Source organism: Quercus robur, chromosome 5 (assembly GCF_932294415.1).
Source record: "Quercus robur chromosome 5, dhQueRobu3.1, whole genome shotgun sequence".
NCBI classification, from domain to species: domain Eukaryota; kingdom Viridiplantae; phylum Streptophyta; class Magnoliopsida; order Fagales; family Fagaceae; genus Quercus; species Quercus robur.
The window spans coordinates 19,957,082-20,017,581 of NC_065538.1; the positions used below are offsets into that span (position 1 = coordinate 19,957,082).

General features: G+C 33.9%; 3 protein-coding genes and 1 long non-coding RNA gene across 4 annotated transcripts; 2 read left to right on the forward strand and 2 right to left on the reverse strand.

Annotated features, from left to right (window-relative positions):
- The first annotated feature begins 4,004 nt into the window (after positions 1-4,004).
- On the forward strand, positions 4,005-9,922 carry LOC126725440 (protein tesmin/TSO1-like CXC 5). The gene is made up of 9 exons (XM_050430188.1): positions 4,005-4,328; positions 4,613-4,720; positions 5,281-5,458; positions 7,416-7,769; positions 8,091-8,197; positions 8,289-8,380; positions 9,025-9,195; positions 9,280-9,363; positions 9,803-9,922. Exons 1-9 carry the CDS (start codon positions 4,129-4,131, stop codon positions 9,862-9,864), a joined length of 1,356 nt encoding a protein of 451 aa, XP_050286145.1. The 5' UTR covers positions 4,005-4,128; the 3' UTR covers positions 9,865-9,922.
- Positions 9,402-13,505, reverse strand: LOC126725439 (pentatricopeptide repeat-containing protein At4g21065-like). The gene is made up of 3 exons (XM_050430187.1): positions 10,530-13,505; positions 10,039-10,210; positions 9,402-9,956 (listed from the first exon to the last, which is right to left on the reverse strand). The coding sequence occupies exon 1, from the start codon at positions 13,211-13,213 to the stop codon at positions 11,285-11,287; it is 1,929 nt and encodes a 642-aa protein (XP_050286144.1). The 5' UTR covers positions 13,214-13,505; the 3' UTR covers positions 9,402-9,956; positions 10,039-10,210; positions 10,530-11,284.
- A 22,813-nt stretch (positions 13,506-36,318) lies between these two features.
- LOC126725441 (protein CURVATURE THYLAKOID 1C, chloroplastic) lies at positions 36,319-40,363 on the reverse strand. Its single transcript, XM_050430189.1, has 7 exons — positions 40,198-40,363; positions 39,925-40,030; positions 38,065-38,177; positions 37,570-37,656; positions 37,054-37,116; positions 36,775-36,812; positions 36,319-36,599 (listed from the first exon to the last, which is right to left on the reverse strand). Exons 2-7 carry the CDS (start codon positions 40,022-40,024, stop codon positions 36,545-36,547), a joined length of 456 nt encoding a protein of 151 aa, XP_050286146.1. The 5' UTR covers positions 40,025-40,030; positions 40,198-40,363; the 3' UTR covers positions 36,319-36,544.
- A 5,759-nt stretch (positions 40,364-46,122) lies between these two features.
- LOC126725442 (uncharacterized) lies at positions 46,123-51,611 on the forward strand. Its single transcript, XR_007655451.1, has 3 exons — positions 46,123-46,427; positions 49,505-49,592; positions 50,976-51,611. It is a non-coding gene; the product is annotated as an uncharacterized LOC126725442 (long non-coding RNA).
- The last annotated feature ends 8,889 nt before the right edge of the window (positions 51,612-60,500 follow it).

Below are 60,500 nucleotides of genomic sequence, written 5' to 3' on the forward strand. Positions count from 1 at the left end.
GTCGAGGCCACAAACTCTCAGGCCACAAACTCTCAGGCCCCACAATAGCCCCTCAAAATCCTGTTGCCCGGCCTCTTGGTTGGGGAGGAGGGTTTTGGTGATGTTGGGCCTACAGCATGGCTTGCCCAGCTTTGCCCTTCATTAATGTCAGTGTCTCTTCACTTGCCTGGGGGGCGCGCTGGATTATGAGACATTCTTTTTAGATTTGCTTACGCCGTGTCTTGGCCGTTTCAGTGCCCGAGGCGCGTTTTTAATATGTCCCCTTAACGAGGCCACACAAATCCTATGGTTTCAAACGGTGTTGGGAGTTGAGTAGAAACTGCCTCGTCCGCAGCACTTCTTGAAAATCTACGTAGATTAAATGCCGCCAACTTACTCTCCATATAAGAAACAAGGTAGGAGGTTATTCCCTTCACGTACAGACCCTTCAATCCTTTCAGACTCCTAATCCCTCAGCTGTGCTCAAAATTTTTATTGCCAGTGCAGCTAAAACCTTAAAGAGTGACATGTTTGAGGCACGAGTGGGGGTGAAGGAACCATACCCTCTCTAGAGGAACTGGATCCTTCCAAGACTCAAGATGGCGCGGTCAGGACAAGGCAGACAGAGACTCAAGACAGTTCTCCACTTTCACAAGGTGGGGGCGATGCCTCCACCTCTTTCAGTCAAAATCTGAAGCAAATGCTGGTCGCGTCAGATTTTTGGTGCGACAGCAGTGGGATTTCTCGTCGTCAGCACCATCCGCTCTATCCCGAGCGTTACTAAAATGGCACCTTCGTGTTAGGAGTCAGGGCTGATGCAGGGGTTATGTATCCCTGCTTTTTCCTCTCTTCCTTCACTGGTGCCTCTTTCTCTCTCCGTTTCTTCTTCTTTCCCATCACCAGGCTCATCTTGGTGTTTCTACTTCTTCTTCCTCTGCTTCTTCTTCTCTTCCACCTACGGGGCCATCCTGTCATACATAATCTCCACCAGAGCGGAGTTTTGAAGGATTTTTCTCTTTCTTGTATCTTTTCTTTTTGCTTATGTAGTTAGCTTTTGGTATAGACTTACTTAAGCCCCTTCATTGTATGTTGTACTGTTTCTTTGTCTTAATAAAAGATGGTTCTATTTCATTCTGAATATTTTTTCTTTCTTGCGGTAATTACTTTGTGAATGGATATATTTTATATTTTTTTTAACGATACTTAGGGCATAAAACCTTGTAACAAAAAGTTATTATTTTGAACTTATTGAGACTATCAATCATAATAATACCACCCTACAGTAGTTTAAACATACGAGACTAACCGAGATAACGGCTGAATGCTCTGTAGTGCGCATGAGGCAGTCATCCGAGAATGAGTAACCCAAAATAAACCGTCCGATAGGGTTGCCGAGTAGTAGGGGACTTTGACCGTGTTTTTGATAACACCTGGCCTTAATCGTTTTTTTTTTTTTTTTTTGGCATCTGATCCGAGGACAGAGGTATGGCCATACCGAGCTCAAACACTTATTCGCATTAGTTCCCTTAAAATTGCAGATCCGAGGATAGACTGGGACTTCCATTCGGTCTAGGACTTAACCTCTCCATTGGACAGAGTCCGGGGACCTTACATTGCCCGGGTTGTGTTCAAAACTTATAATTTTTCTTTTAGGTAGTTGGTTTCCCCATAGGCTTGAGTCCGAGAACCATACAAGGCCTTGGTTCTGTCCAAAACTTCTAGTTTTTCTTTTACGTAGTTGGTTTCCCCATAGGCTTGAGTCCGAGGACCATACAAGGCCTTGGTTCTATCCAAAACTCTTTTAATCTGTCTTTTAAGTAGTTGGTTTCCCCATAGGCCCTAGTCCGAGGACTATACAGTGCCTTGGTTCTGTCCAAAACTCTTAGTTTTTCTTTTAAGTAGTTGGTTTCCCCATAGGCTTGAGTCCGAGGACCATACAAGGCCTTGGTTCTATCCAAAACTTGTAATTTTTCTTTTACGTAGTTGGTTTCCCCATAGGCTTGAGTCAAAGGACCATACAAGGCCTTGGTTCTGTCCAAAACTCTTTTAAGTAGTTGGTTTCCCCATAAGCTTGAGTCCGAGGACCATACAATGCCCTTGTTCTGTCCAAAACTCTTTTAGTTTTTCTTTCAAGTAGTTGGTTTCCCTATAGGCTTGAATCCGAGGACTATACAAGGCCTTGGTTCTGTCCAAAACTCTTTTAAGTAGTTGGTTTCACCATAGGCTTGAGTCCGAGGACCATACAATGCCTTGGTTCTATCCAAAACTCTTTTAGTTTTTCTTTTAAGTAGTTGGTTTCCCCATAGGCTTGAGTCCGAGGACCATACAAGGCCTTGGTTCTGTCCAAAACTCTTTTAAGTAGTTGGTTTCCCCATAGGCTTGAGTCCGAGGACCATACAATGCCTTAGTTCTGTCCAAAACTTGTAGTTTTTCTTTTAGTACCAAGGATTAGCCCCTCGGCCAAGGCATTGGGCGTCAAACTGATGGTGGAAGCCCCTAGAATTGCCCTTGTCGCTAGTGCTTCGAAGCATAGCCCCTAGTAGAACTTTATACTAGGGCAACAAAATCAGGCCGCTGGATGTAATGGAGGGGCTTTCGCAGGCCCTGGGTTGACAGGAGTTCGATCCAGCGTCTATGCCAATGCACAAGCCTTCCTACAGACGGCGCCAATTGTAGGGACATAATTTGTAGCGACCCAAAAAAAGATATTGGGCTCGTACATTTAAGGACCCGAACAATATCATTTGTAGAGCGTGGGCTTGAAAGACTAGGCTTGGGTCATCAAACAACGATTAGCCATGATGTCTATGGAAATTTACATGAAGATGAACTTGACGAGTTTAACGGTCTTTAGACCTCGTCCGAGGAGCTTAATGTTATTATTCTCCTCTTCTAAGACTTCATGGCCCCGACCCTTTCTCCATTGGTTCTCCTTTCCTTTTATACTAGCATTTACCCCCCTTCTAGCGTCCACGTGTAAGCTCCACTTTCTGGGGTTGAGACTTGTCCTATCAGCCCATACTTGGAGTGGTTGGGAGTGGTTGTAAAAGCTGAATAGCATGGTGAAAGGCATGGACCTGTCAGACGTAGAGTTCTTTATTGATGTTTTGGTAGCTTTTTCACTTGGCCGGCTCCTGCATTGAGCTCGTCCTTTCCTTTAGGCGTTCTATGGGGTGTTGAGCATAAGATCGTCCTCGGCCGTATCTTTGGGCCTGTTTTGGGCTTTCATCATGCGTCCTCGGCAATAATTCTCCTCGGCTTGGGCCTTGGGCCCTAATGTAAAGTGGGCCGGGGCCACAAACTCTCAGGCCCCACAACTACTATCATTTAAGTAATTGCAAATACGGAATTACCTCTATTCGAGTCCTTTTTTTTTTAAAGGACTAGAAAGGGGAAAAATGTAAAAATATTAATCAAGTAATAAACTTATTATAAAGTTTTTTTAATTAAATTTAAATACAGAACTACATTGAATTAACTGTTATTCAAAATGATAATATTATTTGGACTTTATCCATTAAAACAACAACGTGTTTGATTTTAATTAAGAAATGTAATGTATTATTAAGAGTTGGGTGGTACAATTTTACAATTCACTTATAGCTTTCTCCCCAGTTGCAGCTACCCAAAGGATACGAACTCTCCTTGTACAATAATTTTGAGAAAATAACTTTTACACACACTCTATCCATTCAAACAACAAGTCATGATTTCGTTCTAAACTCATGATTTTAGATAAAAACAAGTGCGTATTAGTGTTATTTTATAGGATGTTTGTGTATTATTTTTATTTTTTATTTTTTATTTTGCTTGAAAGGATGTTTGTGTATTAGTGTGTAATAACATTGCTCATAATTTTGAATTAAAGCCATTGGATCAGTTCAATATGATCCTTGCCGTCCGATAAAATATATCACGCACATCTTACCGTCCAATATCCACAGCGTTGTAATTTCAAACAAGCCTATAAATACCTCCAATCTTTACTTTCACTCTGCCATATTTCAAATTTTCTTTCTCCCAAACCCAATATTTTGCTCTAAGATCTCTCAATCTCTCTCTCTCTCTGTGTACAGTCGGAGATTGCAGGAATCCGGCGAACCTGAAAGCATTGCGACGTGGCATTCGCCGGAATCTGAAATTCTGATAATGGAGCAAACTGAGAACGTAGATTTCCCGCCAAAACGTCCACGTTCAGTTGGAGTTACGCGGAAAACCGTTACAGAGGCCTCTGTGGCTTTCCCGCGAAAAAATCGAATTAGGCAGCTTGATTTCACAGAGTTTCCGGTGAAGCCGATCTCGGCAGTGCCGCATTCGCATTTGCCTCCGCGGATTCCTCTTTCCACAATGTAAGTTTTCTGCGATTCGTCCTTTGTTTTTGTTTCTATTTTCTGTTTGGCAGCTGAGAAAACCGAGCTACAATGGCAGAAAAGAAATTTTTAAATTTTTTTTTTTTTTTAAAGTTCAAAATCATTTTGCTTAAAAGAAAATGTTCGCTTTTTTGTTTGATAGATCCTGTTGCTTACAAATCATACTATTTAGAAAGAGAATTTCCAAACACAGACTTACCTTTGAGTTTAAACAATTTTCTAATTTTCTGTCTTACTAATTTCCTTTAATATATTTTATGCAGAAACTCTGAGTCCCCAAGATCACAGCCACAGCTTAACATCAATGCAAGCAATGATACTCCTAAGCGTAAAAAACATTGCACTTGCAAGCATTCAAAGTGCTTAAAGTTGTGAGTGCCTGAGATACTTGTATTGTATGCAACAGCTATGACATATCATCATACTATTTAGGATTTTTGCTACATTATTGTATGTGCCACAGAAATAGCCTGTAATTTATGGGAGGTTCCTTAAAGGAACATAGTGATTCATAATTTGCAACAGCTATGATTGGCTCGGTCTTGGTTTGCTTTTAATTTCTACATGGGAGTGTATTTGTAGTTGCTCTCTTTCTATCTCCTTGTTTAACAATGATTCATTACTCCCTAAAAAGAGTTTCTCATGGATGCATACTTGAATGGTGCAGAAAAAAACATGAGTGGACAGCGATTTCTGTGAAAAAAAGTTAATTTTAGATAGATTTTTAAAAAACAAAGCTGCCCCAATTGGTCTTTTCCACCATAAATATATATATATATATATATATATATATATATATATCTCCAGATGACTTTCTTTATTAAATGGTGGATGGTGAATTTGTGTTTTTTATATGGTCCAACCTTCAAAATGCAGTGCAGTGCTGTACTAGATCTAGTTGCTTACAAAGTTTTTATCCACAAATTGTCAGGTACTGTGAGTGCTTCGCTGGTGGAATATACTGTGATGGATGCAAGTGTGCTAATTGTTATAACGATGTTGAGAATGAGGATTTAAGGATAGCAGCTATTGAAGGTATTCTGGAGCGCAACCCAAGTGCATTCAAGCCTAAGATTGCCAGCAGTCCACTTAAAACACTGGATAACAGGGTATGTAAATGAAAATTTTTGAGTTCAAGAGAACTATTGTTTGGTTACTGGATTAATTCTTTATGTTTGAGCCATTTTTTGGTTTTGTTCGTTGAATTAGGTGGATACCTAATCGACATGAATATAGTTTCCTTCAGATCTAAGTATCTCAGTTTTGATATTATTACAGTAATAAAGTCATTACCAGAATGCTTTCATTAAATTCTTTGTGTTGGAAAAATAAAAATAAAAACAAGACTTCTTTCTTTGCATACCTATCTTAATTGAACTCACAAATGAACAAAACACACCATTCCATAACCTAAATGCAATAATAAAAATTGATGAGAGAGAAATGAGAAGATGGACTTTGGTGTGTGTCATTCTCTACAACACCACTGAAATTTATATCTCTAAAAACAAGCCTTTGCCTCTCTTTTATATACTTTGCATGGGTAGTTATGGGTGGTTATTTATAGAAAACCAAGAAAGACAACTCTTACCAATGGACTGACCCATTCCCACTGTGGGTATACTCATCTGGGTTGGTCCAGCCCAAAACTTCTAACACTTTGTTTTTTCTCTGAAGGCTGAGAAAGCTCTTGGATTTCACTTTTCTTTACATTCATAATTCACAGGAGATTTTGATGACAAAGTTACATACAGGGAAAGAGCGCTCTAATCACTTTGCTTGTTCTTAATAGGGAAGACAGAATTTATACTATAAATAAAAAGAACATGTGTTAAGAATCTGTGAATATATTTTTTTCAAGTGTAGCTAACTTTATAAGAATGAGTTTTGAGAAATTATATAAGGTCTGATGAGCTTTTCCTAGATCTAAAAATTAGTTTGTGTTTCATAAAGAAATTATGGTAGGATCTTTGTATTGTAACCATGATAGCTACTAATCTTGTAGTCTATTTTTTTGGAAGCATTTGGCGTTAAGGTTCTTGGGCCAAACATTGGGTAACGTTTGCTTATTCTTGTGTTCAAGCTATCCACAACAATCATGTGTACTTCATTTGAGCTTTGTCGTTCTATATACTTCTTGAGGAGATTGTATTTGCATGGCATCCCGGTGTTCTTGTGCCAATTAGAAAAAATATAAGCAGCTTCGGGTGGAAAAGATCATCTTCAAGCACCGTCCACTGTTGTTGTTTGATTGGAAAAGAGTAGTATGATTTCACCTTTAGGATTTATAGTTGTGCTTGTGCTAGTGTTTCAGCAAGTTTATATTGCATTTATGTCCAGTTGCTCTTTTGAACTTCTATTTTTAAGATTGGTCTCAATAGAAACCTCCTCATGTTTAAAGTTATGTGCATAAAAATTAATTACTCTTTGTCATTCTAGTAACTTAGTAAAATCAGGGAACTCTTAGCAATAAGAACAACAACAACCCAGAAAAAGAAAAAGTTGAAAAAAAGAAAAAGAGAGAGAGAGAGAGAGAGAGAGAGAGTAAAAGTGGACTGCAAAAATGAAAGATGTGCATGTCTTTACTCAAGATCTACCTCTTAGCTGCTTTCCACTGATACAATTTTGATTTTCTTAAAGCATTGAGATCAAGAAATTTTATGTAAGAAAAGTACATTTTTTCTCTTCACAGCTGCTGCAGTTAAATCATTCATGTTGAATATGCATTTTTCATTAATGATTCATTTAATGAGTCCTATTAAGTTCTTTGTTAAATTACAAGGACGTGGTTCTCTCTCTCTCATACGCATACACTGAGAGAAAAATTCACTGCTCAATGCCATATGGATGTCAGTCATCCTTCTCTTTTGAAACCTCAAAAATTACAAAAGAATTAAGGAAGTGATGTTTTCATGATACCTTCCTTTAAACATCTCTTGATATTCATTTCTTTCTTTTACCCTTTTTGGTTGACACATACGTAAATTTAATATCAGATATCTTTTCGAGTTTTATTCATCATCTGATAACTGTTAACCACACTGGACTGCTCTGGAACAAGTGCAGGATGAAGAAAACGTCAGCCCAATGGTTGGGAAACACAACAAGGGATGTAACTGCAAGAAAACATGGTGCCTTAAAAAGTATTGTGAATGCTTCCAAGCTAACGTTCTGTGCTCTGAGAACTGCAAATGTGTGGACTGCAAGAATTTTGAAGGATCTGAGGAGTACTTGGCTGTTTTACATGGCGACCATTCTAATACCAATACCTGCATCCAACAGGCCAATGCTGGTTTATCTGGTGCTTTTGACTCACTAGGCACCAGATTCTCTCCAGGATTAGGGAAAAGAAAAGGTCATGAACTCCTTGATTCAAAAGAGAAGAATTCACAAATTCAAAGGCTAACACTGCATCACAAGGTATTTTATTTTAGCATCCTGATTAAAACCACTTCTTTTCTGTTCGGTTGGTGAGAAAATGTATCTGGTTTTTCCTACTATGAGAATGCCTTCACTATAAATTATATGGGCTTATCATTTCCACATGGATAAGCTATAAAAGATCACTTAGCAAGAAATTTACATGAGAGAGCTTGGCTGCCCACGTACATGGTCTTGAGAACTTCAGTAGGCCCAAATCCACAGATAAAGTTTATTTGCTTCCAACAATCTCAATCGCTATGGTACATTGCTCCACTTATCCATCTCCGTGCTCTAAATTTTTCTGTTTTGTTCATTCAGCCAATGAATCCTCTCAGTGATTCTGATCCATTGTCTGCCTTGTCTGTTTACCCTGTTCGTCAAGTTATTGGTTCTCCTGTACTGCATTCCCCAAAGTTTAGATACAGGTTTATATATTTGCCAGTGATACTTTTGCCACTTGTTGAAAATTTTGTTCTCATTGTCCATAACAACTGATATTGCTGCTTATGGTGCAAGATCATTGTTAGCAGATGTCATTCAGCCAGAAGACACAAAAAAGCTCTGCTCATGTTTGGTTCTAGTATCAGAGTTTGCTCAAATAGGTGCAGGTATATGACTGAGCTAAGAGTAGAAGAATCATAATTGGCTTAAAAAATTTTAATTTGCTATCAGGTTATGACTTATGAAGGATCAATTACGTGACTAGGAACCATATATTTTTAAGGGTTTTATATATGTGTGTGTGTTCACTGGATTACATATTCCTCCGGTGAGTTTTGGGTCTGTGCCATTAATACACTGCTTCAAATTACACAAGTGACAAGACTGGTGTAATTTTACATATTAAAAATGTGGTAACATGGGTTCTAGCATATCCTCGATGTGCTAATTGGCATGCATAAAAAACATGGAGAAATATGCAATTATCAGTTCGCTTGATTTAGCACCAACACTACAAGTTAAGATCTTGTGGTTAGCAATTATTAGAATACTTTGCTATGAATTTTAATATCCGAAAATAGTAGCTGATATCATTTATTTATTTATTTTTTATATTTCGATTAGCTGTATTTAAGCTTTGAGCTAAGTTATCCATATATCGGGAAGAACTCAACCTCATGAAATACCTTTTAGACCATTGGTTGACTATAAATTATGTAGAACAGCAGAAGGTAGGTTCTAATCTATAATATTTTATACGGTGAATGAAATGGGAGTTTTGATTTCTGAGATCTGCATTAACCATTTGCAGACAAAAATAGTGCATCAGGCGAGCAAGAACAAGGACACAGTGACACTGCAAGTCTTCTTGTAGGCCAGGACAAGGGAAACTGCCAGGGAGCACCAGAAACTCAGAAAATGCCTGATAGCCATTTGAGTAGCAACGGAGCCGCTACAATTGGCACAGATGATTTTAGATCTGGTAATGCTGATTTACTGGAAGGCCTTTGGATCCTGGAATAGTTGTATTGATTTTTTATGAGACTGAACTATAACTGCTTTGCAGGTCTCTACATGAAGCATGAAAGGCTTGTGTTGAAAGATTTCTTGAGTTGCCTTAAGAATCTCATCACTTTTGGTCACGTGAAAGGTGTAATTCCATGCCATGTAATTCTAAACATAGAAAAATACTTCAACCAAGTAATTTTTCACATGGAAAGCTATCCAATATTGAAAATCTATCCTTTTAGAAAGCTTCAACAAAGTCTTTCATACATAATTCATTTTTGTCTTGGGTGGCAGATGATTGTAGTGATTTATTTGTATTTTCTCAAAGAACCAAACAAGAGGAGTTGCTAAAAGTATTTCTTTGTATTTTCTCAAATGGCATTAGCATCCCACTTCTCACACTTTTTCTCTCTCTGGTGCAAGACTTAGGATTGTGTTCTGCATCAAAATTGGAAAGTAGACCAAGAGTGTTCTACTGTCTCTCTAGACTAGCATCACCTCTGCTAGCCATTGCGCTTATAAAACTTTAATACTCTGCTCTTCTCCATGACCTGGCTCTTATAGGTTCTATTACATTGCAGGAACAAATTGCTTCCCATCGAAGCTAATTGACAATGCAAAAATGTCAGCAGCAGGATTTTAGAAAGCCAGAACTGAAGCATCAGCAAACAGGAAAGAGTTGCAACGGCATCCTACATTAAGCATGGTCTGGAAATTGCAGTTACTGCCAACAACCTAGAAAAGAGTTTGTGTATGCACAGTAAGTTGAGTACATGATACCAAACTTTGAATAAGTTTCTGGAAAAGCCTAGATAACCTGCTGATAGGAGTGGCACAAAGTAAATTCCCTGCCTTGGTTTCATTCTGGTTGTTCTCTTCCAAGTAAATAATACATTACAAAAGTGGGTCCCATTGCTTAGAGCTTCAATCATTCATGGACCACAAACCAAAGCCAAGTGTTCTTGTGAAATGATGTTAAATTGCTAAATCTATACACAAATAAAAGAGTTAGAGTGATTTTCTGATTCAAGAAATGAAAGCACATCTTTAAATGCTGTGCATTGCATGGAACAGGAAAAGGAAATTACTTGATGAAAAAAAAAAGGAGATTGTTGAATACTTTGCATTTTTTATAATATTTGTAGAATGCTCAGAGTCAAACAATCAAAAGCATGTTTCAATCAATGAATAACATGAAGAACTCAAGATGATAGCTTAGCCAATTGAATCATACTAAAAGATTTTTTTTTTTTTGTCTTGATCCTCTGCCTATGATAATTATTACCATTAAGTTGATCATACCCATACATTGTTATTCCAGAAACATGTGCAACAGCTCTCCCTCCTCCGCTTTAGATGGCCATTGCATCTTACCATTTCAGAGACATCATTACATTTTGAGAACAAATTTGTCCAAATCAGACCAAGATATTTTGGTGCATGAAACCCAAAACTATATTATTTGGAGTGGATAGAGAGAGTTATAAGAGAAACTGAGGCAACAACAAACTCCCACTAGTTCAAACATCTTAACAATTTTTCTTAACTTGCAAACAGCTGATGACATGCAGCCCGTGCCCCATACTGCCACAGAATCAGAAACTTCATTTGTCTCCCAAAAGTGTAATTCCTCAGATATTTTAAATAATGGTGTGGTCTTACCATTGGGTACTACTTGCCACTTCCACTGCCTCAATAATTATTAGACAACCTGCCTCTTTTACCCAATCTTTGATATTAATGCCTAAAGAAACACAATGTTGCATTTTGTCTGGTATCAGATTGTGCCTTCCTTTCTACAAAACCCAATCTACTTGATAGTATGAACTACTTAATATTCCGCCGTTCATGTTTTTCACATAGACATAAATCTTCGACTTTTACAAGATTCCTGATGTGTTTAAAAAATTCAAATAACAAGATGTACTTCCTTTGGTAAGCATGTATATATTATCCTCCACTCAGATTCATTCTACAATTCTTCATCATCTCCTTCAAGCAAATAGCCCATGTTGGTATATATACCTTGAAACCCAAAATTTTCTAATTTCTCCTCATTCCATTTACCAGTAATCACCACAAGAGCATATCCCATCTTCAAAATGATGGTAGCGATTAACGTCTCTGACAGTGATTTCCCTCTCTGTGATCTTTGAGATGAACTTTATTGCAACATGACAATCTTCACATACTCGGAGATTCTTGGTTATCAAAAGCCTAGTTCCAGGAGGAGTAGAAATGAGTCCAAATGCAATTGCTAACCTTTCACTGTGACTGCAAACCATATTAGTCTTCTCATCATCCTCCACGTCATGGAAAACTGATCCAGTATCTGGGACATAGCCAGCTTCTTTCATTCGTCCTTCCAGCCTCTTCAGTTCTGCATATATTGCATCAGAATCAGGATGAGAAGTATCTCCAGAAAGGAATGCATAAACTTTATTTTTCACTTCAATCCAGCTATAAGCAGTGCCTTTCTTTATTCCCCTATCTATCATTAATTTTCTCAGCCTTGCAACTCCTTCCCATTTTCCTGCTTGAGCATAGATGTTTGATAAAATCACATAATTGCCAGAATCATCAGGATCAAGCTCAATCAATTTCTCTAATGCAACTTCACCCAACTCTACATTTCCATGGATTTTGCATGAATTCAGCAGAGCACCCCACACTCCAGAATCTGGCATTGCTCTCATTTGCATTATAAGATTGTAAGCCTCATCTAATCTACCACAGTGGCCAAGGAGATCAACCATGCATGTATAGTGCTGAATTGTAGGAACTATGCGGTAATCTCTCACCATTGATTCAAAAAACATCCAGCCTTCATCAAGCAAACCCCCATGGCTGCAAGCTGCTAGAACACCCACAAAAGTTATGTGATCAGGGAGAGATTTTTCCTTCATCTCCTCAAATAAATCCAATGCTTCAGTAGCATGACCATGCATTGCATACCCAGTAATTATGGCATTCCAAGAGACAACTCTTTTCTCCTTAAGCCGTTCAAACAAATTCCTAGCAACCTTCACAGAACCACATTTGGCATACATATCTACCAGTGCAGTCTTTACCTTGTCATTGGACTCAAATCCATGCCTCCAACTAAACCCGTGAAGCTCCTTCCCTTGAGGAAGAGCCGCAATGTCAGCTGAAGCTGATATCACTGTCACAAGGGTTGCCTCTGTGGGTCTTAGACCCGCTAATGCCATTTCACTACATAGAGTGAGTGACTCATCAGGATGCCCATTTTGTGAATAAGCAGCAAGCATAGAGTTCCATAACACAGCATCTCTTTCTTCAATTTTATCGAACACTTTGCGAGCACTCCCCACACAACCACACTTTGCATACATGTCAATTAAAGCCGCACCCACAAAAACATCCTTCCCCCACCCAGTCCGTATTGCATGTTCATGAATGTTCCTCCCCTCTTCAATGGCAGAAAGTGCTGAGCAGGCCTTGAGCACAAACGGAAAGGTAAAATTATCGGGCGCAAGCCCATGTTCAAGCATTTGGTGATAGAGAGAAATTGCCGCCTCATACGGCCCATTCCATGCGTATCCCCGAATCAAAACATTCCAAAGAAATAAATTACTCTTAGGAATTCTATCAAACAAGAGGTGTGCATTACGTAAAGAGTCACAAACGCTGTAGAAATTAACAAGCTTAGTAGCTAGAAATAAATCAAACCCGAGACCCATGTGGTATAGGTGGGCATGAAGTTGTTTTCCGGGCTTGATCGCTTTCCGGGCAATACAGGATTGGAGGAGAGAGCCATAGTAAGAAGAGGGTGACTGATGGGTGGGCAAGGCACGAAGCTTGGATAATGGATAAAAAGTTTGTTGGGGTTTGGAGTTAGTGTTTAGTTGAGGGGTTGGTGAGGGAATTGCGTGAAATGGGCATTGGGTGAACGCGTTGGGGTTGAGAAGAGAGTGGAGGGAAGATGAGAAAGGAGAGGTTCTCTTTTGCTTTGTTATTGACTGAAGTGTCATTTGATTGTTTGAAGAAGAAGAAGAAGAAGAAGATGGAGATTAAAGAATGACAAATACAATTAAGAAAAATCATGTAGGGGAGGGTTTTGAATAAGGTGGTCTTGGAATTTAACGGCTAGTGGCGGGAAAGGCTCAAGGTGCTTGAATATTGTAGATGCGTTCAGCCCTCAAAAGTACAATGTACTGGTGACATTTATCGGTAGTCCGGGAGCATTGCTCCCTCCACCCACCATTGGCCCACCCATCATGTGAGAAAAGGGAGCAATGCTCCCGAAGTCCGCAATAACTATTCATTGACTCTTTTTTGGTTAGGAGCAACTATTCATTCACTTATGTTATTATTAGTAATCAACCAAAAGTGTTGGGCATGTAAATTGGAATGAGCACAAACCACAAAATGTTTACTACTCATAGTTGCACACATTAATATATTGTGAAATTAAATGTATCCCTAAAATTATTCAAATTGAGTATGTAATATTGTTGTTTCACAAAACCAAATATATAGGGCCATGGCTCCCATTGGTTTGAAGTAGATTCGTCCCTAGCAATGAGATAAGTATATAGGGTCAACTCCCCTTCCATTTAAAACCCTCTAATTCTCTCCATTTTAATTTCGATGGATGACATGTGTTAAATAAACAATCTAACAATAAAAAACAAAGCCACCTCAAAGGAAATTTCACTCTGATAACATTCTCCTTTATTGAATTTCTTTTCTGAGAAAAAATGATAAATATCTTTAATTTTAAAATTATGTAGCAAAATACTCCTATTTCGAAACTATCTAGCAAGATGTCTCTGTTTTGAAACTTTAGCAAAATTGAGTTCAGTGTAGAACTCGATATCATTAAAATCGAGTTATATGTGCTTTGTGCCATGGTAGAAGTTGCTAATGTGAATTTTCCAATTAAAAAATTCTATATAGAACTCAATTTTACTAAAATCGAGTTGTACACAGTTTTTTTTAATAAAAAATACAACTCAATTTCAATAATATGGAGTTTAGGAAAAATTTATTAAAAAACTAAGAGCTCATTTGGTACATGTATTTAAAAACTGAAAATTATTGTTTGAAAATATTTGTAAAAATATATATGAATGAAAAAGTGTATAAAAATACATGTAATGTTGTTTAAAAACTAAAAATTGTTATTTGAAAACACAAACCAAACACCCCCTAGACGGCTAAACCACTGCTCTTAGTACTAAACTACATAGACCATGGCTTTAGACCGCTTCTTTCCTTCTTTACTGCTGCACAACACAACTATCAACTTTTCTTTTTTTTGGTTGATAACAACACAACTGTCAACTCTCAGTACAAAAAATTATATAGTTTAATTAATGCAACTACTCTTTTAGCTTTTATCTTACCAAACGAGTGAACGACATATAGTGCCCGTTTGTTTCAGCTTTTAGGAGCTGAAACGCACGTTTTGAAGAAAGCTGGAGTCCAAAATGCGTTTGGTTCAGCTAAAAACGCAACTTTTTGGAAAAAGCTGCGTTTTGTGCCAAGACTGAGAACGCGCAAAACAATATGGAGCTCGAGAGGTCCATAAAACAAAAAGTTCATGCGCGTTTTGAACTATCCGTTGGGCTCTTCCTTCAATTACCAAATTACCCTTTTCTCTTCTCCCTCATATTTTTGCTCCTCTGTTACAGACCAACACCGGTCAAGAAAGTATCAACCAAATACAAACACAGCACCACCCAACAATCACTGGTCTACCACCACAACCCATTTCAACATTTGATAATCCAAACACAAAATCAACAAAATCAAACCGATTTTACACAATTTTACAAAGGAACCCAATAATGAAATCAGAACCAAAAAAAAAAAAAAACCGAGTTGACCCATTTCCTCCGCATGTCGTTGGTAGTGGGGAAGAGATCAAGCAACAGTGGAGAGGAAGACAGGCAGCGATGAAGGCAGAGATCAAGCACCGATCTGACCCATTCCTCCCTTTTGGATTTCCCCTCTATCTTCATTTGATGAGAATCAAATGGTGTGGTTTGTGTGACCTTTAAGTTTGTGTGTTTTGATGGGATAGAGGGAAAGAATCTTGCAGACGAAGAGCTAAGGAAAAAAAAAAAAAAAGAAAGAGGAAGAAGGAGAGCTCTGTGGGACGTTCTGGAGCTTGGAGAAGTGATATGGAAAAAGTAAGGAAAGAAGGGAAAAAAGGAAAAGAGTGGGTACGTGTATGGACTGGAAAAAAGAGGGGAAAAAAAAAAGAAAAAAAAGAAGGAAATGCGGTAAGTGAGTGGAGGAGAAAAAAAAGGAAAAAGAAGGTAATGTTATCACAATATTTTCACAATAAATGTTAAGTAGTAGGTTATTATTAGCTAATACTTGTGAGAAAAAAATAATTTTTTTACAAAGAGAAAAAAATAATTTTAATAGTACGTTCAAATTAAAATTAGTATCAATTTTTATCACAATATTTTCACAATACTTTTACAATAAATCTTAAGTGATAGGTTATTATTAGCTAATATTGGTGAGAAACAAATATTTTTTTTAGAAAGAGAAAAAAATAATTTTAATAGTACGTTCAAATTAAAATCAGTATCAATTTTTATCACAATATTTTCACAATACTTTCATAATAAATCTTAAGTGGTAAGTTATTATTTAGTTAATATTGGTGAGAAAAAAATAATTTGTTTAGAAAGAGAAAAAAATAATTGTAATAGTAATTAATAAATTATCAAAATACTCTCACAATAAATTTTAAGTGGTAGGTTATTATTAGCTAATATTGGTAAGAAAAAAATAATTTCACAATATTGATTTAAGTATGAAATAAACTCCCTTGTATATACATAGTCATTTTTGGTAATTTATCCCTTAAACTGCCACTTTTATAAGTGCTAGCCAAACACTTAACTTTTTCAAAAAGCATTTTTTAACAGCTTTTACCAAACACTCAACTTTTTAAATATGCACTTTTTCATTATGCACTTTTTGAAAACTCCACTTTTTCATTATGCACTTTTACAAAAAGCTGAACCAAACTCACCCATATTCAAGGATCCAGTTGCTCTAGACACACACTACTGAAAAAGTTTTTCTTTCTTTCTTTTTATTAAATTTTTTTTTTCAAAGAACTTGCTACAACATATATCGAGTTGTATTTTTCAAAAAAAAGTTGTATATTTAGTAAAAGCTTCCAAGATAACCTCTATTTGATACCTCCATACTAAGTAATTGTTGTAGTTACCACCGCTCATGTAGGTGAGTTGGTACTCAGGTTTCCTAATGACCTATTGTTCGAGAGTTTAATCCCCGCACTTACCTAGCCAAAAAAAAAAAAAAAAAATGTAATTGTTGTAGTCCAATTTGTACTGGCCCACTCTCTTTCCTGCTTTTCTAGGAGATCTCCTGTTCCCAAGTGCAGCTTTGGCAACACTAGCTAGCGTACCTGAACAAACAGCCAAGTAAACCTCCGCGAGCTTGAACCATTTTGGACTAGAAGTCACGGACAATTTATATCCAAAGGAAATGATGTTTTACTTCAATTCTTTTATATCATAATATATCATTCATTTCAATGTGAACCTAGTCATAAATTCCTCCATTATTGTAATGAAATCTAAAAAGAGAGCAGTTTGCAAGCATTATATTTTCGTTAGTCTCTGATTGAGAAAAGAAAAACTTGTACGAAAATAAAGATAACGACCTTCAAAAAAAGAAGAGAAAAAGACATGAAGTAAGGAGAAACAAAGTTTGTGAACTGCCAAATAGTAAAAGGTAACTCCAAAACATAAGCCAATAGGATTTTGTTGCAAAACATATTAAGGTACTTTCTTTGGTAAAAATGAAAGTCATCAGAAATATTAATCAAGAGAAATTAAGGCCTAACCTCTCACCCCTTACTTTCAGATATACAAAGCAATGGAGAATTAAATGAATATTCGTGTTTGTGCACTGACGCTACATGGTTTACCTTAGGGCTATACACGGTTCAGTGTGGTCAGTTTTGAAGAGGTTTTTTTGCAACACACTTATAGGGTGCAGTTTCACTCTATGCTTAACTGCGCCTTACTTTTGGAGGGTAAAAACCAGCCTACATAAGGTGCGGTTAATTTCAGCGGTTCGGTGTGGTTAGTTCGGTTATGTGGGCTGGGTTTTTAAAAATTATTATTCTAAGTTTTGAGATTTTGAGCCTCTAAAGAATAGCATTTGAGCCCATTTTGATTTTTTTTTTTTTTTTTTAACTGGGCCTTTCTTTACAAAGAGCTTACTTTTCCCCTAATACTTGGGCATTTCTTTATGTTGGGTATATTTCAACAATTTACTTTTGTGATTAAACAAAAAGGAACAATATACAAATCTAAATATAAGCAATAACACAAATAGATGTGATAGATAAAACTAATAAATAGATACTGTATGCATAAGAAGAAATATGCAAATAATTAAAAACTCATAGACCAAATGATTGAAGGATGAATGATACATATCAAGCCTTGTGTTTGACACAATCTCCTTAAAGCAGATTTTGCCCCTCACACAATCTGTGGTGCTTTAAGACTCATGGACGTCTGTCTCCCAAAATAAAATGATCTACAGCATGGAGAAGAAGCACACAAGGTCCGTGCTCTGCGAATTAATCTATGTCTTTTTCTCTCTCTTTGACTCAAATACTAATGCACAAAATATTCTCTCAGGAAGATTTTCTCAAAAGTTGTTTTTTATGAATAAGGAACTATGAATATATACATTACTGAACAAACACACTGTTTCAGAAATAGATGCTGTACACAGACTTACTAACTCAAAAAAAATTATTATTATTATTATTTGGACAAGAAGGCCCAGCCCATACATGCCTAAAGTCCAACCCAATGTCCAACCTATGAGCATATAAACTCATATTCTCTGTCATTTCCTATATGGGACTCAAGGATTCTCACCACTTCAATATCATGTTCAAGTGGACACATTAGGAGTCAATTTCTTATTCACTCCATAATATTTTTCTAACAATCTCTCACATAAATGGAAATTGATAAAACACAATGCAAATGATAATGCAGACACAAAAAGAGTAAAAGAAAAGTTACTGTATCGAAAGAAGTAACTTTTGGCTTTGAACTTTCCTTTGTGAAAGACTATCAGATATACTAACTTATCAATGAACATAATGTCTTGAACTATTTAGCTGTTGTGTATACCATGACAATAGAATTCACATAACTCCTTTTCGAACACAATTCATCCTTATAGTTTAGTTCATTTTGGTCCTGTGGCCCATTTCACACTCATATAAGTGAATCTTATTAAGAATATCCTGCTATATTCCACTTGAATTTCCAAGATATAAGAATCATTAAAAGCAAAACTTACCCTGAACATCACTTACAGGCATCACTATTTTATCATAGGAATGGGTGAGAGGTGTTATTTTTGTAGTGATAAAACTAGTCTTCACGATTCAGTTGTCCCTTTGAACCTAGATCTTGGAATCTCCAATCAGCTAGGTTGGGTTGTCATCCAGAAGATTTTTAAGTCATAGGCTTTAACCCCATTCCCCTCAACGAGTAGTTTACTTGCCCTCTACTTGAGCCTTTGGTTCACGGATCCGCTATATTCTCTTTTGACTTTATGAAGTCAATGGAAATAATTCTATTAGAGAGCAACTGCCTCACGGTATTATGTCTACGATGTATATACTTATCATTGTACATATGATTCTATGCCCTACCAATAGCTAATTTTCTATCACAATGTATACAAATAGAAGGCACAAGTTTCATCCACATTGGCATATCCTCTAGGAAATGACGAACTTCTCCTGCTTTTTCCAATGCAATAAATTTTGATTCCATTATGGACTTAGCAATGCATGTTTGTTCAAAAGACTTCCAAGATACAGCTGCACCACCAAGGGTAAAGACATATCCACTCATGAATTTTGTGTCTTTTGTGTTGGATATCCAATTAGCATCACTATACCCTTCTAGTATAGCTGGATACCGAGTGTAGTGCAATCCATAGTTTAGGATGTAGTTCAAATTCCTCAAAACCCTACCCAACTTGCTGCAGAATACGCTATGTCCGGTCTTGTGCAGTTCATTATATACATAAGATTGCCTATTATTCTCAAATACTCCAATTGAGATATTCCTTACCCTTTATTTTTAGTTAGATGTAAATTTGCATCTACAAGTGTTCTCACTAGACTGTCATCATATTTCCCGAATTTTTCAAGAACTTTCTTAACATAATGTGATTGAAATAAGACAAGTCCATCAAATTTTCTAGAAATCTTCATTCCTAGTATCACATCTATAACACCTAAATCTTTAATGTCGAACTCATTAGTCAACATTCTCTTGGTAGCTTTAATGATATCATTATTGCTACCTATAATGAGCGTATCATCAATATAGAGACACACAATGACATAGCCATTTGCAGTATCTTTAATATACACACATTTATCACACTTATTGATTCTAAACTCATTTGACATCGTTGCAATGTTAAATTTCTCATGCCATTACTTTGGAGCTTGTTTTAATTCATAAAAAGATTTAACAACACTTTCTTTTCTTGACCAGGAACAATGAACCCCTCAGATTGTTCCATATAAATCTCCTTGTTTAATTCACCAATCAAGAATGCAGTCTTTACATCCATTTGATGTATCTTTAGGTTATGCAATGCTACAATAGCCATCAACATCTGAATGGTTTTTATTCTTATAACAGGCGAATATGTGTCAAAATTATTCATACCTTCTTTTTGTTTGTAACCCTTTACAACAAGTCTTGCCTTGTACTTGTCAATAGATCCATCAACTTTCAATTTCCTCTTGAATATCCATTTATGTCCTAGAGGTTTACAATCTAGTGGAAGATTCACTAGTTCCCATGTATGATTTTGTAAGATGGATTCAATCTCACTATTGACAGCTTCTTTCCAGAAAGGCGCCTCAGGTGTAGAGGTAGCTTCCTTGAAGCTTTGAGGTTCATCTTCTAACATATAAGTTAGAAAATCCAGACCAAACAGTTTTGATGTTTTAGCCCTCTTACTACGTCTAGGCTTAGCCTCATTCCTCTCTTCCATCAACTCTTGATCATGAGAGGTACTAAATGTAGACTCAAAGTTTCTCTTAAGAGAACTTGATTCTTGTGTGGATTTGTAAGAAAATATTTCTTCAAAAAATACTACATTCCTTGATTCAATAATGGAATTCACATTCATGTCAGGAATGTCAGATTTATGAATTAGAAACTGATATGCATTGTTATTATGAGCATAATTAATGAAAACACAATCCACTGATTTTGACCCTATATTTATCCTTTTAGGAATAGGGATAGCCACCTTTGCCTGATACCCCCAAACCTTTAAGAATTGATAAGAAGGTGTTTTACCTTTCCATAATCTATATGGTGCCTTTTTGGTTTTCTTTTTAGGCAATTTATTAAGAATAAATTGGCAGAAAGAATAGCTTCTCCCCACAAGTTCTGCGGTAAACTAGAACTTATCAACATCACATTCATCTTATCCTTCAAAGTTCTATTTTTCCTTTCAGCAACTCCATTTTGCTGAGGTGAATAAGGTGTAGTGGTTTGATGAACAAATACCATCCTGTAAACATAACTCACCAAAAGGTGATTCATATTCCCTACCTTTATCACTCCTTAAAACCTTAATCTTTTTGTTGAGTTGATTCTCAAACTCATTCGTATATTGAATGATTGCCTCAATTGCCTCATTCTTGCTCCTTAATAAGTACACATAATAATATCTAGTGCAATCATCTATGAAAGTGATGAAATGTTTCTTACCATCTTTAGTTTGTACAACTTTCATGTCACGTTCATCACTATGTATTAATTCTAGAGGTTTAGTGCCTCTTTCAACTAGTTAAAACATGCTCTAGCCATCTTAGCTTCCACACAAATTTCACAATTACGATTAAATAGTAAATTTAAATTGATCAATCTATCCAAAGTATTATAATTAACATGGCACAATCTACCATGCCAAACATTAAATGATTCAAGTATGTAAGTAGAAGATGTACTCTTATTATTCTCAATAATAGGAAATACAATCATTGCATTCATATTAAACAAACCATTGCTCAAATACTCTTTGCCTACTACATATCACTCTTAAAGAGTGAAAATTATTCAAACTCAAAAACCAACTTAAAACTATCTTGCTCAACAATGAACTAGACACAAGGTTCTTATGAATGTCTGGCACATGTAGTACATCTTTCAAAATAAGATACTTGTCTGTAGTCATCTTTAGCACAACCTTTCCATTTCCTTCAACCTTAGAGGTTATGAAATTATCTATGAAAATTTTTGCTTCATCGCCCATAGGATTATATTTAGAATACATTTTCTTTTCTGAGCATACATGGTGAGTAGCCCATATGTCCACCCACCATTCCTTGGTATTTCCTCCTATCAAGTTCACTTCAGAAATCAATAGAAATCACTGCAGAAAGGATCATGTTGGTTTTAGTATTCATAGTAGCAACAGATACGAACTGTTTATCAAAATGCCTCAATGAGTATAGAATTCCATTGTAGCAAAAATGGTTAAGGGGAAATCGAAGGACGCTGGTAATGATGTGAGAACTGAGTGAAAAGATTCAATGGAACTAAAAGCTTTTTGTGATTTGTTTGCTGCTCAAGTCCTAGAAGGCAAGAGGAAATGAGGATTTTTGAGAAAGGAAGGGGTTGATGCAGTAATTAAGCAGTTGAGTGAAATTTGCAAAGTGATAGTCTAATAATTTGCAAGTATGTGTTCAGTGCTTGTGTTGTCATTGGTGCATCTAGTAAACAAAAGAAAATGAGAGAGAGCAGCAAAAGTATCAAGCCAACAGTAGCTCGAGTACCCAACCACTCCTACTATGGTCCTCCTCATAATTATTCAGTACAAGGCCAGCTTGTATACTGAGACAATCAAATAATTTCCCCTATAATTTAGATACACAAGCGCTTGAGGCAAACTTTGAGAATCAAAAATGCATTTTAGCTCAAAATTCAAAACTTGATGCTATTATTATGGGACAAAAAATCGTACAACTCATCACATGCTTTGAGATTAACATGATGAGAGCTTATCCACACAAACAATACAGTGACTTCAAAATGTAAATGTTGAAATAGTACTTGTCATAAATATATATATATATATATATATTTTAAATCCCCTTCAAATTCATTTCAACAGAGCCTTACATCACTTGGAGGGTATTTGGTAGAGTAGTTTGAGAATTATTATTTGTAGTTTTTTGAAATATGTGTAAATGAAAAAGTGTGTAAAAAAAAAAATGTAATGTTATTTAAAATGTGAAAATGTGAGTTTGAACTCACTCACCAAACAGGCTCTAAGTTTCATGGACTTAAATTTCCCATCCATCGTTAGAAGGCATGCGAGGGCTTTACCATTGGGCCCCACAATATCAATTCTTTCTTTTGGGAAGTGGAGCCAGAAGATCTTTTTTTTGGAGCCAGAAGATCTCAATGATCTGATCTTGAGTTGAAGCCCATCTTTATAATTTTTGTTAAATCTTTGACTACTGTCTGAATGCTTCCTTTTGTTGGAGAGCAAATGCAAAGTGCAAAAAAGAAAAGAATTCTTTCTTTTGGGAAGTGGAGCCAGAAGATCTTTTTTTTGGAGCCAGAAGATCTAATGATTTGATCTTGAGTTGAAGCCCATCTTTATAATTTTTGTTAAATCTTTGAGTATAGAATTCCGATGTAGCAAAAATGGTTAAGGGGAAATCGAAGGACGCTAGTAATGATGTGAGAACTGAGTGAAAAGATCCAATGCAACTAAAAGCTTTTTGTGATTTGTTTGCTACTCAAGTCCTAGAAGGCAAGAGGAAATGAGGATTTTTGAGAAAGGAAGGGTTTGATGCAGTAATTAAGGGCCCGTTTGGTCATAGAGTTCAAAAATTGTTGTTTAAAAAGATGTGAAAACTGTGATTTAAAAAGTATTGTTGAAAAACGTATTTTTGGTGTTTGTAAAAAAAAAAAAAAAAGTGTTTGGTATCATGGTTTAAATAACATATTTCATTGTTAAAAAACATAAATATGTGTTTAATTTTGTGAAAAAAGCTGACCAAAGTATGAAATAATTTTTTTTTAATCAAGAGAGATGAAGATTTGGTACTTGACTTTGTGGATTTGGCGTGAATCTTCAGAAGAGAGGAGATAAGATGGGAAAAAATGCTGACTAGGTGGGCCCATTTCATTGTTCAGATAATTACTCAATTGCCACTCAAAACTAGTGTTTATTGTTTAAAAAAAGGTCGGAGGTGATTTCAAAACAGGCATTTCAAAACATGGGTTTTTGAACAACGTATTTCCAAACAGTGAGAACAAAGATGGTCCACCAAATACTGTGTTTTGATTTTGGACACTAGTGTTCAATGTTTAAACACTGAACACTAGCGTTTAAACTCTATGACCAAACGACACCTAAGTAGTTGAGTGAAATATGCAAAGTGGTGTCTCACCTGCAGTTTAAAAACAAATGGGATTTAATAAACTGATAGTCTAATAATTTGCAACTGTGTGTTCAGTGCTTGTGTTATCATTGGTGCATCTAGTAAACAAAAGAAAATGAGAGAGAGCGGCAGAAATATCAAGCCAACAGTAGCTCGAGTACCCAACCACTCCTAATATGGTCCTCCTCATAATTAAGTTAGTAGACTATTCACAAAAAAATTCTTTACAATCAACCAGCTAACAACTCCAACTCCAAGTCATCATATACAAAAAACTCCATCTCTACAATATCAATTCTCAAAAATTAATGATAAGTAGAAAGTAGAAAACAATATATGACAGTTGATACCATTACAAACAAGAGCCAAAAAAAAAAATTACATAAAATTTTAAGTTAGCATACCTTAGGTACTTACTAAGTCTAAATAACAACCCCAAATTCCAAATCAATCAAAAACAACTGAATTCATACTCACAGTGGGTTTTGGTGCAAGCTCTAAAAGGAAAAAAAAAAACAAAATTTACATAATAATAACTCACAAATAAATAACAAAATAGATGAAGGTACAAGAGAATATATAAATAACAAAAGCACAAAAAAGTAGAAAAGAACATAAACACATTACTTGATTCAAGTTCATAGCTTTCCACTTCATCCATCACCTCTCGTAAGTTAATTAGTTTAGTTGAATCCTTGGACCCCAACCAATTTTACGTACAAATCAAAACTTCAATAGTATTTAGAGACAATGAGCTACGAAAAGGATCTAATACATGACCCCTCGTGTTGATTGCAGATTCTAATGCAACTATAAAGACGGGAATTTCCAAAACGTCACGAACAACTTAAGAAAGGACCCTATATCTAGAAGAATTCACCCTCCACCAATCAAGAATATCAAAGCCTTTTGTCTTAGGATCTTCACTAGCTTCTAACAAGTATTGGTCCAATTCAGATTTGCATTCTACACTATCCTTATCTACTAAGTGCTGCTTGTATATTGTATTATACATTTTCATCCTCTCTTCTGCACTACCAAAGCCATTTAGCATGGAGGACATGGAAGCAACATCACTACCACTAGACTCACTAGCCCCACATGGGGTTCCCATTACTCCACTGTAGTGCTTGTATAATCTATTCAAAGCATCTTTAACTTTCAATCCCAACTTATCAGCCTTCTCCTTGTCATAACATTGCTTAAACCAAAACTTTACATATTTCAATTTACATCTAAAATCAACCACAACAGCCATAAACAACATCAAATTTATCTTATAACAACACTTTCCCAATATTTATCATACTTCAATTTCATTCTTTATGCCATACCCTTTAACAAAGGATCACCCCTACCATTACACAGTTGATTTAATTGGTCTTAAAGATTAGCAAGCTCATGTAAATACACATTAGTAGTCATAAACAAAGAACCAGAAAATCTTAAAGTTGCCTCATAAAACATACCAAAAAACTTAGTAAAAAGTCTCACATTTTCCCAATCTAAAAACCAAGAAGGACCACTTGATAGATTCTCAAAATAACAAAGGAAATGCCCATTATCATCTTCCATCCTCTTAAATGTAGCCACAAACTTTTGTGCATTTTCCAACATCAAGTAGGTTGAATTCCACCTAGTAGGCACATCAAGGCATAGCAAACTTTTGCTTTGAATTTTTTCTTTTTCAACACATGCCTTGAATTTCTCAAACCTATTAGGAGATGATTTCACATACCTCACTACATTAAAAACCTTAACAATTGACTCATTAAGGTCCTTCAATCCATCTTGCAGGGGCGACGTTAAGTGCTAGCTAGGGGGTTCAAATGAACCCCCTGGCTTGGCAATTTTTTTTTTTAATATATATAAAATTTAAAAATAAATAAATAAAAATTGTTTTGACTCCCCTAAAATAAATATTTGAACTCACCCTCACCTTAAATTTTGATTCAATTCAGCTAAAATAAACTTAAATATAATCATTTTAATACAACTTTCACAATATTTTCACAATAATTAATTTCATAATTGAGGTTAAGTGACAAGTTGTAACTAGTTTTTACTTTGACTCACAGTTGACATCACTTTTTTACCTTTCTTTTTTTGCTAATATATCACTTTTTTTTTCCTACCTTTAACAACTTGTCACCTATATTTTGTTGTGAAATTTTTGTGTAAGTGTTGTGTCAACAGCACTACTCTTAAAATATTTAATTTTATAATAAAAAATGTTTCAAAATTTTGCTTATTCGTTAAAAAATAAATAAATAAATAAACATCCTATCTAGGACTTTTCCATTGACAGCAAAATAAAGTTGTTTTTCCTTATACTTTTCTTCCTCATCAACAAAAAATTACACTATCGTTCCAACCATCATATCTATATTTATATCTGTGATTATTTCCTCATTTTCTCTATCCCTCTTTCTTCGTTCTTTGTTTTCTTAGCTTTTATCTTTGTTTGATCAAGTAGTTTTCTTAACTTTTATCTCTGTTTGCTCCAATTCCAAGAGAGTGACCACATGTATGGTTAAAAAATCATACACTTCAAAAGTAAAAATTTATATAAGTTTTTTTTTCTTAGTTTCACATACTCCTAGTCCTACTTCTAGGTTTGTTATTATTCTTCTTTATCCACACACATATACACTTACATTAAATTAGAGTAAAACTCCTATTCTGTATCCAAAAAAAAAAAATCTTCTTTATCATATATTTTTATTTAATTAATATTAAATATAAATATAATAAGTTATTATGCATTTAATGGTTGTTGTCTTACTAATCTTTAACTATTAATAAATTTTTTAGACTATTATATGATATAACTGTATTGTATACTAAATTGTATTTATTTTGGATTATTGTATATAATATAGAAGTTGCATATATATATATATATATATAATTAATCATTTTATTTTTTAATCACCCCATGACAAATTCCTAACTCTACCATGACGAATTCCTAACTCCACCACTACTGACCCCCTAGGAAAAAGTCTTGGAGCCGCCACTACCATCTTACACAATCAAATTCAAAATAAGGGCACAATAATGCATATGAAGGAACTTACAACCTAAGAGACTGCCCACCCTATCCTTTGTTTTCCTCCTAAGGTAGTTTATGGCCAAATCATTTGAGCTTGCATTATAAACAGTAATTGTAAAAATATGATCTATCCCCCATTGAAGCAAACAAGACTCAACCACCCTACCAATGTTCTCATCCTTATGATCGGGTACTAGGCCGAAATTCATAATCTTTTTATGATAAACCCAATCAACATCAATATATGTGCAATCAAATAAAGGTAGTTGATGTTTTGAATTGAAGTCCAAGTATCAGTTGTCAAACACACCCTTTGACCATCCATTAGATCCTTTCTCAAACTATCCTTCTCCCTTATGTAAAGTAAAAGACAATCCCTTGCAACAGTGACACGGAAGGGAACTTCAAACCTAGGCTCTACCCCTACCTTAAATTCAATGAACCCGTCATGCACAACAAACCTAAAAGGAAATTTATCAACTATAATCATCTTAGCCAAAGCCATCCTAAGCCTTTCTACACTAAACTTTCTCACCACCAGCTCATTAACACCATCTCCATCCCCTTTTTTTCTTCTTTGGTAACTCGAAATGATTTGGCCTTTACCACACCTGTAGGGGTACTTACAACCACATCTTAAATGGGACCACATGGTTGAGGTTCCATTTTTTTTTTTTTTTTTGAGTGACAATTATAACGCCTTTGGCAATAGTTACAACTTGACTTAGGGTCATTGGGATCGCAACCCTCTATATTAGTGAAGTGGTCCCAAATCTTAGATGGAAGTCTATCACCATTAACAATAGCTTGTTGAGTTTCTGTTTGTATTTGAGGGGGTGCAAAAGTAGGTAGTGGAATGGGAGGCCATGTATTTGGTTGATTGACCTCAATAAAAGGACTAGGAATATGTTCAGTAAGGGGATTAGATGTGGAAGCAGCGGCATCCATGATCTAATTACATCAACATAAATAACAATCACATATACATACAAGCAATTAAGGAAGCAATAACCAAAAAATTAAGCAAGCAACCTGCAACTTAATTAAAACATATACACAGCCATTTAACAACCGTTCAAGTAGCTTTCTCAATGCTAAAATGACACATTAGCTTGAATAATAAAATAATAACATTAGCTTTCTCATTGCTAAAATCACAATAGTAGGACATAATCAACTAAAATCATAATAGTATAATCAAACAATAGGATAATCAATAATTAAAAAATTTTGCAATCTTTGAACCCTAGAAACAAAATCAAACAACAAACAACATGAGTGAACCTAAAAAAAACCCTAGAAACAAGATCAAACAGAAGAAAAAAAAAAGTGAACCTTAATAAAATAAAAAATTATCGACCTAATGCCAGCAATAGAGAAAGCCCGCTGACCACAGCGCTGGAAAGCTTCAGTGAAGCCATGAGGCAGGCAGATCAGTGTGAGGCAAGTCGGTTTGTCGGCAATGATAGATCCCTGAACAGACCTAGTTATAATGCATTCACTTAATTAAATCAATAATCAACTATTAGATGCAATCATAAAAAATTTAAGCTTGAAACTAATTAAACTCTAAACAAGGAAACCTTATTTTATATCTTAACTAAAAATGAGATGTTATTAAGTAATAATAGAAACTACCAAAAAAAACAAAGTTGGAAAATTTTAAAATCTCTTTTTTTGACATTTTATATACATACATACATACATACATACATACATACATACATACATATATATATATATATATATATCCTTACATGTTTATATTCTTCATATACCATTACTTTTAAAGTTCTAAGGAACGGTGCTACCTCTCATTTAACATCTTTGTTATGCAAATCATCAGCCGTTAAATATATGATAAGGAAATGTAATGTGTAGAGTTTACATAAAGCATGTGTAACAATTCACATTTTAAAAAAAAATTAAAGAAAAAAAAAGGTATATATAAGGTCTTTATTAACTTGAAAGACCAATTTTTTTTTTTTTTTGAACGTGAAAGACCAATTGTTAATAACTATAACAATAACTACAAAAAAATAATAATAATATCAATGAGATTACCCTAAAAAAATTATCACAAATAACACGCGAGTTTGTAACTAGTAATATTTAAAAAAATAACGAATAAAACCATGCAAAGTACGGGTTAACAACTTGTATCAAATATACTTTGAACTTGCTTGTTTGTTTTGCTGCGATATGTAATGGTGCAAATTAAATAAGTTTGGTACATGTGATGACTAATAGGTCATGTAGTCAATTTGATCTGGTTACCTACTCCAAAAATAAATAAAATGACTTGGTTAAATTATACCAAATACAATCTGGACCCGGATTCAATCAGGATGAAGCTAGAAATGGATAATGATGGTATTATAGCTTCATTAACGGACCGGGTCCATACTCATACGGACCCAATGAGTTTTTCCATGAAATTGCATCCATTACTCATCAGTGGATTTACCAAAATTTTAATCATCAAGACATCACACAAATTCATGTACATTGAATAGCAAAAAAAAGAAAAGAAAAAGGAAATAGACTAAATTGAAACAATAAATTAAGTTTGTGTATCATGTTACTTAATTATCATGGTGAGTGTATGTTCTCACTTTGAGTAGGCTGTGTTAATTAGGTATTGTTAATTTTAGGCTTTTAATCCTCGCTCTCGTTATAAACTTGTGCATTTCGCATAAAATTCCTATTAAATTAGGCGATGTTGAACCCAAAACCTCTCTCTCAAATTCAAGTAATTAACCTCGAGTGACTTTAATATACTTCGAGTAACATAAAATTGGTTACACTCAAACAAGGGCCAAAATGGGCAAGTGCCCTTTTTGTGCAAAAAAATCAGCGTTTTGTCCCTTTTCCCAAACTAATTAGGGAAATGCCCCTGTTTTGAAACTCGATTTTCTCAAAATCGAGTTTTAATGTAAAACTCGATTTGTAGAAAATCGAGTATGGGGCGATCAAACTTAAAAAAAAAAAAAAAAAAAAATTGCATGGAGGTCGAGTTCTATTAAAAATGCCACTATAGGTATTTAAAATGCCACTATAGGGCTCCCTATGACGATCAAATTTAAGAAAAAAACTTGCATGTTAAAACGCCACTATAGGGCTCCCTATGGAGCGATCAGACTTAAGAAAAAAACTTGCATGTTTTAAAACGCCACTATAGGGCTTTAAAAAATTGCATGGAACTCGAGTTCATGGAGCTCGAGTTTCAGAATTTTTTTTTTTTTAATTTTCAGTTTGCTATAACTCTATTGTCCAAAAATCGAGTTTCAAAACTGGAGCATTTCTCTAATTAGTTTGGGAAAAGGGGCAAAACGTTGATTTTTTTAAACGAAAAGGGCATTTGCCCATTTTGGCCCTCAAACAAGGGGAAAGAAAAATCAGATGTGAATTTGAATAAAGCTCGACCCCTTATTAAATATTTATTTAGAAGGACCTAAAAAGGACCCTAGTAATTAGAAAATGAGATCCATAATCGCCTTTAGGAATGTGATTACCTTCCTTTAACTCTACCACTTGAGTACAATAATCCAAAGCTTCATTAAAAATCTTCACATACTCAAATGCCTGAATATACTTAACCTCCTCATAATATTGGAGACTCTTTGAGATCAACAAGGGTCACATTTAGTGAAGTAAAGCAAAGCGATCGTACGAACTGATTATGAGTAGTGCATTTTTTAACAAATTATAAGCCTTCACTAGGGTCTCATTAGCTTTGGGCAAGGTCAACTCCAAGGCAATCCTAGGAAGGTCAGTAAGATTTGCACTAGAGCTGCGAGGATCTGACTCCAAAGTTGAGATGCAAACATCAGGAAACTCAGTATGGCTGCAAGTTTTGTTTATTAGGGACTTGCCAATCTCATTACCAGCTGTTGTGAAATGGTGGCTTGAAAACAAGCGAGAAAGTACAATTTGAATCACTAAGGAGGCTAAGAAAAACACCGTATTTTATGGCCATTTTCGACTACACAGTGGAAAAACCTATTGACGAAAGGTATTTGCTGTGCCTATATATTTATATTGGAACAACTAGGAGTAATGTTCCGAGACTAAATATACATGGAAAGGCTTTGCCAAGAAAAGAAAACTTTACCAAGAAAGGAAATCCATTTCAAATGTAGACTATACAAGTAACTTCCAAATTTCAAATAAGGAAACATGCTTGGCTCTTGATTGTTCATTCCCTAATACATTGATTTTTGGTTTTTCTCACAGAATTGCCACGTAAGCTTTTGAAGTCCCACAATTTTATACCTTAGTGTGTGTATATATATATATATATATATATAAATTGAGTTTAAAATACATATTAGATTTAAATCTCAATTCCTTTCAAAATAAAAAAAATTTAAATCTCAGTTAGAATTGTCCCACATGATATTTTCTTTATGGCAAAGTTTGACCTAAACTTGATTGTACTCTAAGGCTATAACTTCCACAAAAAAATTAATATGGCTAATTATTTTGAAAATCTAACTATTAGATTGCATTTTTTTTTTAATGTCCTTAACACACGTTATGTTTTGTATCAATCTAATATTATTTATAATTCGATCCATAATCTTATTTTTAATGCAAAATTTTAGACTACAAAAACTTGAAATTTAAATATTTGATGATAACATAGCCATTGATCTTTGATCTTCGGTCTTCTGGAAATTTTGTAAGCATCGATGTTATAAGGAAAAAAAATGTAAGATATCGGTGGATTTTCACATCCAATAAGTTGAGTTGTAGCCTTAGGTTATAACCAAATTTGTTACCAAACTTCGTCTAAAAAAAAAGCTTGTCAAACTTTGTCCTTTTCTTTAATGACAAAGTTTGGTGACAACTTACAACCAACATTGAGAAGATGTCAAGTATCCATGTCATGTGCAATGCACGTAAATTACTAAAGCACACTTAAGTGATAGAATAGGTAGTTCCACACTTAATGATAGAATAAGTTAGGTTACAATCAAGTTGGTAATTAAACTTTGTCATTTTTTTAGATGATAGAATAAGTAGTTCCATATACAAACACAATTATAACAAATATCTATTATAAATATGGTAATTTTAAGTTTACATTGTAAATAAATGTAAACTTACATTACATACTAAATAAATGTGTACAATGTTGTACACATTTGTTTAGTCTACAATGCAAATCTTACATTGCTAATACAATGTAAATTAATAATTTTCTTTTATATATTTAATAGTTCTAGTTAAAACAAAATTATTATAAAGACTAAATTGCAAATTACACCACTAAAATTTTGGGTTGTTTGGATTTTACACCATGAAATTTCAGAATTTGTATTTTACCCCTTGAAATTCTATTTTGTTAAGTGCCATATAAGTTTTGCCACACATGTTTAGTTCATCCAATAAAATGATGCCACGTCATTTTTATTATGTCATGACATTTTAATTTTTTAGGCTACAAAAATGATGTGGCGTTATTTTATTGGACAGACTAAACATGTGTGACAAGTTTATGTGGCACTTAATAGAAAATATGGATGGAGGGGCTGTTCATGCAAAAGGAATAGAACTTTAGGTGGTAAAATCTAAATTTTGAAACTTCAAGGTGTAAAATCCAAACACCTCCAAACTTTAGGAGTGTAGTTTGTAATTTAGCTAATAATAAATACCTATTAATAACAACCATAATTATATATTAATAGTTCCATATAAAAGCAAAGTCATAATAAATGCTTATTAATAACTACCGAATTATATGTTAATAGTTCCATGTAAAAACAAAATCATAATAAATAACTATTAATAACTACTATAATTATTAGATTCATTTAATATTTTATACATAAACACAATCCAAATAAATGTGTGTTAGTGTTAAACACAATCATAATAAATATCATGTTTATCTACAAAATAAAAGAGGGAGGGAAGGGTACAGAGAGGGTGTGCGCTAAATGCTCAAAATTTAGTTCAGGACACTATAGGAGGTCTCTAATTCATTTCAATGTTTTGTCCAATATCTGCTCTAATACATTTTAGCTCATTAATCACTACACTTGAAGAAAAAGACTTTCTCTCCTTTTCAAGATGAAATTAAACATTTCACTAACACCTTATCTTCCATATTAACTCTCATATATATATATATATATATATATCTTTACATTTATATTATCATTTTTATTCATTTGAATTATTTAATATTAAAATGCTTAAGCATTTACTACAATGGATGAAGAGTATGACAATCTCTCAATCAAAAAAAAAAAGAAAAAGGGTGACAATCTCAAAGGAGGAAGGTGTTCGAATTCCAATTGCTAGGACAATGAAAAAACCGGGCGAACAAATATCTAAGTTCGGTTTGATGGCCAAGCTCCAGTCCAACAAACCTTTCAACCAGGAGGCATTGAAGAATACCCTAATCCATCTTTTTTTCCTTTTTTATTTTTATTTTTATTTTTGAAGGGGTTAAAATTAGCATGACGAGCCTTCATCACGTTGGGCCTGACGGATCCTAGCCCATGGACCGGCAGTAGGTGAGAGCCCAGGGCCTAGCATGACTTAAAATACTTGTTACACACGTTTGAAATCTGGTAGAATCCTAAAGGAAATCAGAATCCTAGTGCAAGGAGAATTCCGGAAGATACGCGCGTTAATAAAAGACCCTCTCTACAAGGAAATGTCTTGTCCATCACGTTTGGGATTACTCAAGTAGAGTCCTATAAGGAAAAGACTTCTACATCAAGGAAGAAAGGCCAACCTTCTACTACTATAAAAGCCCTAATACCCTCACAAATCAAGGTACGCATAATTTCCCCTTTTCTAGCACTCTAGAGTTGAGAATAGTTCTAACTTGACCTTCGGAGGGTATTTGGCCGGCACCACACTAGTGCCCTCTGTTAGATCATTTCTTTCTTCTTGCAGGTTGTTAGTTCAAGCATTATAGGAACTTAAGAAATCTTTGGCAATGTACATCGTCAATTTGCGTACAGTGTTGAGAAAGAGCTCCAATATGGTCCTTGGCTCCGGTCTAGAGTGGTAAAAGTAACAGAGGCAACCGTTCAACTTCCATTCATTCAAATCTTATTCAGATGAATCAACAGGTGAGCATGAGCTTGATAAGGCACTAATGGGGTGGAGTGTTGCAGGTTGTTAGTTCAAGCATTATAGGATAATTTGGATTACAATGTGCTTGATGAGATGGTTTATGTGCATGCAACAAGTCAAGGTGAGAATTTTAAGGGGCATTGAGGTTGAGTGGATGACCTGATAAGGGATGTGGATTATGTTTATGTGCATGAGGTAGACACGTGTGGTGCTAGAGGTTTCGAAGCTTGACAAGCAAGTTGATAGTTTTACTAAAAACTTATGTCGGCCAAGTGTTTTACCTGATTTAGGTTCTGTTTAGATACTATTTATTTTGCTAAAACTGAAAATTTAAAGTACTGTAGATAAATGTAAAAATTAGTTGAAATAATACAGTAGAACTTATAAATAGTGCCAAAAAGTGCAATAAGACCTCTAAATAGTAGCAAAAATAAACTGAATAGTAAAATAATTTATAATTTTAATCCACATCCAAACACACACTTAAGTGCATCTAGGACCAACTCAATGAGGCTTGAGGAGGATGAGATAGACCATGAAATGATCATGCTTAGACTTAGAGAGTTCACATTGACATTTCCTCAATAAAACTCTTACTAATTGTTTCCTCTCAAAAAAATAAAAAAAAAATAAAAAAAAACACCTTTTTGTAACATGTGAATTGTGATCTCAATATTTCCTTCATTGTTCATCTATACTACTATTTAAGGGGCTGGTCCTGTTTGGACCAAAATTTTTTTTTTTTGTTTCAAAATATCCCTACAACCTACGTTTAAGTAGGGGTAAAACTTGGTAAAAATTCTTCTTTAACTTCCACGTTAAACATTGCCTATTAAAAATGACCACTCTCCTAATAGTTTTCAAATTGTTTTATCCATTTATAAAAAAAAAAATTAAAATTAAAACAAACACAAGTTTTCTATACTGATTAAAAAAAAACTGTATACCCACATTTTAAGTACCCTTAAAAAAAAAAAAAAAAAATTAACCCCACGTTTTAGGGTATTGGATATAAACAAAAATTATCCTTATTTTCCTATCTTTATCACTACTTTGGATAACTGTCTTTTTTTTTTTTTTTTTTAATCTTTTTTTCAATTTTCAAAATAAAACGTTTGAATAAGAAAAACACAATTTTCTTTGTAAAACCATATATGCCTTACTGATAATAAAAATAAAAAATAAATAAAAATAAAACAGCTGTACACAAATTTGAGACATTAACTTCATATTTCTACCCAGCATTTTTAAATTTTCCCCTTATCATTAACCGGTTTTTTTATTTCAAGTTAAATATATTTCAAGTTTCTAAATTATCATCCAAATTAAAAACTCCTCAATGCTAGCTACAAATTTTACCTTTCCACTAATTTCTCCCCACTATTAGCCATTACTTGATCGATTATTCAATCAACCCACTACAAAAGCAGTTAACCAAAATCACAATACTTACCCCTACCTCCAGATCACATATAATTTTTTTTTTTTTTTTTGATTGTGGAAAGTACCTTCAATGTTGAAGAGGGGTACTGCACCTCTAGATTACAAATAAAATTGATTTTTACGGTTGTAGAAAGCGCCTTGAAAGTGTGAAGAGGGGTACTACATAGGAGGTATGTGTTTTTCAATGAATATAACTAATATTTGAATTTTACATAAATATTTACACGTGATATGTATTCTTTCATTCTTTGTGATAATTTCTATTTTTCTTGAACAGGGTCACTAAAGTTTTACAGTCACCATAGAAATAGATACAGGAAAAAGAAACTCTACTTACAAAAACAAAAGATTTTTTTTCTAATTGTTCTTGTTCAAAAAAAAAAAAAAAAAAACCTTTCTATCTCAACTGTATCTTAATGTACATAGCTCATTTCTTTTTTCTTTTTTAATAAAGAAATATAAACAGTCTTCTAACTCTCTTTTTTTAATCACCATCACCGACCATTTGTAAAATTTGATGAGGATTACGTAATTTGTAGTTGGTTTTTGTTGAATTTAGGTAGGTTACTTTTGTTAATCCTTAAACGCATAACACTCATCACACTCCTAGGTATTTTTGTAATTGAAAAAAATAGTAATCCCAATTTATAATATATGCAAATTATTAACATTTACTCAAAAAATAGAAAAGCCTCTAAGCACGCACGTGAGCGCATGCTTAGAGGCTAGTTCTAATTAATAGAAGTTCCCCTTCCATGATCTTATAACTTTAAAATTGCCCCACATAAAGATGGACTATTTGATTATGAAAATTACAAACTGGCGCAGGCCAAAATGTTAAATGAAGCCATATCAAACCTTTTCTTCATAAGCACTATCAAAAACCAACTAACGCTTATAAAAATAAAAATAAACCTACTAAGCATAGCGAAGCTCTTCAGGATATTTTCCTTGCATGAGCATCAATGGGGAGGGGGAGAAATTGTTATATAATAAAAAAAAAGAATGAAAAATGAAAGAAATATTGCGAACAGCATAACACACTGAATCTTCTGTGAACAGCAGTTTGAAAGGGTAACATCATGAATTTCATCATGTATACACCTACAGAAGATGGTGGTCATATTGCCACTGTAACACAAACAAAATCCCCCCCTCCCAATCCCCCCCTCCCCCCAAACCAAATACTCATTAAACGTGCACCCTCCATTAAAATTGTTTGTTATCTGGCAGTATAATTCACTGACCCAAGATGTCTGATATGGACTTGTCGATGATTTTAAAAAGCTCTTCTCTGTGGAAAAAGAACAAAATCCACGTAAGATTTGTTGCAAGCAATGGACAGACTGTACTAATTAGCCACTTATTTCTGTTCAATTAAGGATGCAATTGCAAAGATATCATGCAATGAGTAATATCCACATGTTTCAAGGAAAAGCAAAACAAAAGGTCATTGTAATTTTCCTTACCTATCGGGCTTGAATAGGAGATAGCGATATATAAACCACTGAAATGGATGGAGAAGTTCAAGTTAATATTTGAATTTTGAATGGCAACAGTGAGACATAAACAGGACAGTTAAATATCAAAGAAACATGCTTCCTAGGGTTGCCAAGACAAAGAAGTTAAAGAAAATAACATTTGAATTTTTACAAATTTATAGGGTTGATATGATGGATACAAGACTTCAAATTTTCTTCTCTGCCTCCATTCTTTAGAAATATATCAAATAAATATTGAGTACGTACCGAAGAAAACAGTATCCCAATAAATTCTAGCACACCAGGGATGAGTGGCAACTTGTCAATGGCCTGTTTATAATACAGAAAACTATCAGAATTCCTATTAAACTGAAGGTATAATGAGAGGATACATCTGCATGGGAGCATGTAAGTAAAAGGATCTGCTGTAAATATAATTAGTATTATTAAAGATATTGGTCTGGACTTTGGTGGCTAATGTCTGCTAGATGATCTATCAAACTTGGTAAAAAATCATCAGGAGACATGGCAACTTTTGATAGTGGATTTCTCAACCCAACTCCTAGGCATACAAAGTTGAATGGATACAACTCGTACATAATAACTGTATGATAAAAGAAAATGGCAGATGTCTCTCCAAATCAACAATTTCCATCTTCAATCACAACAATACTTGTGAAATGGCAGTAAATAATTCATTTTATTTCAAAAAATCTCTCCAAAATTTTGTCACAACATATTAATTCTGCAATAATGCTAAAAGGCAAGAGTTCTGGCAATCACCGTAATCACATTTACCGACGCCCAAAAAGCAACTATAGCTGCAAACCCCAAACCAATAAGAGCAAGCCGATCTTCAGATTTATCCCACTGTTCAAATAGAAAGCCAAATAAAAAATAGCATCATATATATCATAAGCGATAGAATTTTCTATACCAAAGAAAATGGAAACTGCTCCTTAATGTAAAAATAGAGGACAAACTTGTGACAAGATCTGCAGGAAAAAGGAATCCCAGATCCTGCTTTACTACCAAGTACCCCTGAAACTTACATTTTTTATTTTTTAAGAGCATTAGCTTTGTAGTTTACAAACTGAAGAAGTTATGAACTTTATATGTTGAAGAGAAATGGAGAATGGTGGGAAAAAAAAGGAAGAAATACACCATAACTTGCATTTCCCAAACAATTTTTTTTTATTTCTTTGATCAATTACTTTTTCCTCATTTATTTGGAAGATTTTGACCATCTAAGAGAGTGAGAGAGAGAGAGCAACTTACGACATTTTGAACAGATTTAACAATACTAAGGGAGGTTGAAGACTCAGATCCTTCCCCAGTGGCCTTCACAATTACAGTAACGCGAGTCTGTCTCTCTGCAATGTGAGAAAATCCTGAACCACAAAAAGTAAAAATTGAAGCAGCCATGAGTGTCATGTTACAATAGATTGAACTGGCTGAAAGTCTGGTGGTTAACTACAAGATTACACATATGAATCCAAACATAAGGTTTGTGTGCATGGGAACATTAACTGAGAAATTGATTCAAACTATAATATTTTTAGCCTTTGAAAGTTCTTATAACCTAACATCAATGTTTGGAATTTGGATATATACTCCTGCTAATGTCTATGAACTAATCAAAGCCAAAACATGTTTGCAAGCACCTTTGATCTACTTTTACTAAAATCTACATGGATTTCAGTTAGCATTGTTAAATTATCGATTCTTCCAAAAGCTTAAGCTATTGGGAAGTGATAAATTTAATAATTTAACTACATAATTCTAACACTCCCTCTCACGTGTGGGCTCAAACTATCTTTTAATAGGTGAGGCTCAACATGTGAGATTTTAAATGTGAGGTAGAGTGAAGGAGACAAAGATCAAACTCAGAACCTCCTGCTTTAATACCATGTTAAATTATTGATTCTCCCAAAAGTTTAAACTATTGGAAAGTGGTAAATTTAATTACTAAACCACATAATTCTAACAAGCATAATAATTGATGCCATTATTCTCATGGTTATATGTTGATGTTACCATTTACCAAACCACCAATTCATGGTTAAGTAATTTGGTCATCATGTGACCATTTTCTTTTGGTGGTAAGTTACACACAATCAGCGAGTTTTGATCCCATAACCTGACACAACCTCACCCTCCACCCATTCTTGTGGGAGGAGGATGTGCCATTTAATCCAGAGCTCGTTGGCTGATTTACCAAAATTTTAATCCAGATATCACACAAATAAATGTATATTGAATAACAGATCCATATAACCAAACCTATATAATCACATATCCCTAAATATGCACATTTTATCTGAACCTAACTCTCGAAATTGTTCCACTTTTAACCTGGGATGCACGGACGCGGCATCCAACCCAGCGCACCCGCGTCCGACGCGGCGGGACGCGGCAACGCGGGAGGGACGCCACAGACCGCGCGTCCGTGCCGCGTCCCGCCACGTGGCAGCCCCGAATCGGGCCGATGCGGCTGAAATCGGCACCGACGCGGCCCAAATCGGGCTGGCTCGATCCGTATCGGCCGTATCGGCCATATCGGTCAATATCGGCCGGCGACCGATACGGCCAAAACAGGCTGGAATCGGCCGAAACAGGCAGAAATCGGCCGTGAAAATTGCCGGAGAGGCCGAAATTTCGGCCTTAGATGCATTTCTTGCCTTATTCTTTCTTTGTTTTGTGAATCAAGTATATTAATGTGTTTTTTAAGAAAATTTTAATAGTAAAAATATATAGAAAATATAAATAAAAATATTTTTAATAATTTTTTAATCGCCGAGTCCCGCCGCACCCGCACCCTACTTTTTCAAAAATTGCCGAGTCTCGCACCCACACCCGCACCCGCACCCGAGTCTCGAAACGCACCCGTGCTTCATAGCTTTTAACCTAAAAGGCCGGACTTAATATCCATACACGCACAAAAACTAAATTATTTATTTATATTCATTTCATCACTATGTCTCAAACATAACACTAGAAATAATGCTATTATAGAACAAAATAAGTAACCGTATTTGAAGTATATTACTTGAACTTGAACTGAACCATTATGGTACAACTGTAACTAAAATAAGACAAAAAAGAATATAAAGTTCCTTTAGAATCCAAAAGGCTCACCTCTAATAGAAGAAACTGGAACTTTCTGCAGAGTTGTGAAAAGGGTTTTTCTACCATGTAACAACAATGGTGGGGGCAAGCTAGCAACAATGGAAGCCATGCCAATCTGCAAAGGAAAAATTAGAAAAAGAAAGAAAGAAAATTTAGTCCAATGACCAAAAAAGACAAAAATCAAATTCTGAGAAATGGGTTATCTTGTTCAAGGTTCAAAGAGTATCAGGTGGTTGAAAATATAGCAGAGATTCTAAGTGGAAAGAAGGAAATGGGTTTTACCTTTGTTGTTGCAGAGAGAGAGAGGAGAGAGAGAGTAGGAGTAGGGCTGTGTGCTCAAAGCGCTATGCACCACAGAAATGTCAAATGTGGTGTTGTTTTTGAGTTTGGCGTCTCAACTCTCAACGAGCACCATAAGAGAATTTGACCAAGAACAATTGGGTCCAGTGTGTGATATCCAAAGCGATTGACACCTCTCCATGATTGGCCAACACAGTCCAAAATCTTGGATTATTGATTAACTATAAGGCCGAGGCTTTGGTCCTGTGCATGTAGCGCACTGGCCCGTTAAAAAAGTGAGATGTGTTTGAAAATTGACATGTTTTTATAATCTGTTAGTACAATTGAACACTATCCAATTGTCGAGTAAGAAATGTCACCAACCAAAATACTTTTCTTTTATTTTTTTCCTTTATAAATAAAAAGTCACGTTAATGGATGTCCTCAAAATAATTGTTAATATATTAGGAAAAATTTTAATATCATTTTCATGAAAAATATAAAAAACTATTAGAAAAATTAATTGCTTCGTTATTTTTCCATAAAATGGAAGAAAAATAGTTCATAAACCAATGTCATTAAGACCATCGTTAATATTTCCTGCAAAAATGCATATGTATCAATGCCTCATAAAGGATACCTGTCCAGACTTATATTTTTTCGTGTCAAGATTGAATTTTTCACCAAATAGGGTCTACTTGAGGCATTGACATGTGTACGTTTTGCAAAAGTTGTTGCAACTTAGTTTGTAGCAAATCATTATCCTAAATAAAAAAATATTCTAGAAACTAGAGCCCGTTTGGTGAGAGATTTCTAGTAACGTTGTTATTGTTTTGTAGAAATACATGTGAGTGAAAAAGTGAGTAAAAATATGTGTAATGTTATTTAAACACTGAAAATTGTTGTTTAAACAATAGTAACAAATACCCTAACAATTTTTTTTGGGGAAGATAGAGATTAGAGACAACATATTTGATTGCGATGGATTCACTTTATACATTTTAAAAAAATATTTTTTATATAATCAATTATTAAATTTACAGGAGATTTAGCGGTTAAAAAAAGGATAATTGTCCATGTCATCGTTAAAAATTTATTGATGGCCATAGGTCGATAGCTAACTAGTAATTCCAAAGTGGCTAATGTACTCCCTTTTTCTCTTCCTAATTGGTTACAAAGCTCTAAATTTTAAACGTTCAAAGAAAGTGAACAAAAAGGACCACAAAAATCTGGTCCCGTTTGGTACGTGAATTCAAATACGTGTTTTTAGTTTTTAAATAACATTACACGTATTTTCACACTTTTTCACCGACACATATTTTCAAAAAAATTGAAAAATATTATTTAAACACACGTATCAAACGGGTTTTAAAAATGGTTCGGGCCAATTATAACTTAGACCATCCCCATTTGATATATATATGATAGAGATGGATGAAAATTAAGTTATACTTTTGTGCAGGTCTTTGACACGTGAGATCTATTTATAATACCATAGTACAACTTTCACATTGAGACAATAGAATAAAAGAGAGAAACATAATATTATATTAAAATTTTCCAAGTGATTAAGCAAATATAATATATCTGTAGAAGGATTATAAAAATATAGTAAAAGGTTGCATAACTTCTTTGTCATTATTTGCTAGTGCTTCCCATAGCTATTAGCTTCCCTAAATCAATATTTGATTTGTAAGATGTAAATACCTTAATATTCATGTAATCATAAGTTTTAGTTAACTCAATTGATAAAATTTTATATTATTGAACACGGGACTTAGGTTCACATAATGTAAGTAAAGAGTAATCATCATATAGATAATTATACTTAAGAAGGAGGTATCATATAGGAGTTTTGTGAGACTACCATTTCATAGTATGTGGAATCTGTAGATGTATGAGTTTCACATACTTTGGGAGGATAGCTTTATGAAACTCCTTTAATCCTTTATAAGATAATTTTTATTTTTCGTATTTTGGCTCTCCTCATTGGATTGTCCAGTACCTACCTAAACTTGAAGAACTGACCAGCTTGATGCTCTTTGACTCGATAATTGCACGATCTAAGCGGTGGTTCAGTTAGCCGCGAGTCGCCGGCGTCAAGACCTGATACCATCAGTTCAAGTCTCGGTTTGACTGTCTAAGAAACCGAAGAACCCGACCTGCTTGATGCCTTTCTCTCTTTCAGTTGCAAATCACGTGTTTTAGCAGAAAACCGGTAAACCTAATTTTAAAACTTCACTGATATAATGATATCTCGGCTAGATCTTGACAAATATAGTGAGATCTTGGCTAAATCTCGAAGGATATGGATGAATATTGGCCAGATCTCGATAGATCTGGCCATATTTATTGACAATTGGCAAGATTTCGGCCAAAATCCAGCCAGATTTTGACCTTTAGTAGCGAACTTGAAACAGACTAATATGCACCCAAAACCGACAAGACCCGATCTAGCCAATCCGAAGCTCCACATGGGTTAATTGTGGGCTATGATTTCTCCCACCCGAGTCTTTAGGGTTGAGTTCGGGTTGGGCACAAACTCGACCTGGATCGACCCGTGAACATCCCTACTCCTCATATTGAAATAGTATAAGGTGTAACGACATATATAACGCCCCTTACATGAGTGGACCCCATAAGCATAGAACCTACCATTATGTGAGGGGATGTTGTATAAACTTGTTACAGAAGATACTTGGCTCTCTTATATGAGAAGACTTCAAAAAAAAATTTGAGAGAAATTCAAAATATTATTGGACCAAAATTATGCTACTTATAAGTTTTTTTTTTTTTTTTTTTTTTTTTTTTATCCTTTGTTTAATGGCCCATGAATAAAGCTTATAATGGGTCTAAAACCATTGCAAATGACCTTTTTATGGGGCCATAACTCAATCACTTTTTGAAAAAGAAATTAATTGAAAAAATTGATCTAAAAAAGAAGAACAAGGTTTAAAAAGTTGTACTATAATAAAGTGTGATTTGGTAATGCATTATCCAACAGGCACTGATGATTTTTTTTTTTTTTGAGGAACGGCACCGATGAATTTGACCATCCTAAAGTAGAATGTCTGATATCCATGTTTAATACGAGCCATTAATTAAAATATCACGTTTTTGATAAATTAAATATTTGTTTAACAAAACTATTTATTATATATATATATATATATATATATGAACAAAATTTGAACATAGTACTTTAGGTGTTGTTCCTTAAATTTTACTTTTAAGATTTAGCTATGTAGGTATTTAACTAAAAAATATATTTCTATTCCATGAACAAAAATTCACATAGCAGAATTTTAAAATGAAAATTTAAGGAACAATACCTAAGTACTGTACCTAAGGCTCCGTTTGTTTTGGTGTAAAGCCATTTCAGGAAATGATTTTACACCTCATCAGCTGTTTGGTTGCACATGGAAAATAGAATTTTCTGGAAAAGCATTTCATTTGACCATGTGTTTTATGGGTTTGACCCGAAAATTGGTTTACACTTCTATTTTCACTTCAAACCATTTCCGGACTCAGAAGCACAAAGAGAGAGAGAGAGAGAGAGAGAGAGAGAGAGAGAGAGAGAGAGAGAGAGAGAGAGAGAGAGAGAGCACAAACACACGGCCGGTGATGCCCATAACCACCCTTCGACCCACGGCCCCGTCGACGCATGCAAGCCACTCCACTGACCCATCCCTTGTCCTTGTCCTCCGCCGACCCATCCCTCATCCTCATCCTTAGCGACCCATCCCTCATCCTCGTCCTCACCGACCCGATTTCAATCTCTCACTCTTTCTTCCTCCCCCTCTCTGTTTGACCGAGTTTGAAGTTTAATGGTTTAATTTTGATTTTTGTTTCTTTAAAAAGTTTACATCTTGCAATTTTCTATTATAAATTTGTTTGGAAGCTGAGAAAATAGTTGAGAAAATGTGAGAAACTAGTAGAAAATTTTTATTTTTCAGAATGTTACCAAACACCTGAAAATATTTTCCAATACAATTTTCAAAATGCAACCAAACACTAAAAAATATTTTCCTTTACGAAAAATATTTTCACCTAAAAATATTTTACACTTGAAAAATATTTTACATTCAACCAAATGCAGCCTAAGTCTTGCCTTTATACACACACACACACACACACACACACACACACATCTATATATATATATAAAACCGAAACCTTTGCTGGCACCACAATTTTCCACGTCAGCACAATATTTAAAAAATAAAAAATAAATAAAAATTATAACCCCTCAAAACCCTAACAACCTTACCCCTCTCTCAAGTTAAGAAATATAAAGCCACGGTTTCTGCAAACTCTCTCTCTCTCCAGACGTGGGAAGCCCTAAAGCATTCAAGATCTACAAAACCCTAGCAACCTTACCCCCCCTCAAGTTAAGAAATATAAAGCCACGGTTTCTGCAAAGTCTCTCTCTCTCCAGACGTAAGAAGCCCTAAAGCATTCAAGATCTACAATGCATGGTATAGATTTTAGCTTATAAAGTTCAGCTTTTGTAAGGTTAGTTTTGTTTATATATTAATTAATACATAGTACTTTGTTCACCATTGAATACTCATATAATCAATTTCCAATTCAGTGTTCAAGAATTAAACCAAAATTCTAACTGCTCTATCATAAAATATTATTATTAGTATGAATTTTATGGAGTTACGGTGTTCAAGAATTAAACCAAAATTCTTTTAAATTATCTATAATATTTTGTCCTTTGAAAATTTTATCTCTTTGATTTTAGTATATTGTGTTTCTTAAGCTATAGAGAGATTTTCTTTGGTTTCTGCAAACTCTCTCTCTCTCTCCAGATGTATGAAGCCCTAAACGCACAGTATAGCATTCAAGATCTACAACTCATGGTATAGATTTTAGCTTATAAAGTTCAGCTTTTGTAAGGTTAGTTTGTTTATATATTTAGTCCTTACGTTTAGGTTTAGTTTAGGTTTAGGTTTTAAGAGATTTATATATTACTACTATGTGACTGAATTTCCCGTGACATCAATTTTATATTTTTAACCAAATACATCAAGAAAGCAAGAGAAGGCGCATAAATATTTAGTCCTTAAGTTTAAGTTTAGGTTTAGGTTTAGGTTTTAAGAGATTTATATATTACTACTATGTGGCTGAATTTCCCGTGACATCAGTTTTATGTTTTTATTTTTATTTTTTTTTTTATGTAAGGTTAATTTGTTTACATCAGTTCTTTGTCTCAAAGATAAGATTTTTAATATATCCCTTGCAAACACACATGAACTTAAATTGTCTTTTAATATATGCATATTTTATTATTTTCTAATAGTTTTCCCGTGCATCGCACGGGTTAACGACTAGTATATATATATATATATATAATCTAATGGGTATATATATTTTTTAAAAGTACATTATAATTAATAAATTTTGATAATTTAGGAGTCTTATTTTTAACATGAAAGCTTCATGTGTCAATTTTTACAAATGGTTTAATGTTTAAATTATCAAAATGTGTCAAGAATCTTATAACTTAATTGACATATCTATGATGTTTCCAATGAGAATGTCTAGATTCAAATTTCTCATTGACTCTTTTTCAAATTATTGAATTATATAAAAAAAAAATGTATCATTTTAATGTCAATTCCCATAATTACAACCTCAAGAGTTTCCAAGAAATTTATTTAATAATTTTAAAAAGATAAGTGTTAGATCCACAACATTTTCATACATTTATAATAAATTTTAGATAAAATTATACCAATGATACCATTTTTCTTAAAAAAAAAAAAAAAAAAAAAAAAAAAAAAAACTAGAAATGCAAATTATACCCTCTCCCCCCACCCCCCAATCGAGACAAACGGTGTCGTTTGATATACTCAGTTATTAACTGCCTATTATAAGAATTCAAAAGTTCAAGAGTTCAAATATTTCCCGAAAATTTTAATCCTCCGTTTGGTTCCCGAGAAAAACCTAGAAAAAAGAAAAGAAAATAAAAGCACAGAGAATTAAGATTAAGCCCAAATACCAATTAAGGCGAGGGTTTATATCCAAATTCCTAAACAATGAAGCTTCCCTACAACACTCTATCTCTCCTTTCCTTTCTTTTCTCACATTTTCTCAGTTACCAAACAGAGCCAATTAAACCTAACCCTACACTTCTCAATGTCGAAATCAGCTCTCTTTCTCCAAACCTATCACACTAATTAACTACCAATGAGGATCACAAACCCATTTAACCATTTTGGCAGGTGAGAATGGTAGAAATTAAAGTCATCGAAGATCAATTTAAGCAATTATTTTTTCCTTTACTTTAGGAAGTACTTGTGGGTTGTGCTTGAATAAATTGATTGGCTCAGAGAGATGAAAAATGTTTCAAATTGGAATTTGGAAGTGAATTTAAACCACTGTTTGATTCATTACTTTTCATAGTTGAGTAGCATTGCATTATTTTGATCACTTAATATGCCACATTTTAAGCTTTTTTATGCATGCGAACATGTTTGTTGGACATGGGTCAATGTGAGCTCTCTTGCTTAGAGAGATGAAAAATGTTTCAAATTGGGATTTGGAAGTGAATTTAAACCACTGTTTGATTCATTACTTTTTCATGGTTGAGTAGCATTGCATTATTTTGATCACTTACTGTTCCACATTTTAAGCTTTTTTATGCATGTGAACATGTTTGTTGGACATGGGTCAATGTGGGCTCTCTTGTACTTTTGGCATTTTCTTAGTGCACCTTTTTGAACATCTTTTATCTGTTATGGGTGCAGCCAGCCTGTGGAAGTGTTTTGTTTCCTAATTTTGTTGCCACCCCCTCTTTGGCATGGCAAATGAACATTGTCTTGTGTATGGTTACTTAAATTTTTTTTTTACTGACATAGTATGTGATTTTACCCATGATAATGTAAATCTGTTATGTGGGTCTAACAAACAAGCAACTGTAAATGGCACTTAAGATAATGACAACATTGGCAACTATATAGAATTTGCTCCGCCCCACGCTCCACAAATAGTTGTGTGGCTAAAGTTTTGAAGGCCCTTGGATTGATGCTTCATTAGTCATTACAGTCAGAAATTCATTGTAGGGTTGGTGTTCTGTATTGCTTCTATTATCTGAGTAAGGTTTAGTTTCTCATTGATCTTATCTTGTCTTAGGAATAAATATATAAGTATCACATTAACCCATAAACTTATGTTTTATATATTATTTTAAAGTACAAAACTTGAAATTTAAATTATTTTATAGATAATATAGTTGTTGAACTTTGATCCTTTTTATATTTTGCAAGCATGGTGGCTATAAGATAGCAATGCAATCCAATCTAATTGTGGATATGTTAACAAACATATTCAATAAAAAATTTATAAAAGTTAAAAGTCAGGTGTTACTTTTATATATACACGTGCATGCAAACGCATATATATACCTAAAGGTCATTTGAAAATAACTACTATGCTTCAGAAAGTAGGTAAGTATCATATAGAATTTCTTTCTACTTAATTCTCGTAGTTTGTCAAAATGGTATTTGCAATATTTCTTGTCTTTATACTTAATTTTTATGTTCTTAGTGCAAGTAAGCATACCTATTCTTTCTTTTGAGAAGACAAGCAGTCTTGGCAGCACACTAGAACACCAACTGAAGCCCCAAGTACTTTTGCTGGAAAGCAATTGACCTTACAATTTTGGTTTAAAAGTCAACTGCTCAACATAAGACTTCTGTAGCCAAAATCTCACTTATTATAGATTTTGTACATGCATTCAGTGTGTTTTGAACTCACAACCTAACCCTTCACCTTACTTTTACAAGGGGAGGAGTTTCCGTTTGAACTAGAGCACAAAAGCACTTATTATGGGTTTAGAAATCCTCTAATTATTGTGAACTGCCCTCAGAACAACAAAAGACATTATGTAAGTTGGAGATAGCATCCAGATCCTTCATATTCAACTAGTATATCATTGATCAAAGTATTACTATGCAGTTTTAATTCACTCATCATACCTAGTATCTTGAAGCTGAAAGGAGATAGTTAATCCGCTAGTATGATGCCCCTCAAACTTGAAGCCTTGTTACGACCCAATCCGTCAAATTCAAATGAGGGAGTTGAAATGCACCATCTGTTCTAGCCCCTTCATTTGACACCAGATCGCATCATGCACAGAAAATGAAATAGAATATCCCTAACCCATGTATTTTTTAGTATTTTGTTAAGGAGCTTGATAATCTAGGAATGTAATTATACAATGTAAATCATAGGATTTGATTATTTGCCTACTTTGTGGATCAAATATTATTTCCATCCATTCTGTCCAGAGTAAATATAACTGGTCTAGACAACATGTAATTCATGACTGTGATTAAAATTGATACTTTAATAGATAATGAGGTTAATTTATGTACATTTAGTGATGTTAACTTATGATATGTAGTTGTTTTTGATGCAAGGAGTACCAAAATTAGTTTAGATTTTAATTTTGAATTGGAACCAGTTTTCTTTTTGAATTTGGTCTTTATTGTGATTGAGGATTTTGTGGAATTTAATTGTGGCTCAGTTAGATATTTCCATATTGATATAATCTTGGAGGCCTTATTAAAATGGTGGCTCTTGTAATTGTGAAAGGGATTTCTTTTTGAATAAGAAATTTATGATTAGAGAAAATTTCTCTTTGCTTGGTGGTAATTCCAAGCACCATTAGGTGGTAATGCCTAGGGTTTTTGTGCAGATTCTAGGTGGTGAAGTCAAGGATTGTTCTATTTATCTTCTTTTCCTCTTTTACAACTATTTTCCTACCACTGTCCTGCATCACTTTTGTTGTTTGTCTCCTATAAATTAATAGGGTGGTCGTGCAAGTTTAACCAGCACAAATCTATGGTAATCTGGAGCATGATCCCCCATTGCCTAATTTGGGGTATTTGGCAGGATAGGAATGCTCATATTTTGAGGGAAGTGAGAGTTCAATTCAAGACTTGAAGCATTCTTTCTTCCTGACTTTGTTCAAGTGGGCGAATGCTTCCGTCTTTACTTTTAATTCTTTGATTGATTTGCTTGATAGTTGTACTTTCTATTCACGTTAGTTTTGATATGTTGCTGGTTCCTTAGTACACTACCTGTGTGCTATGGTTCCCCGTATGTTTTCCTCTTTCAATGAAGAATTATTATTTATATAAAAAAAAAAGGTTCATTATTCTTGAAGAAATGAAAATACTTTATGGTCCTTAAAGCACATTCTCCTACATGTCTTGGTTCTGATAGGTTTATTATTGTGCTTTGTCTTCTTTCTGTCTTCAATTGTATCTTCTGCTTGCGAAATCCACATTAACAGAATGTCAGCTAGCACAGCCAATATAGTAGTGGTGGAAGTCATTGTGGACCTGAGGTTCTCCTTCGAATTTGGGATGGCATACATGCTAGTAAGTTCAGTAATGACTTTAAGATACTATAAATTCTAGTTTCATGCTTGTCTAGTTTTATACTCGTTGTTTTAATTCATGTAAATCTTTTTCATTGTTTGAGCATCTGATTATCATGAAAATTCCTTGAGTAATATTTTCATTTTTTCTGTGGCTGCATTCTTTACATCAGTGTCCAATCTGAGTTCTTGTTTCTGCCCCTCCTTTCCTTTTATTTTCCCCTTTTCCCTTAAATGATTGTCCTGTGGGGCAAGTGTCTGTCTAGATAAGAATTGTAGGGTACTTGGTTATGTGAATGTTTGTGAACGTGTATTCCATGTTCAAATAAAGACCATATACTTGTAGGAATCCCTTTGGCATTACTACTACTTTTACTATAAGCATGAAATTTATAGGATCAGTAGGGCATATGAAGCTGAGTTAGTTGTGGAATGGTAGTTTTTGCACCTTTTTTTTGTTATTGGTTTGAACTTTCAAAATGTTAGGGTATGGCCAATTTTCAAACCAAACACCAACCACCTGTAAAGATAATTGAGATTCATTCTGGATAATCCTTCTATTTAATGTTAATTTTTTTTAACATTAACTTTTTGGGTTAGGCCTAACATTTGGCCTGAACAAATGATCAATTCTGGCTGCGCTTGATTTTTAATTTGAAATTTCCATGCATACTTCTAAGATATCTTCATTTTGACTGAATTTGGCCATTTATCCATAGGAATTGAAATCTTATAGATATACAAATAATCGAAATTCCAAATGACCTTTTCTGGATCCATTAAGGAAATGGAGTTAAGCTGAAGAATGACATATTGAATGGAAGTCCTCAGTATGAATCAGTAGGATTTATAGAAATTTTTCTGAAGGGCGAAATTATAACTGATTGATCTCCCATTTTATCTGATCATGAAGTTTAGTTGATGTTATCCTAAATTGCAACAAACAACAATTAACCACAATTCAATATAGCTTATGTAATTAACTCCAACTTGCTCAAGAATATTACTTAAGAGAACCTTATGCCTTTCTTATTTGGTCTTCTTAACTTATTATATCCCACCTAACATCCTGTATATGCACACAGCACACATTGAGGGATAGAGTAGAATCTAAAATTTTTGATTAGTTCAATTACTAAGAAGGGACAAATGGAGGTGGCTATCTATCCTCTTTGAAATTTGCATGACCTCAATGTAAGCAATGGGCATTCATGAATGAGTGACATAAGAGAGTGCAGACACTCATTAATTCTTTCAGAAAAGCCTACCCCATAAAATATCCTTATTTCATTTTCATTATACTCTATTCGATATTGCATGGCACTTTTTTGTAGAAGCTTTTCACCTGACTTCCAAAACAACTAACTCATCTACTCTTCAACAGCTAACTGTCTCTTCAGGTTGGATAGCAAGTCTGTAGCTATTCAATAAAGAATGATCTTACAACCTTCATGTAAATTATACTAACACAGACTGTGTGGCATCCTTACTTGACTCAATTATCAATGCGACAGTGGATGGTTGACATGTCATGGGCCCCGATGGCTCTGGCATGGCAGTTCCGTTCGGATTGCGTGTCGTGTTGGAATTTATACATTAACTTGGTGATTAGAAATTTCTAACTAGTATCATATTATTAGTTTTAGCAGATGCAAATTACTATATTGGAAGATGTTCATTCACGTTTTGCTTTAGTACATTATTTATTATTTGATGTATGATTTTGTAAACTGAGAAGTGTGGGGGTAGGAAACAATTTTTTGGGAGAGAGATGTAATAGCTTAACTGCTTTTGTTTTATTATTAGGGTGCCTTTTTTCTGCTTTTAAAGTTATTGGCTGGTGTGTGACATGTTATAAGTGATAAAACATTAAATTGGATGCATGTCTGCCATCTCCCATCTCTCTTATATCTGTAGGCAATATGAACTAAGGATTTATTTTTCTGCAGTGGTGTGTGCATATAAGCAACGGAAGTAATATGGTTATCCTTACATAGAAAAGAGGTTTTGTTATAATAAAAAATAAATTATCAATGAACTCTATGGAAAAAGGGTTAATGTGAAGTGTGATTTGTGATGATTTTTTTTGAGTAAGTGATATCTGATGAGTTGAAATATATAAGAATAAACAATCCAAATTTGTAGCCAATGAGTTTGAGCTAATTTGGCAGCTCCTCCCTTATAAGTGTTAGGTGGAGGATGGGGTATTGGGTGCGTGTGTAATGTACCAATAAAAAATTTGTAGGAACAATAAACTGGGAAGAGTTATCTAATATCTTTTTCTTTTTCTTTTTTTTGCTGAATAGAGTAGTTGTCTAATATCTATTACTACATAAAGGGCACCATACTCGTTGCAGAATACTTTTGAGTATTGATCTTTTATCTTTTCATTTTAATCTGTTCTTTAATCTTTACCTTAGTAGGAATGTTTCTGCTGAGGTGGATTTCATGGTCAATTTTCCAACATTACTATCATTTACCCTTACTTTCACTTGGTCAGCCTTTTTAGGACGCCATTTATGTGAATTGGGTTGATAGATTAAGCTATCAGCTACTTTTGTTTGTAAGCTGATAGGTTAACTTTCTATCTCTTTTTGCTTTCTTTGAATGCCATCTTTCTCTCTCTCTCTCTTGCTTGTAAGCTTTTTCCTTTCTTTTATAGCCGTTCATTGCCACCTTAAATTTATCAAATTTGCAACACCTTCCCCAGCATTTTCTCTTAACACATTTGGCAGCTTATTCCTTTCATGTTTTGTCACCTTAAAACTTATTTCATAAGAAACCCAAAAAGTCCAAAGAAAGCAAGATAACCCTTCCTTGGGGATTTCATGGTTCTCTTTTCCTTTTTTATTTTAATGTTTTATTTATTCTTTTTTTTTTTTCCCTTCTCTAAAGGTGTATGAAATAAAAGAAATAAAGCCAAGTGGAGAGACAGAGAAATCCTAAAAAAACTCAAATTAATTAATACCCTTTTTATTAGGTTTGTCGAATCATGTGATTGCATCATATTATCTACCATTCCTAACTACCATTGCAAACAAAAACCAAAAAAAAAAAAAAAAAGTAAATTGAAGAGAACATATATGGATGGTGTTTGGTTGATTTGAATTGTAGATAAACTTAATCATAACCCATATGGCACCAAAACTTTAATTATGGACGGTGATAGCTCATAATCCTGACGCTGATTTTTTTTCTAAAAATTGTCTAGAGCATTAGCTGCAATCGAGGTTCTATGATTCACATAAGTGATTAGGTCAATGTTTAGTTGATGGAAGAAAAGGATAAAGTTAAAAAAAAAAAAAAAAAAAAAAAGTTCCAAACTCTAAAATCAAGATTATTTTTGATTGGCTGCAAAAGGGGGCTGTGGTGATAGCTAAAATTGACCAATTAGAAGCCACATTTTAACATGCTTGCCACTCAATAATTGTTAATATATCAAAAACTTTCTATAAATTAAGTTGGAAAACTCAACCATATTGCGAGTCCCACCCTCAAAGATTATGTATAATGGGAGTGATAAACAACTGGATCACTCATTAGTCATTACACAATGATAAATATATGTATTTTTGTGGATATCTTTTTAACCTTTTGCAGATAGTAAATATAAAGAAAAAGAAAATTGCTTGAAAATGTTTAACATATAATTATATAACTTTTATTAGGAATCCAATCTAAAAGCAATATGTATGCACAAACTAAAATGCATCTAGTACTAATATTGCTTTTATTTGGGTAGCCAGATGTCACTTTCAAACTTTGGCTTTCTTGTAGAGTAGATTTAATTTTTAGCAATAATAACAAAAAATAAAAAATAAAACAAAAAAAGCTGCCTTGTTGTGAATAAGTTTTTATTAATAGGAAATGTTAACGAGTGTTTCTTAGGGTATTGGTTAATAATTCATTTTAAAAAAATTTTGACTTCATTTTTATGGGAAATGAAAAAAGCTGTCAAAACATTAGTTTTTTTTTTTTTTTTTTTTTTCCATAAAAACTTTCTTTAACTAGAATGTTAATCAATGTCTTAAGAATACTTGTCAGCATGACCCTTTATTAATTAAAGACATTTTATGATATTTGAAGATTAAAATATTTATTTATTTTTGCTAAGGTGGATAGCATTTGAAAATAAAAATATTTAGTGATGCTGATACTGTGGAATATTATATTGAATATTTCTTATGTATAGTTGATTAAGAATTGACTTATCCATACTGGATTGAATTTTTAAAAATTCGAAAGCTTGGAGGCAAATACATTAATTGCATTCACTTCTTTCAACTCTTTAAATGATATAAAGACACATAGAAATATAATAATCATAATAATAATAAAGAACTGGACACCTCAACACAAGGCTCAATAACATTCACACATCACCATGCTTTGGCTGGTCATCGACTCATTCCTGCAGGGTTTGACCCCTGAACTGTTGGTAAGAAGATGCTTCTTATCAAATGGCTCGGCTTACACAAGCCAGCTCCTCTCAATTAGTTGTATAGCTCCCCCAACCAAAACAAACAAATACATAAAATAAATAACCAACTTTCCCAAGAGAAACTAAATAGCAACTAAATAACAGGGTGGGAGATGGGAGGAAAAAATAAATAAAATTTAAAGAAATCCCTTTGAGGTGGATTTGGGATTAACTTATGGAGTACATTTGATCCACTCATCTTCTTCATTTACTTAAGGGGAAAAAAGAATTTTTTTAAAAAATTTGCCAAAATTGAATGCAAGATTGATTAGCTTAAAAAAAAGAAAAGAAAGACGTTTAGAATGCAAAGGTATAAGATTAGAACTTAAAAAATTAAAAATTTGGTTGGTCAAAAGTGTTGATATAATTTAATTTATCTGATTTGAAAGTTTTAATCCGATTTTCGCACCTTGTTATCTTGTAAGAATTAAAAAAAGGAAAATTATTAACTTACATTGTAGTAGTAATGCAAAAGTGTAGAATTTTGTGTATTTTTTTAAAAAAAGTTGCCAAAATTGAATGCAAGATTGATTAGCTTAAAAAAAAGAAAAGAAAGAGGTTTAGAATGCAAAGGTATAAGATTAGAACTTAAAAAATTAAAAATTTGGTTGGTCAAAAGTGTTGATATAATTTAATTTATCTGATTTGAAAGTTTTAATCCGATTTTCGCACATTGTAATCTTGTAAGAATTAAAAAAAGGAAAATTATTAATTTACATTGTACTAGTAATGCAAAAGTGTAGAATTTTGTGTATTTTTGTGTGTGTCTACAATGTAAATTTACAGTGCCAGTACAATGTAAACTTATTAAAGTCCTTTAAAAAAATTGTGCTTAGAGAAGATTGACACGCATCTTTAGCATTTGTTTGTACGAAAGAAGAAAAGATATAAAAAAATTTTCAAAGAAAAGTACACACTAGTTTGTGATTATATTATAAAGGTAGGCAATAGATGGATTGACAATGAACTCAAATGGATGGCTCAATACAAGATGAGGACCATTAGGTGCTGATTTTTGGGTGTGTAGAATAATATTTTGAGTTCAAACATTGGGCTAAATTTTTCTTTGTCTTGATCAAACAGGTAATGCTTAGGAAATGCGATTCACAAAGGTCCATTTGTTATTTAAATAATGGACAATTAAGTGGTGCACATGCAAGGTAATTTCAGAGTAAAAAACAAGTTTGGTTGCAGATGAGTTCTAATGACTAATTTAAGGATAAGCCAAGATGAGGAAGGAAAGTTGAGTAAGTGCATGAAAGACATACAAACGTGTTATCTTTCAATCTCCAAGAGGCCCTGTCTAAGCCCTTTTTTGTTGTAGGCCTTACTTTCATGTGGATTTATCTTCTAGGAAAAGAATTCTAAGCTCGAATGGAAATCTTGTCTGGCAATGAAATTTAAACAAGGATATAATTATAAGTAATGCTCTTTATATATTTAAGATTATGAAATTGCAGACCTCTACATAGATCTTATAAAGTAGCCGACAAAACCTGCCCAATCAGAGACACTCATGGGTGGCATCTGACTTAAAAGTAGCGAACAAAACCTGCCAAAGTTAATTAGCTGGGCAAATTAAATCTTTGCTTATTTTATTAAAATCTTTTGTCGAAGCTATTATATTTTTTTATTATTATTTTTATACAAGATAGAATTTTTGCTTTAATATAATCTAAATGTATATGTGTATGATGCTTCCTTGAAATTATTGTATTTTTTTTTTTTTTTTTTTTTTTTTTTTATACACGATAGAATTTCTGCTCTAATATAATCTAAATGTATATATGTATGATGCTCCCTTCTGGAGACTTGAACCTCAATCCTTACCCCCCACACCTCACAAGCATTTATACTTGTATAGTGACCACCGTACCAAGGGTGCGCAGTGGTGAAAGTACTATAAATAAGGGTAAATGTTAGCTGAAATAGTATAGTGAGACCCATGAATAGTACAAAAAAGTGTAATGAGACCCATGAATAGTAGTAAAAATAAGTTGAATAGTAAAATAAGCTGGTTTTATTTAATTTGGAGCCAAACACACACTAATAAGGTCAAAATTGCTAAAAACCACTGTTGGCCAAAATATTTGATGATCTACTACTATTTAAAAAATATATATGGATATACCACTTTTTTGAAATTTGAGTTTATGAAACTTGAGTTTGCTGCGTAACTTAAGTTCCAGGAATCGAGTTACATAAAAAATTGGTGGTTATTTTTCATGGAACTTGAGTTACACGGCAAAGTTGAGTTTTACAAACTTGAGTTTCAAAAAAGTGGTAAATTTTTAATTATTTCGTAAACAGTAGTAGATCCCCAAATATCTCCGCGAAAGATGGTATTTGGCCATTTTGGCCTAATTAATAAGTTATACATATATTTAAGAGGTTTTGAGTTCATGATCCATTATTCTTCTTGTTCTTACAAGAAAAACAAAGTGTCATTTAAATTAGAGTTAATTAAAAAAATATAACATATTTCTGAAAAAAAAAAAAAAAAAAAAATCTAACATATACCATATATTATGTTTAGTGGTGGCTCCAGAAATTCTTTTGAGGATGGTTCTTAAGAAACTTAAATTATACAAAATCTAATTAAAAAAAAATTTCATACATTGACAAAACACACACACACACACAAATACATAAAATCTTACAATTTCTTTCTACAAATCATTTTATTTTGAAATCGTTACATGATAGTCTCATTATCAATGTTGCAAGTTACATTTCTTCAAAAGTTTAGTTAAACAAAATTTTTGGCTACAAACTTTGTTGTAGTCACTCTCACTAAATGAATTAACATTGTTATATATTTTGAAAATCTAATCGATGAATTGCATGTTTTCTATATTCTTAAAACATGTTAAAATTTCATGCTAATTGGATGTTAATTGCCATTTGATCTATAAAATTATTTTTAATGTATAATTTTAGACTATAAAAACTTGAAATTTGAAATATTTGATTAACGATATAGCTATTGATCTTTTATCTTCTTGAAATGTTGCAAGTATGAAGGATTTAAGAAGAAAATGTAATTAGTGGATTTATTAAAATTTACGTTCAATAAAAAATATTGAATAGAGTTGTAACCTTAATCTACAACCATGCTTGTTGCCAAATTTTTTCTAGAATTTAATTATATTGGGCCTAAAAAAAAAAATTTAGGGTGGTCACAAAGTTTTTTTAAAGATAAAAAAATCATAAACTTTTAAATTTTATAAATAATAATTGTATTTTTTTTCCAAGTCAAGACCACCCTGAACTCTACGTAGAGCAGCCCTTGATTATGATCACATACATGTTTCCCATTTTAATGTGTGTGTGTGTTCTTTTTTCTAAAGAAAACCATCTAAACAAGAATGACTTAAATCTATTTTTCGTCTCACCTTTTAATAAATAAACTATTTTTTCTTCTTTCTTTTTGTCTCAACTTTCAACAAATAAGCTACCAAAATATGTGGAATGCCAGTATTTGCATAATAGTATCTTGGTTAGGGAGACCCTTGCTCACAAAGGGGTGCCTATTTCCCCCATCTGTCCAAGGTGTGATAGAGATTCCGAATAGGTGATTCACTTGCGGATGGATTGTAGAGATTCAATTCTCTTTTGGAATTGGTTTGGGAAACCTGAATCTTCTATTTCTTCCTTTGGTCTTCCCTTCACAGACTGGCTTGAATTTAATTAAAAATCAAAAGTAATTGATAAGAAATATCGCATGCCTTGGAAAATTTTGATTCCATTTGCCATATGGTTAATGTAAGGACTCAATTTGTAACGATCCCAAACTAGTATTGGGTTCGAACGTTAAAGGCCTAAACAATAAATTTGTAGAGAGTGGGCTAAAAGGTTAGGCCTTGGTTATTGGATAGTAGTCAGTCATGGTGTTCATGATAATCGCACAGGGATGAACCGTACTTGCCCAAGAAGACTTTCTCCTTGGCACGGCCTGAGTGGTTCCGGTCATTGGACCTCGTCCGAGGAGCTTAATGTTCTTATTATTCCTTTTACTTTCGATTACCATGGTTCAAGAGTTGATACATCCTGCCCCTTTTTGGTGCATGAATTCTTACATTATATAGCCCCTCTCAGTTGATCCTGACCTTCCATCTGTTGATCAGGCAGGTAACTACTCGAGTACCTGTCCCATTAGCTGCCTTCCCCCACTTTCTGTTAGTTGCAATAACCGAAGCCATACTGTTCAGGGGTCTTTTCTCATCAATGTGGTTAGGACGTTTGCTGGTGCATTCAATGCGGAGGTGATGTCTTCTCCTTGAACTGCTCTCACATTGTACCCTTCGTGCGAGTCCTATTCTACTCGCCTTTTCTCCTGGGAGCGCTTTGGGGGCTGTCTTTGATGACGTGTCATTCTTCCCTTCTAGGCCCTAGGGATGCTGAGGACAGGGTCATCCTCAGCTGCATCTCTAGGCCATTTGGACTTCCGCTGCATGTCCTCAGCAGCGACTCTCCTCGGCGCGGGCCCCGGGCCCTAATAGAAAGTGGGCCGGGATCACAAATTCTCTGGCCCCACAGTTAATATGGCTCCATAGGAATAAAATTTCTTTCAACGCACAGGTGAAAAACTATTCAAATCAAACTGTTGAATTCTATACTATTGTTGTGCATATTGTTCATACCTGTATCCTTGCTCCTATGCAGGTTAAATGGAACCCTCCTCCCATGGGATGGTTCAAACTCAATACATATGGATCTTCAGTTGAAAACCCGAATAAGGTTGGGGGAGGCTTAATAAGAAATTCTAATGGGGTGTGGATTGATGGTTTTGCCTGAAGCATAGGGAAGGCTACTAGTGTACTGACTGAGTTGTTAGCTTTTAGGGATGGTCTTAGGTTGGCGGTCTCCTTAGGGCTTAACAGTGTCATTATTGACCTTGATACTTTGAGTGTGGTGTCGTTTTTGAATAATTCCGTTAATATCACCCTTATTTCTTCCCACTTATGGATGATTGCAGGTCTTTGTTGTGGAGAATCTCTCACTATTTGATCCAGCATGTGTTCAGGGAAGCTAATAGGAGTGTTGATACTCTTGCTGCTTAGGGAGGATCACAATTCCAAGATTTTATTGTCTTTTTTGATCCCCCTGTTGAGGCTAGGGGGTTTGTTGCAATGGTAATGGATATTTTAGCGAAGACTTGTTCTTGTTTGTTTGCAATTCCGTAGTTTTTCTTTGCAATGCATATTACTACTTATCAAAAAAAGTTCCTATTTCTCTCTTAAAATTCAGCCATGTGGCTTTTTTCTCATGGGATGAAAGTATATTTTTAGTTAAGTAATGTCATATAACTGAATTTTAAGAGGAGAATCTAAGAAACAATACTTAAGTATTATACATAAGTTTTTCCCTACTAATTAATATCATCATAATCAAAACAAAGGAAGCCCCACATCCCCCCCCCCCCCCCCAAAAAAAACAAACCAAGTCATAGTTAATAGTGATAAAATAATAATTAAATGATTAAATTTATTATTTGCTATTAACTAAAACTCTTGAATAAGTTATAATTTATCATGTTATCATAGTAGGTGATCCTTGAGGAAAAGAGTTAGAATAATGGTAGTAATTTGTCAATTAAGAGCATTGATTATGAATAAGTAATTTCACTAATTTGTCAATAGTATGTTGGAATTAGCTTTTAGCTTTTAGATGATTTGTTTATGTAAAATTTATTAAAATCTTACTTTTTTTTTTTTTAGGTATAACTATACTTTTATCTATTTTTAATAAATAAGAAGAAAGTTAATCCAATTGCACGTTGAGAAGTAAATTATAAAGCCCCTTAATGTTACAAGGAGCATAAGGAAGAAAATAATTGTTTTTTCATTAAAAAACATGAGAAATAATTTTAACTATTGCTTTTTTATTGAACATTTGGTTCACAACCAAGTTTTAATTTTAAATTTAATTATTTATAATTGGATAATTGGAGGAATAAGAATTTAAACATTTAGGGTCTGTTTGGTTAGTGTGTTTAAACAACAGTTTTTAGTTTTTTTTTTTAAATATGTGTGGGTGAAAAAGTATGTAGAAATACGTATAATATTGTTTAAAAATTGAAAACAAGTGTTCAAAATTACGTACCAAACAGTGCCATAATATTTTCATTGGAAAAATAAATATGAATTGAGTTGCTAAACTTTTGATCAAGCAAGGTTATTAAAGGTTTTTTATTTTTGCTGAACACAAACAAGGTTTTTAATACATCATACTATGTCACAATAAAAGTTTTTGTTTTTATTGAGATAAGTCATAAGTCTAACTATGCTATGGCTAGGACCTAGGCCCTAGGGTAACCAAATTCACTTTACTCTTAACAACACTGCATTATTCAGCCAAAAAAAAAACAACACTGCATTAAAAGCTCATTGCCAAACGCTACCTAGCACCAATAAATCTTGAGCCGAT

Excerpts from the sequence above, each read along its gene's own strand:
- LOC126725440 (XM_050430188.1), top strand. The coding sequence starts at position 4,129 with ATGGAGCAAACTGAGAACGTAGATTTCCCGCCAAAACGTCCACGTTCA. Across the intron at positions 4,721-5,280 it reads CATTCAAAGTGCTTAAAGTT|GTACTGTGAGTGCTTCGCTG; the intron begins GTGAGTGCCTGA and ends ACAAATTGTCAG. Across the intron at positions 9,196-9,279 it reads CACAGATGATTTTAGATCTG|GTCTCTACATGAAGCATGAA; the intron begins GTAATGCTGATT and ends ACTGCTTTGCAG.
- LOC126725439 (XM_050430187.1), bottom strand. The coding sequence starts at position 13,213 with ATGACACTTCAGTCAATAACAAAGCAAAAGAGAACCTCTCCTTTCTCA.
- LOC126725441 (XM_050430189.1), bottom strand. The coding sequence starts at position 40,024 with ATGGCTTCCATTGTTGCTAGCTTGCCCCCACCATTGTTGTTACATGGT. Across the intron at positions 38,178-39,924 it reads TCCAGTTTCTTCTATTAGAG|GATTTTCTCACATTGCAGAG; the intron begins GTGAGCCTTTTG and ends TTTGTGGTTCAG. Across the intron at positions 37,117-37,569 it reads CGTCGGTAAATGTGATTACG|GCCATTGACAAGTTGCCACT; the intron begins GTGATTGCCAGA and ends TATTATAAACAG.